Genomic DNA, 60,948 nt, shown 5'->3' with positions numbered 1-60,948 from the left:
CTCTTGCTTTCTTTTACGTGTACACGTTCCACAGCCTGACGCTACTGAGCACACTGAGCATTAAAATAACAGATTTGCTTTCAGAACAGGATAGTAATGGATTGAGCTCACCTTAATCACTGAATATCTTCACTGCCTTCGAACAAATCTGAATCTATTGCCAGGTCTGTCATCTGCTTCTTTGATACTGGTAAAGATTTTATTTGTAAGTGCCTTCAGCTAGGTATGTAGGGGAATCTGAAAACTGTGCTGAGGCACAACTTGCTTCTTCCTGATTATCATGAACATTTTACAGGTACAGATACATTGCATTTTAGCTGGCTACAGTAATATAGGTCGAAAGGTAGGTGCTAAAAATTTCAGTGCTAATTAAACAGAATTTTAACAGCTGGAAAAAGTGATATGCCCTGGTTTTCCAAATCTGGCTTCAGTCCAATCTGTCTTTTTAATTGATCTGCAAGAGATTATTAAATTCTTCAAATAAATAATGGAAGTAAACTTCAACTAAAATCCTGCTGAAGGGGAAACTGCCTCTCATTAAAATGGCATCATATTATTTTGTTCAGCTTTCTGACAAACACACAGCCATCAATATTCTTCCCTCGGTATGACAGAAATTGTTCAGATTAATAGCTAGCTACTATTTCTAGAAATTGTTCAGATTAATAGCTTGGTTCTCGATACAAATATGCATTAAAAATGGTGAAAAAATTGCCATCACATTTTTCAGTTGGCAGAACCATGAACAACTGCATTACCCTACAGCATTATTTAATAATTCAGCAATTTCAAATATAGTGATCTGAGAATTTTAGTAATTAAACTCCCAAGTGAAGCACATGTGTAAGCCAGTTGTTTTCATATGCCCCAGTTCAAGGTAGAAAGAAAATTCAAGTCTTACCTTTGGGCAAACCATGCTTTGGAAGGAGGAATACTAACTAACAGACTGAAGGTTAATCCTTCAATAGCTGAGTTATTTTTAAAACCATCTGAGAAGAATTCATAGCCTTTATTTGTGCTTAGAATATGAGAAAAAGTTGGGAGTAAGGCAAACAGCTCCTAGAATCACATAGAGAATCACTGCTGGGAAAATATCTGTCTCCATGAAAATTGCTCTCAGAAAGTGAAAAAGTTTAAACTATTGGTACTAAAATACAGGAATAAGATACAAACCTGTTAATCATTTGGCAAATCACATCAGTGCATTCACCTGTACAAAAGCACAGCCTTGGAAGCAATTATCGAGTAACAATCTGGAGCGTGGAAAGGGCTAATCTACAGGAGAAAATAGGTCAGGGGATAAATGGAAGACTGGTGGACTTTCAGCTTTGGAAAAGGCATTGGGACTGACACCATTCCTATAGGCTTGACTCTTTCCCTGTTTGGTTATCGCATTCCCCAAATTATTTTTCTTTTTCTCCTTTTACCTCCATATAAAAGTTTGCACCTGCTTACAAGATACTAATTCTTCTGATTTTTTTAGTTGTGAATTTTAAAGCAGACTTTCTGTCCCAGACACAGTACACACAGTTGTTACTTTGTAAAAGAAATTTTATGTTGAAAAAAGTTAAGTCTGTAATTTAATCCATCCACTTGCATAGCTAGATCTTCCTTCCATACGTTGCCAGAGGTGATACATGTAGAATATAACCCTACTTGACAATAAAAGAATAGTTTCCAAAAGCTGGAGAGGAACTAAATGAGCAAGAACAAGATCTATCCAAATCATTAATTGCATGGCACTGCATATGCGTACTCCATGACTTTGCATAAATTTCATAATGGAGCTATGTTTCTTACTGATTATATCCAACCACTAAATCTTACATTAACAAGGTAGTTTTACGAATTATCTTTCAAATGCAGTCCTTACAGCTCAGATAATCCTGTTTCCTACATTTATCCATTATTTGCTCCACCCTGAGCCATGATTCAAAGTCCAAGTTGTTTGGATACTCAATCTGATTTTGAGAACTACATTAATCCAGCAAAGTTCTTAATACTGAGCAGGGAACACTGCTCATTATGAAACCAAATAGCGAACGAAGTAGAAAGACAAATAAACAAATAAAAAAAAACCTAAAAACAAACAAGAAAAGCAAACAAAAAACCAAGCAAACTGAAAATCTAAGTCAGTATGATAACAATTAAAGAAATACCTCAATCTGGCTGTTTCAAAAACAAATCAGATCACACTTACAGTAGAGTAATTCATATTGAAACATTAATCATATCACTGTCCGTTTTTCTTCTATTAAAACCTCTCACACTCCGGTAGACTGCACCACTGTTACATGGAATTCTGTGTTGATGGGTCTTTCCAGCTACTGGAAATTGTAAATATCACCGCATCTTTTCTAAAGAGAAACATCCATGGCAAAGTGTTCTTTGAATAAGTTTGTGCACATCCATCATGCACTACATAGCTTTCAATAAGAGGTTTTCATCTTTATGTGATACATTTCTTTTTCAGATTGTTTCATCTTATTTGATTTGATGCTTAAAAATCACCCATGACTTTGGCAATATCTCCTCATGCTGCTCACTTCTGGAGATTAATCTCCACAGCTTTCAAAGAGGACACAAGAAGTAGACATCTCTGACTATATTTCAGCTCTCTCCACTACAATGAAGGAGTAGACCTCAATTGCTAAAATACAATCAGAAGATTTAGAGATGGAAATAGCTTTCATTAGGTCCTCTCATCTATGGTTTTACCGTTTCAGAATTGCTGTCTTTTCAAGGGCTGTTGTCCTAGTTAGTTGTAAACAACTCGGGCCATACAAAGACTGAGAACAAAAGCAATGAATTTTTAGTTTCAGTTCCCTGATAGTTGGAAAAGCTCTTTCTTCATTCAAGAGCATCTTTAGTAGTCTGCCTTCTACTTTCAAATCTTGTCTTTTCTCACCTTCCCTGCAGATAACCAAATAATCAGGCAAACGGGAAAATCCCAAACTTCACCATTATTCTTCATTTCAATTTGTATCACTGGCTTGGAGTGCAAATTACACTGTTCTTCCTACTCTCTTGATTTGTCTGTATGTGATTCAGATGCAGCCAGCACTGGAAGACTTATCAGACACAAAAACCTGCAAGACAGATTCTGTGAAAGTATGTTTTTTAATTAAAATTCACACCTACTTAGTTGTCAATGGAGTCATAAAGCTTATGGCCAAGAGAGGAGATCATAATATTTTGACCTCCTCAGTACTGTACCTATTATTCTTTTTCATTGGGTTTTAGGGTTGGTTTGTTGGTTTTGTGTTTTGTTTTGTTTTTTTTTGGGGGGGGGAGGGAGTTTGGGGTGTGTGTGGGTTTTTTGGTATTCTAATAGCTTTGTACTGAGTAAAATAACTCAAGATTTTACTACAACACATCCACTGCATTCTGCACTTTCTTAAGGACAGTCATATAGGATATGCCTTATTATAAGGGTTTTTTGCTGAAAACCAAATACTAGAATCAAATTAATGGTGCTTTATACATGTATTTTTATTAGGGGTGAACTAGAGGGGTGCACATGATCTTCTGTGAGGTCTCTTGTGGGTTTACTATGAAACCAATCAAGCAGTAGAAAAAAATAGCAGCACAAACTGTAGCCTACAAGTAACTCACGGGTTGGAATGATGCGTATCAGGAGCATTCCTGAGGCATTCCTTAAATGCATTAATGTAAACATTTAAATAGATACTTTTGTATAAGGAGTACATTTGTAATTATCAAACTGTGCCTGGAAATATCATGTAAAAATGGAAAATGTCTAAATTAATTAGATATACTATTCACTATGGCCACTGCAGTCAACATTGCATGACTGCTACAATAACTTAAGATGGATGGAAGTGGTAATATTCTTTACTTTTTGCTAATTTGTTTCCCCTAACATTAACTTATCTCTACAGTAAAGTGGAGGGATGCTTGTTATTTGATTATACTATAAATAGTAATAAGAAAGATTTTATAAATTCCTGTTGCTTGCATCTGCCAGTAGCTTCACATGTTATTATGCAGTAAGATGAAGTTACATAAGTAACTTAACCAATGGTTATTTACCTTACACAGTATTTATTTTTTTTTTTATGTTCTAAACACAAACAGTGCCTTTCTGGAAGTGACATCAAGTGGCAGCATGTCCTCAGGTATCATTATTAATTGACACTTCTATTGACTTACTATTAAGTAATTTCAATGCTTCTAGAGGTAATTAGATCTCAAGTGATCCAAGTACTCAACTTTACTGCAGTTGAACACAATATCCAGACAAGAACATTAAGGCTTACATACATTCTCTGAAATTAAAATTGCTGTTAAAACAATTGCTGTATCATATGGCCCAGATGGAATTGACCACATCAGTTATAATTAATCACTCGCTTCATATACAAGTGACTGACACCTTTAATGAAGAATTGCAAGTTTATTGACAAAAGGATACAACATATTGCTCCCAAAAGAGCCAGAACATCTTAACAGGCTAATATGAATGATAGTAAAGAATCTGGAAGACAATTAATGGTAATTAATTAGTTGTACTAACAGACCTTGAAAACTCTGGGGTACTAGGCAAATCATTATGCTATGTACATTTTGTATTTCATATGTAATACAGGAAAACATGTCACAAGAGGAAAAATAAGGACTCATCTTCTGAGATGTACTTGCCTGTGGTGGAAGCTGATTGATTGTGCAGATATTCCAAGCTGATAGATAGCAAAGCAAACATTCCAGCAACTTATCTTGGCTTTCACTGGAAAACTGAAACAAAACTGAAATTGTCATTCAGTTTGTCAAAGTCTGCAAATGCTATGACAAGTAAATATTATAGATCATGATATAAAAGACCTTGGAATATAGTTCAAGAATCATTACTGTTTCAGGTGGAAACCTTCCACTAGTTTCAAATTCTCACATATTAATTCCTGAAATAAGAGACGAATGGCCATAAGTGATGTCTGGGTGACATCTTTTTAACATCAGAGTTGATTCTTGTATTCATGAGCCTTTTTTTTTTTTTTTTTTGGGGGGGGAGGAATAAATCCACAAAATTATATATATATATTATTTCTATGTAACAGGTATTCTGAAAAGTGTTTATTTGTGTTTGTGCATTTATACATCAGCATATGTATAAGCTGATGGAGCTGTATGGAATCTATGAAACAGAAAGGCTATGGAATGCCTTTCTGGCAGGGAGCATGTTCCCCTACAGGGGATTCACTGCTGCTGCCACCACTCTGCACCCTTCTTCCACTTGCAGGTTTTCTCACCCCCTCACTTCTTTCCGCCCCAAGCCCCTGTCACCATGGCCCAGCAAGCCTGGCCCTCCTGCAGTAGGGCCAGAACTGCTACTGTGAGGACCCAGCTCTCCTCTATCTGACATCCTTTGCTAAGTGGGACCTGGCCAAAAAGTGGACCTCCTGCCTTTCCTCAAGTCCCCACCTTCCCACACACCGGTCCTCTACCAAAGCTTTTCATATTATGCCTTGGTCTCAAATTAAATCAGACTTATTTTTTGTAATCTTCTAATTATTTAGAATAATAATATAGCCACAAATAAAACTTTTTCAAATGAAAGGATCTATTTTTTAACATTTTATTGTGCTTGTATGTATTTATTTTTTTTCTGAGTATAGAGCTTCTTCTGTATTTAGATGTGGTGCAAATCTGAATGAGCACAATACGGAAATTCCTTTGTGCTATCCTTCAATGTCATCCAGGCTAATTGCTGTGTTTGTAGAAAACACTTTCTGCAAGCCACCAAAAGACTTCAAGCACTGGTCAAGACTGGGATGTTAAACAATCCATCTGGCATTTTGCCCAGTAGTAGTTATTCTTCTTGGCACAATCTGAAAATTGTGTCTAATATCTATCTGCAACCTTGGTTTGGAGAGCTGCATAGAAATGTGAGCTTGTAGTAAAAGCGGTAATTATCAGTGACATAAAGAAAGATTGCATTTCAGCGTAACATTTAGAATTAAGATAAAGATTTTTGCTTAAAGACACACAATGTTTCTGGTGCTGAATTATGTTTAAGGTCTTTCTGTACTGCTGTAATAGCCTGGAAGCTCCAAGTCTGCAGTTGCCATGTCTTGAGGCACCTAATTTCCTCAGAAGTCCCTTAATTGCTTCCTGCTGTGACTGCATAGGAGTGTGCTTGTCTTGAGAGCATGAAGCTGCTTGGTGCCTCAGTCTGTGGCGTCTGTGTCAGGAAAGCATCTTTCTAAGCTAGAACAGGAATTTGAATAGGCTGGTTCTGTGGTTAACATCAGTGTGGCCACACTGATAAGCACTGAAGTGTTAGGATTCTTTTCACATATTGGATGCACAATATTACTGCTGTGCTGCTTTCCTGGATATTTTTAGTGCCTTCATGAAAAACAAAACAAAACAAAACAAAACAAAAGAACAACCCAAAAAACAAAAGCCCAAACCAAAAAACAAACCAGGCAATGATGCTATATTTTTTGTTCATTCTTTCATTGCTTTTGTTTTCACCCCTAAGTTGAAAACACTGGCAACCAATTGTAGGTATAGAGAAGTAAGCCTTCTTCAGGACAATTTATAGACTAAAAGAAGCAGCATGCTTCTCTCTATCAGTCCTGCACTGGGAAGTTTACAAGGGAGCCAAAAGAAGTTTCACACGTTTTTAAGTACATAGTATTGCTTTAAATGTGCTTCCCTAGATTTCATGAATATACATAATTATTATATGCAGTATGTACTCAATTCCCAGTTGCCTGATGTTAAATCTACATCTATCCACCATAACAGCAAAACAGTTTTTTAAAAACTCATGGTGAGTTGTTACAGCACAGGCCAGTGGTAGAAGTGATCTGGTTTCTGATGGTACATAATACCAGGGCTTCCAACACATCCATCAGCACTTTTCAGAGGTAGTCTTCGGGTCAAGCAGATCGCATACCAAGGACTTCCACGATTTCACACTTCTGCATTTCCATTTCAAAGGCTGGTTGAGGAGCTATTTGTTCTTGATGTAGAATTCCTACTTGAAATCAAATGGTATTGAGGGCAGGGAACAAAAGCTGAGTAAGTAACAAAGATCTGTTTACATGCCATGGAAAGAAAAAACATCTTGCAGGTGCGTCAGTATCACTTGACTCTACATGAATGATCTGTGCTTTATGTAGTGGTTTCATGAAGTAATTCAAAGAGATTTTACTTCAGTTTTAGCACACTGCTTGCAGTTTATAGTGTTTGTGCTTCCCTTTCCTATACCTAAGATTAGCCTTCATTTGCTGTCTCATTTGGCTAATCAGTATGATCTTCCCTTACCAGTAAACATTTCTGGCAGTTTCATTTAGAGTTATCAGCATAACTGGCTTCATCCCCGTGACTACTTTCCAGATTTCAGAAAAGGAATTTACCTGAAGGAGTATAAACAGTGACTAAAAAAGTTCATCTGAAATGTCGTAATCACTCACAGTTTCCATAACCTAGTGTGCAGTGGGGTGGTAAAGGGAGTTCTCAGGCTCACGTAGATTTTATCAGCTTGTGCTGTGCACAATCTTTTGACAATCTGAAGTTGCCAGAAGAAATAAATATATTTTCTTCAACGCCACGTTATAAATACTTATCCTGTCTTCAGGCGTATTTTTGAAAAAAGATGTTAAAAGAAGTAAGTTATCAATGCTCTGGACTCTGAAGTTTCCAAAAATGTAAAACCAGCTTTTGCACATAGTGTGTTGTGAAAGTCTCTGGATTTCTACTTTGTATCTTGCAGTTAGTGAATTAAAATACACTATAATGATAATACAAGTTTCCTCAAATTTCATTTTGAAATATTATTAATTAAATATGTTATTAATATTTTTATTTTTCATTGAATGGAGGCAATGAACTTCAGATAGCTCAGTACATGAATAAAGACAGTTCTTGTTTACAAGTCCTTGCTTACTTGGAAAAGTCTTGTTTACAAGTCCTTGCTTGGAAAATGTGCAGGTTCTTCTATATGAACAGATGGATAGGCAGTCAGCTTTTCTCTTTTGTGAGATAGGCAAGAGAGGAAACCTACGGTTTCACACCTCTTTTTTTTTTGTTGTTGTTGGTTTGTTTTATATGTTCCAAATATACAAAATTGAAAAAGAGCAATATTTTCACAAGATTGTAAAGCTACATTGGCAAATTGTTGCTATGTGAATTTTCTATTGACCACAAAATAAATTCCTGACATAGAGCTTCAAAAGATATACATATGATATATATATATATTTAGGTATACATACGAATCAACTTTGCTTCCTGAAACTGTGAGCTTCTGCACTGAATCTGAGACTTAATGAAAAAAATGGAGAAAAAGGACACTCACAGGTTGTAAACCCCTCTTTCTGCCTTAGTGGTTTGAGTGCTTGGCGGGGTGAAAAGAAGTCAGACCTTGTTTCTTCCATGGGGATTGTTTCTGTGTGGCATTAAACTGCTAGTAGCAGTAATACAATACCTCCTCTTAGTCATTAGAGTTATTTTCTTTGGCTTGTCATTCAACTACGCGAAGGAGGTTGCTCAGGTTCCCCAGGGAGAGATGCCATTCCACTCCTGGAGTTTATGGGCATGTTCAAACAGGAATAAAATGGGGAAATTTGCCTACACAGTTAAGGGCTCAAGCACTGGTTCAAACAGAAGCCTGTTAGTATTCAGTAAATATTCTCACTTTTTTTCTTTTTCCTGAATTATTTCTCAGGTTAATGAAATTTTCAATTTTCATTCATAGAAATAGAATCATAGAATAATTTGGGTTGGAAGAGACCATTAAGTTCATTGGATCCAACCATAAACCAAACACTGCCAACCCCACCACTAAACCATGTCCTGAAGTGCCACATTTTTGCAAAATAGCACAGCTTTCTCTACAGGAATAGAAGATGCATCCATTTTCCTTCTGTTGTCCTCTGTCTTGCTAATTAAAGCAGTGGCTTGGGAAACTAAAGATACTGTTTTGAACTTTATATAGTCTCAGCAGGGCTTGCAAGTAAGTTTACCACTTTGCAGGTAAGTGTTCTGATCACTAAATGATTAGCAAAACCTCAGCAGTGGCAGAAGCAGAATCACAAGTGGCTTCAGCTAGGAAGAGGTAAGTGCATGGTGTGGTAGCCCCACGTGGCAGCCCATCCTGGGCTGCTTAGGAAAACACATGGCAAATCAGGGCCTCTGTAGGGAGGGAGGTGGGGTACCTCGGTTTTCTCGGAGCTTCTAGCCAGAGCAAGGATGGGAAGGGGACTCCAGACAGCACAATATAGGGTGGCTATGAGCATGCTGAGCATCGTGAGTGATGCCTGGGTTTTGTAGGAGTTCACACTTTTCCAGAGCTCGATCATCACTGGGGGAAGGCTGCTGGGCCAGAAATAAAGACTTGTGTGCCTCAGTTCCCCATGTCTGGAGTGGAACCTTAGTTCTGTATTCAATGCTTACACTAAATCACCGTTAAAAAGCACTCACATAAGGACACTTCATTTTTTTTCCACTGGCTTTGCCTACCAGTTTTGACTTGTATTTTGAACAGAATAATTTGCAAGAAAATTTTACACAGAATAATTTGCAAGATACAACCTTCACTGACTGTGGAATTAATTTTTATATTCCTATCTTCTGAAAATATTCTGTAAATATGGAGTAGTGTGGGATTATTGATAGCCATTTGGGGTTTTCTTGTGATCAAGTTTACAAGAATTATGCTTATGGATAATATGCCAGTGTTAGTTTTGAGAGCAGGTAATTGAAAATTGTTTCTTTTGAATGCAGCCTCAGAAAGCTGTAAAGCTGCTGGGTTTCATTATTCAAAGTTGACATGTAAAATTTAAACCTTAGTTTAATGCTCAATACATTACAACTAATTTTTCTCACTTTAATGAAGTGATTTTATTCTGTATACTTTTAGCATGCTTTTGATGTCATGCAGTTTGCATTAAAGGTTAATACCTGAAATATGTTGTTATCTTTTATGTGATGTTTTCCCTTATGCACTATTCATGTTTGATGGACAGTGCCAGCACTAGCTAATGGGCAATTCCCAGCGTGAATTGTGGAGTCAGAGATGTTTATGTTCTTTATGCCTCATTTGTACATGACATTAACTTATTGATGCACTGTGTAACTAACTCCACTACTTTTTTTTTCTTTTTCGTTACAGTTAATTTTTAAATTTCTGAGAAATTAAATAGATGACTGCACATACCCTTAAATTCCAAGCAGACTACTGGACTTGATGTTCTTTACTGCCTGGGAAAAGGACTCATGGTTTATACTGGAAGATCCTTTTCTGGGAAATTTTATAACAGAAACTCTTAATTCCAGTAGACTAATTTTCCACTTGTTTTCCCAAAGCTGTTCTTATGGGAACCCCTTAATTACTAGTATATTTTTAATCAATCTGAGTTTTTACCAGAAGCCAACCCTATTTATGTTTCACTTGCTATTCTGTAAAATTTCTTGATGTTCAGTTCTTTGCAGATATTTTCATGTCTACAACATGGCTAATCCTGCAGACTGCCAAGAGAAAGAAGCAATTATGCTCCTCAGATGATTCTGGCCAACGTATATGCAGCTGTACAGCAAATGGCAACAGAATGGTATAGGGAAAATGAGAGGGAAGCTTTGAAATGTTCATGTCCTCAAACACCCCAATGATGCTATCAAAAAACCCACTGAGCATGCCTCTGCCTTTCAGATAGGAAAACCTCATGCACCCTGCCCCTCTCCTAAAGAAATCTTTTGAAATACTGTATTTCAGGCCCGTTCTCCCAGGTGATGTTAAATTTCTCTTGTGTGCAGCCGAAAAAAAAAGCTTAAAGTGAGAGGAAAGCTGATCCTCTTTGTTTCCGTGGCAGCTGTGTGAGAAGAAGACTTTAAAATGACCAACTTTGATTGTCTGCAGGTGAGTGAACACAGTCCCCCAGCTAAATGTGGACCAACCTGCACATCAATCTAAAAATGATTGTATCTACAGGAAAAGGCTGCCCATAGGCATTCCCTAATCTTGTGATGGATTTTTTAAAAATAGATTAAAAATGTGATTAGCAAATCCTATTCAAATGTATGTAACAATAAATGCAAAATCACTGATACTCGTTCTGTTTCTATGTAGAAGATGGTAACAAAAAAGGAACTTATTTCCAATTATTAGACAATTTCTAGACCGACATAAATAAAACATTCATTTTGATCTTCTGGGTAAAAAGTTTGTTTGGCCAGACTTTAATCCTTATTTAAGTATTGAAGTAGCTCAACTTAATTTACTGTAACCAATGATATTGCCTAACTATATGTAGAAATACTGCTCTGTGACTAAAAAACAGTGCCTCCCATTATCAAACTCATTCAAATACTGATTGAAACTCTGGACCGATTTAAATGAGAAGATCAAAAATCAAAATGAAATAAAGGCCTGAGGATATTCTGAGGACAGGATGGAAAAGGTAAGATTTTTTGAGGGGAAATCTCACCCTTTCCCCTCTGCTCTTCTGACATGGCCAAAGTAGCCAAACTTTCTGTCCCTTGTTTTAGCCATGTGGAAAACTCATCAGTCTCTACAAGACTTCAAAGACTACCACAAGGCAGTGGCTGTTTGAAAAGCCGGGATAAAAAGTATTAGAATTACGTCAAAACCACTCTTTCTAAACATCCAAAGCACAATGATTATTGCACAGCTGTTTTTCAGCTTGGAACTGAAGAAAACATTTTTCATCAACAAAGGTGCAAAAGTATCTTCAACTGGGTAGGAATTTTGGGGGAGAGAAGGTATACCTATGCTGGTTTTATTTTATTTGTGCAGTGGAGTTTGGCTGTGTAGCCTCTATTTACATTTCTGGGTAGTTCTTAATGTGTGCAGATTTACTGGATTTAGTGAGATTACCCATCACAGTAAGAGGCAAATGATGTCAGTACATGTTCTGAAATTTTGTTTTATTTCATTGCTAGTGTATTCAGTCATTGCAAGACCCCCTGAAGAAATTTAAAGACTGTTTTGTGACAGACTGTATTACTTTCACATTATGTTACTCTACAGTTTGAAAACCTGAAATGGCCAAATTTTTTTTAAACAAGCCTCCGATTCTTTGGAGCCAAATGACTGGAAAACCTCAACACCAATACAGAGAAATAAAAGCTCAAAAAGTACCATGAGACCACCTCAGTGCAGGATTTTTGAAAGTGAAATGGAAAATAAAAAAAACAAAATAGCTTCAGTGACATTTAAGACTCAATATAATTCATGTTTATTTTCACTGTGTACAGAAGGTGGAGCCAAATTCATAAGGATCTGTAACTCATACTTCATTCTTTGAATGGTTTTCTAGTGTCTTTCTAGAGGGGCAGCTAGTTCAGAGGAGATACTGATTGGAATCAGTTGCAGTGTTGGGATAAACCCTTTCAAGACCAGCTTTTCTGGTGTTTAAGCTGTCTGTAGTGAGGTTGAGAAGTTCCTTGACACAGCTGAAGAGGATCTGAGCCTCCATGTATTACCCTTCTCCTTTTTCTGTCCATGAGTGAGCCAGGAGCAAATCTGTATTTCTAAATGGAGCATGGGAAAGTGAGCAAGCTGAGTATCACCATGAAATAGTTGTGGTGAGATCTTCATAATACTCTTAGTGGTATGAAGTGGCAGGCACCAGTCAGCACAAAGAACAGAAAGGAAACAATCACCCCAAACTTTTAAGACGGTGTTTTCCTTCTCCGCAATCCTCATAAATTTTAAAAAGAAACACCCATTTAGCTGTTTTTACTGCTAGCTGATATTTCAAAAGGAAGCAGAGAATAGGTGAGAGGAATTTGGGGCTTAAGTGATAGAGTCCGGCACTTAAGAAATTTTGCTCCTAATCACGGTTGTGACATGAGCTGTCTATGACTCAGAAGAGCTGCTGATATTCTCCATGACAAACTTCCTATCTCAGTAAAAGAGGTTAATACAACATAACTTGTTCAATGTTATTTTTATAAAACACTCAGATTCTTTACAAATGACTGTGGAACAGTGCTAAGTATTTCCGGACACTAGTGACCATTTGCTAGGCAGGGCTCTAATCTGGTAGCCTCTGCCACTGAGAACTTCTCCACATTTTTATCCAAGTTGCTTCAGTCTTCACATGCTTCCAGCAGGGTCTCTTTCAAAATGGCAGTATTTTTCTTTTGCAGGCTATCTTACACTGACTAAGCCTTCTTTTTCCCTGAGGAATATCTAGCTTTAGTAACTCCATAGCAAACAAATCCAAGAGACCCATTTCAATAAAGAATGTCGTGTGTTCACCATTAGACTGGTTTGTGATTATCCCACTTTTTATTATTACTGTTCTTGTGATTATCCAAAAATATTTTCTTATATATGCCATGCCATGCCGGTGAGGGCAGCTACCACCTTGATGGATGACAATTGCCTTTAATTGCCTTTGCTTTGAGCAAGCGATGACTCTTTGAAACCCAGGGATGGGAGGAATCTGTGTTTTGCAGCACCAGCAGCAGCAGCTTCTAGTGGGCTCCAGCCCAGTCACCCCAGCTGAGAGAACATGCAAGCACTGTGGCCAGCAACTTCAAAGCTCTGTTGTATTTCTACATGATGTAAATTCCTTAAACAGGCAAAACTACTGTCCGCTTTTAACAAAAAAAAAAAAAAAAAATCATTAGTCTGCACATTTATGTGCTTAGGTAATCAAGAAATACTGCATTATTGTTCTTTGGACGTTCTGAGAAGCTTTACCTCAATAGGGCATGAAACACACATTATTCACAAGTCTGTCTTTAAAGCCAAATGTGTGAGAAGGGATATAGGTGAAAACGTGCTGAAGCCTACGTGCCACCTAGGGACGCGGGTGACTGCACAGGTGCCTTGAAAGGCACCTAAGAAAATCTGCATTGCATGTGTATATTCATCTCAGTTTACTGTATATTCAGCTCAGTTTACTCAGTCCATGGATTCCTCTCCCAAATTGCACAGAATGAGGACAGTGCTATACGTGAGAATATTGAGAAGTGAACTTAGCACACAAATGGAAAACAAGCGAAGACATACTATTCCTCTTAAGAGCTTCATAAACCTCAGATGTGCTTAACTGGGAGTAGAATATGAGCACAACTGGTATCAATGGGGAATTCTGTAATGATCTAAGGACTGGAGAGCCTTCCAAGTGAAACATTCACCACGGCTTTCCAAGCAAATCAGGTTACTAAAATATTATTGAGGGAGTATTTGGAGGCAATATGAGGAAAACGTTTCTGTATAGAATGTGTTCAGGTAATAAACAGAAAGGAAACAATGGACTGGGTTAACCATGAATCTGCGTCAAAGGCTGAAAATATTAAATAATACAATTAATGATTCCTTTGGAAAGTCTACCCAGAAAAGGAACTCCAGGCTCTCAACTATTTCACTGATTCAGCTGAGATTCAGCAGAGAGTGGACAGAAATCCTGTGGAAGTCACCCCAAGCCCCAAGGTTCAGTCCCAGAAATGCACTTTGAGCCTGGGCTGCAGCACTGTGTCTGGGTCGCAGTGTGAACGTGCCCTTATGAATGTAAGCCTGCCAAACCAAGACAAACAGGTTCTGGAGTCCTGGCATTGCTATGCTAAAGATTGCTTCACAAGGCAGCGCTGTGTGCTCCAGAAGGCAAAACGTGTCAATGAACGGCAATATAGGTACCAGAGAGCTCTGCTCCGCTCCCCAAAATCTTATTCTCTATCATGTAAAAAGACACTGTGACCCACAACACAAAGCTTCGAATCTGTGATTTTCTTACCCCGTCTCTTAGTCCATGATTAAGAACAGACTTGCAAATATCTCAGGTCGGACACCCCTGTGCTGTCCTGCTGAACACAGCTTCAGCTGAAGAAGAGTTGTGTGTGAAGACAATCGTTCAATCTGAAAAGCTTATTTCCATTACAATGCAAATTGAGTGTGAGACTTTCTGCTAACCTTGTGAAAGGGTAGATCACTGCATCATCTGAAGCTGGGTATGTTCTGGTAATAAGCTGTGAAATGTGATCACAGACAGATTTCCAAATTCTAGAAGACATTTCTAAGGCATTTTTATCAGGACTAGTAATAATTCTTCCTAATTCTACAGAGCATCATAGTGAAGACTTTAAATACTTTCCCGTTTCATGTGGATAAAGCCATAGCAAAGCCAAGTGTTATGCTTATTATTACTGCAAAATTATTCTTCCCTTGTTACTAACACACATATTTTAGTTTTCCAAAGTGGATTTTAGGAGTCCTGGGCTTCTCACAATTACTGTTTTTTTTATTTAAGTGGAGAAATTCTTCTCAGTCCTTCTTTTAAAAACAGAGTGCCTGAAAAATTGCAAAGCCTATGTAGGAAGATACATAGAAAAATGCAAGATCAGGCAAGCAGGACCCTGTGAGCCTGCCGGCTTCGACAGGTAAGAATAGCATTGTATTCTAGCATGTTATAATTCAAGCATTTTTTTTCCTGGCATAATTCTGCTTTCATAAGAGGCAGCTTTTCCAGCACCAACACATACAGCATCCCAAATCTCCTCATTGTCTCAGCACCAGCACACATGTAGCCATGTTGGTGGAGTTTTGCACTTTGCTCTAGAACATCCATGTTTTATGGGGCAGCAGCAGGAGCATTACCTGTATTCTGCTCACTGTCTATACCATAGTCACAAAAGCAGTGAAACGCTACGGTTTATAGATTACAATTTTTTTCATTTTCAAGAAGGGCCCACAGCCTATTAAGCACAAAGCTCAATTTCTCCCTTACTATGAAGATAAAAAGCAACCTTTAAACAAGACTCAGAGAACAGAAGGAAAAGGCTTCTTTCTGCTATATGGCTTGGACAACTGTAAAAACTAAAAAGCTGTCAAAACTAAGTACCAAAGGAAAGGGAGCAGACTAGGGAAACCAACCTCCATCTGTACCTGAAGTCAGAGGAATGGAAGGAGTACAGTTGTAGTGTACTAGCTCTTTCTCTCAAACAGGAGGCAGTGTGGTCTGCTACAAACAACTCCAGAGCAGGAACCAGTGTTCTTGTTTCCCAGCTTCAAAGCCCCCTGCTGAGTATCTTTCTACAAAGATCTTGTCTTAGTTCTCATCTCCGGAGAATTCTGGATGAAAAGCAGTAGGTAAGGGCTGTAAAAAGTAAGAAGTGATATCTAGGTTGTGTTGTGGAGTGTAACATTCATTATTTCAGGAAGAAACTGTAAAGAGGACCTTTATTTGGGAACCTCTTAATGGCCATTACTGGACTTATCCCCTCCTTTGTAGCCTTTAAAGAGCATAAAATGCTCATCCACACTACTGGGCCCAGAAATAGCCTATAACATTAATTGAAACCCAAATGAGTCAGATAGGACCCAAAATGTAAAACTCCATTAAGAACCATCTAAACACAAACCTTCTAGAGAAGCTCTTAAGCAGTTCTACCGGGGAGCTAATACCCCGTAACATGAAAAAGTACAAGAGCAATTCCTAATGCAGTTTGGAATCCATGTGTGAAGAGCTAACACAGGCAGAGAAATACATTAATCTCTGTTCTATAGAGGAGGCATTTTTCAAGGAGTGTTTAACCAGGGACTGGTCAGGAGCAAAGCCAAACTAGTTTCATACTAATTGAATAGACTAGTTTTGGAGCATGCTTTTATTCTGCAAAATGCGCTCAAAACCTATCAGGAGCATTTCTTCTCACTATGGCAGACCGATTTTCTGGACTATGCTTTATTTTCTGAAGTTTCCTGGAAAGAGTTTCCTGGAATGTGAGATCATTTCTTCATTTCTCCCATGGGACGGCCACACGCGCAAACACACACACACACAAATAATAATGAAAAAAAAGTGTGATGCATCTCCTGTAGAAACAAAACGCTGCTCCTGGTGCATATGTTCATGTGTGCACGTAAAAGAAACAGAACTAAGTAAACAAAGCTGTGTTCACAAAAAAAAAGCTTGAGAGGGCTTCCTCTCCTATGTGGTGGCAAAGGAGGGACTGGAGAAAGCAGCTACGCGGTCCAGCCCCAGCATCCAGGAGGCTCACGCTGGTTACCTATTAATCCCTTTCATGCATTTTCCCCTCTCCCTGTAGCGAAACTCCCGGGGCACACCAGAGAGCCAAGTTGTTTCGTCTGTCCCAGGCAAGTCCAGATGTGGATGCAATACCACCCAGGTGCCCTCAGTGGCCGGGGGGGGGATGGGATGGGAGGTGCGGGATGGCCGCTGCCTCCTCATGTTTGTTTTGTTAGATCAGCAAGTGGGCTTCCATGCCCCAGCCCTCCCCGCTTCCCCAGGCGGGTTTTTGCTGTGCCTTCAGTTCTGTCCCTCCTCCCCCTCTTCCTCCTCCTCCTCCTCCCCACTCGCGGAGCGCCCCTCCTCCCGGGCTGCCACCCCTCCTTTTCCCCTCCTCTTGCACAGCCAGAGCCTTAAAAACTTGTTAAAAGCTCTCCTAGTGTTCCACCGTAGAAAAAACTTTTACGAGGTATCAGCGCTTTTCTCTCATTAGTGGGGAAGGATGAAAAATAGAAAGCATCAGTAGACTTTTAAAGTTTAAATAGGTCTGAGTGTCTGAACGTGCTCTTCCATTTTACTTTAACCCTCCAAAGAAGTATTTTGATCCAGTTTCACTGCTGATCAGCAAGGGTAAGTTGAAAAGTTTGCCTTTTTCATCTTCTTGTGTATCACTTTTGTCTGAAAACACTTTATTTTTTATTTTTTTTTTAACCCCAAGCATTTTGTGTTACTGCGCTGGTGGCTGAACTTGTCTTAAAATGCACATCTGTAGAAGCGTGAGTTCTCATAAACTGCTAAGTTCAAACTTGCAGAAGTTCTCTGCTTTCTTTCGTCTTCTTTCTGCACGTTTCTTCAGCTCCTGCGCTTCCACAACTTCTAGCCTCGTTCCACTGAAGGAGGAACCGTGGTGAAGCTGCGGCTGCGGGGCTGAGCTGCAGACTTGTTGCTGGTGTTTGGGTGAAATCCCTCCTTTCTGCCCTTCCTTCTCTCAGGGTAAATGAACTCCTTTAAAGAGCTAAACACTGGAGGGGCACCTCAGCTGCCTCGGTGGTACCGAAGTTGCATCAGAAGTCAGCTACAGGGAGACCTTGTCCTGAGTGCACCCCATTTCTGCCCCGCACATTTTGCTTTCTTGTGGAAATCCTGATTGATGCCTACTAGTTTGCGCGGAACAAGGTTCTTAATTAGGTGCTTTGTTAAATGCTGTAGCTACTGCAGTGGTGACTGGCACGTGGTCTTCCTGATAGGTTTTCCCCTCTTCTTTTAATATAGATGTGATAAAATCCAGACGTGGGTTATGGTTTTTTAACCTGGTTTGTATATAGTTACTCTGTTTTAGCAACCTCGATGAGGGATTTTAGAGAAGGAATGTAAGATACCATGATATGCCTTACCACGCTGGCAAAGTTTGTGAAAGTCTTGGGTAGATGTAAGCGCAAGTTGTCTAGGAGGAACTTGAAAGAATATCCACAGTATGTGTCATAATCCCAATATGACACATTCCCTTTATATTACCTTGAAGGTTTAAATACCAAAATGCAGAGGGAAAAAATGCTTCATGGCATCTGTTGGCGAACTGAGGTTTTTACGTTGCAAGACCTGGAGTGATTTCTTAACAGCAGTTGTTGCTTGCTGCTAGCCAGTAGTTAAAGAGCCACACGAGGAGGCAGGAAAAAGCCTTCATCTGAAAGACAGACTAAGCACAGAGTCTATCTTATCAAGCAACACGTTCTCCTCTTAGGCAAGAATACTGCGCGCTTATGTGTGTCCTCACATTTTGCCTGGAGATAACCAGCAAGCATCATGAAGTGGCGTATTTTGTCTGAGGAGTTGCTTTTGATTTTTGTATGTGAGACTTAAGACAAAAAACCCTGGTAATGGGGACATAAATGGATTATGGACACCTTGTGCCCAACTTCTATCTGTGTGCGTGTGTATGCGCATAGGGAGCCAGTTGGAGGACTCGCGTGAAGCTTTCATCCTGCCGTTTTTAACATCTGGACGGCACACTACACTGCAGAAATTAAGCCTCAAGTCTTTGGGATGTTTACTGAAGTGTTTCCTTCAGAAACTTCAAAGCCAAACACTGGCACTGACCCATGATACCTAACAAGCATACAAATGGGAGAAGGGTGAGCAGCAGGCTGGGTTCAGGGGAGGGAAGAGAAGTATTTGTTTTGCAACATAAATCTGAGCACTTACACACTCAGAAGTGCAAAAAGATTCAACACTGTAACATTATCTCAGGTCTCATATTATGCAAGTCTGAAAGATTATTTCTGTTTGTCTCTGAAATGAATGTCGGTTTAGGCCAAGGATTCCTGTGGGTGTGAGGAAGGTTAGATGACATTGAGCAATCTATCTGTTTCATCAGATATGTTGCTGTCTTTCCCCCAGTCTCTGGTATCTCTTCCCCATGTTACCCACTGAATTTATCCTTAGTGAAGGCACCTGGGCTGTAGTGTATGCAACAAATGTGTTTCAGAAATCCAGGTTTCAAAATCCACTGGCAGGAGCACAAAGAGGGTCTGAGACCCACTCAGGGAATTGTTCCATCTTTGATTCAAAGCAAGCGAGGAGACGGATGAATCTGGGCAGTAACACACAAGGTAGACCTGATCTGTACAACTAGAGAATATCTAAAAAAGTCCTTACAGTTGCTTTTGCAACTGCACCTTAGAATTAAATTAGGTGTAGAGGGTACAAGACCGGAGAGGCAAAGGCTATGGGTAGGTAGATCCACTAGCAGCTGACTACCAGCAATACTAGCAGACAGCGGAAAAAAACACACAGTTGTGACACTTTAAATCCCAGTTACTGCAACCATTTAGCACATAATCTTTGTCCAGGGGATGAAAGGGACTGACGCTCATCCGCAGATCTACACGAGCAACACCTTTCCAGGGGAATGTCTGGAAGACATTCACTGACACTTGTAATGTTTCAGAAAACTAGTCTTCACTGTTCCAACCCATCCAAGCCCCATCAGTTGTACATCTCAGCTGCTTTCTCTGCACTGCTGGTTGCTTTGGGGAAATACACAAGCTGATTGATGTTCAAGGTCCAGAATCTTCTCTTTTGTTGGCTGTTTGTGTGTGTGAGCGTTCATAAAAAGGGAGGAAAAGTTGGAAAACCAAAACTTTGGCCTGTTTCCCAACTGCTTCAGCTGCACAATTCCATTTTAGATCCCACTCTAACCCTTACCTCTCTTCCATCAGCTAACATGTGACCTTCTATCACTGTAGTCAGACCTGGGCATGTTAGCACAGCACTGAGTTTGCATTATTCTTCTTGGAAAATATGAACCAGATGACATGATGAATACTATCCATAAAAAATAGTTCTAGAATTTCTTAATTGTGGCTTACAAATCAAATTTCTTCTGTATGTGGTCATCCAAAACCCATGCAGATGAATGCTGTCATATCTCCTGCTGCTCTATGGCTTTTTCCCGTCTTTACCCACACACAGTAGGACCTGGAAGAAATTCATCTTTCAGAGAGTTTACTAGGCCAGCATTGGTCTGTTTCAGAAAAAGGTTATAATGCTGTAAAATAATAGACAGTAAGAGCTTATGAAATACACATATTCATCATGAGCTGTATCCTTAAATTCCTGAAGTACTGAAATCAATTGATCAGGTCAACCTCTGTCCTTCTGGGGACTCATTTAAGGTGTTTGGAAGTTTTAAAAGAAGTCCAGAATGCTGAAGAACTATTTTTATAGGCTATCTACCATCCATTTCAAACTATTTACAAAGCTAGAATACTTAAATAACTGTTTGATACACAGTAAACCGATACTGTAATCAGTTAATAAAAGTGGTCTTTCAGTGCCCTGAAAGTAAACAAGTTAGAGCCGATGAATGAATTTTCTCTACAACAAAACAGAGTACTGTGTTTCATAAAGCAATAGAATCCACTTAAGCAAAGGAATAATATATTTGTGCCACCACGAGGCTATCTGATTAACAGCACAATGTTTTGAATTGATGAGGGGTTTTTATCACTGGCAAAGGCCAGCATGTAACTGATCTCTTTAAAAAAAGTTGCTTTTCAAAGCTATGTATGAGTAATTCAAGCATGGAATGTTTCCTCCTGGAGTTTATATTGCCAGAGGACATAAATGAAACTTAGCAATTTTGCATGCTGAAGCAAATTAAAAAAATAGGTAGTAAATTCTCAAAATATTGCAGGTGTGGGGTTAAGTAGGTCAAAAGTGAAGTAAATCATGTTGCATTAATGGACCAGAGTGGAGTGTAATTAAAAAACAAACCACACGTAACAGCCTAGAAATAACACGTCCCTCTGTTTTCTTAATCAAACTTACAATCTGAAATAACATTTAGACAGTAAAAAAATATGTGGAGTCTGAGAAAAGTCTGTTAATGCAGTAGTTTCGAATCATCACAGACCTAACTAATTAAATCAAGAAGCTGTTACTTGGAAAAAGGCTCCTTCTGTCCAATTCCACGACATGGAGCAAATAGCTTCCCTTTAAAACACACTTCACATGATGTATAGTTACAGGCTGTTCTCTGTTTTAACAATCCCAGCCTGAGGAGGAACCTGGTCACATTTCACTCCAGCCTTTCCGGAGACCTCCGCGCTCGTGCGCCTGACTCCTTCTCCGCCACCAGATCCCATAAAGACACACCCGCCTTTCCTGGGGAGAATGAAAGCTGGGATGGCCGAAGGGATGTGTCAGACACAAACACGCTGCCTACTTCTCCCAGCAGCAGCAGCAGCGGCTTACAGATTTAAGTCTGGAGGAGGCCTGACCCTTTGATGGGGCTTCATTCATGTGAAGAGCTAGTTGCTTGGGGAAGGGTCTGGAGGCAAGGTCTGTAGGTAAACTGCAGAACAAGGTGACTAATCTGACTGAGGAAATGTCCCTGGGGTATTTTACAGGGGTTAAAGATAATTGTCATCTCTGAGCTGTAAGAGTGAGCACTTTAAACACTTGTCTCCCATTACTCTCCCAGACTCTTTCCGATGGCAGGAACGGTGTGTTTTTATTTGGCATCTATTGTTATGCTTGAGCTTGCCAGACTTACAATCGTGTTTCCAGTGACTCACTGCTTCTTGAAAGCAGATCTCCTTGGTGTTAAAATTTCCTATTTTATGAATTACCCAGAAAGGGCCTTTTTCTATAAATGACCTTCACTAGGAAATATATCCATGATGCGATGGGGAGGAAATCATTTGGACAATATCAGAACTATTAATAGCAGGAAGGGATTACTCAGTATGCACGGAACAAATACCTATACCCAGCAGCGTGTACTTGAAAAGGAAAACTTGTGATTTTTTTTTTAAGTGCCCAATTTCACATATGTGATCATGTGGGGTAAGTTAAAACATACGTTTTTAATGCAGTTAAGATTACCTTTCTCCAGTTGATAAAAATCCTATATTGAATTTTGGTTTTCCTATGAAGCTAGAACATAAAGTAAACAATTCCTTTTCTGTCATCCTGTGTATTGCTAGATATCCCCAAGAAGCTGCCTGTGTCCCAGAAATTCGCACTTTAAAACTCAAGTGGAGAGAGACAATTTAAACTTGCAGTAAGTGGAGAGAGACAATTTAAACTTGCAGTGTTCCACACTTGGAATGCAAACTGCATGCCAGGAGTTGCTTTAAAAACAGAAAGAGCTCATTTACCTTTTTTCTTGCTAAGTCTTTTTTCCTTTCAAAACAAAGTGAAGGAATTTAAATACAAAAAGATGCAAATGCAAAGCTGAAACTGATGAATCAAGCAAGCCACAGATAAACAGGAAACCAGTTCCTCCAATTTAGTAACATGAGCCTAGCTGCACTTCGTGTATTTACTGGTTTTGTTTCATAAAACTGTAGGTAAAGTATGCTAACTGTGATCTCTGTGCTGCAAATACCAATGTATAAACTGTGCGTAGATACCAAGGGATTTTTTCTGAAATTCAGTATACTATAAACTTGGCATCATTAGGAGCTATACTCTTAACTGTATTACACACAAGATATGCAAGAGCTCAGTTTCATGTTGCTGTAGGAAATACAGTACACTTCTTGCAAGGATAAAATTTTAGGTACCCGACCCTGGCATTAACTTGGTATAACCTTTTGTATCTAGGTTATATGATGGTTAGCTTTCTTACTCTTTTTTAAAGAGTGAACATAAAAACTACTGTGAGTGATGCACACCGAAAGAGACAAATCTTTCATGTGTTCTTAGAATTTTCAGGCTGTTCCACTCTGCGCTTACACACCCTGCTTCACCAGTGTGTCACAGCTGTTTTCTACCTGAGGCAGGTATATATCATGGAACTGAGGCTGCCACCAAGGAAGCTGAAGCTTGTCATGGTCTTCTTGGAAACAGGAGTGAAGTTAGAAACTTCTGTTTTTCATTGTGCTCTGAGACATTATGTGTTACTTTCTCTTTTTCAGTTTCCCTGACTTTCCATTCCACTTGCAGACTAACTAAAACTGTTGTTGCTCTTCAGATCACGTAAAACACATGAATTAAAACCAAGCTGACATCACTGCTCTGTTAGCATTGGTCTGTGATTCAGTGTATCAAAGGTATTAAAGCTCTGTCTTAACTATCCCTCTTTTTTTGTGTGTCCTTCTTTAGCCAGCATCCTGTGAAGATGGGTGATTGGAGCGCCTTGGGAAAACTTCTTGATAAGGTTCAAGCCTATTCTACTGCAGGAGGGAAAGTGTGGCTGTCTGTCCTCTTTATTTTCCGAATCTTGCTCTTGGGGACAGCAGTTGAATCTGCTTGGGGAGATGAACAGTCTGCTTTCCGGTGCAACACTCAACAGCCTGGTTGTGAGAATGTCTGCTATGACAAGTCGTTCCCCATCTCCCATGTACGCTTCTGGGTTCTGCAGATCATATTTGTGTCTGTACCTACACTTTTGTACCTGGCACACGTGTTCTATGTAATGAGGAAAGAAGAGAAGCTGAACAAACGAGAAGAAGAGCTCAAGGTGGTCCAAAATGACGGTGTGAATGTGGATATGCACCTCAAGCAAATAGAAATTAAGAAATTCAAGTATGGAATCGAAGAGCATGGCAAAGTGAAGATGCGTGGGGGACTGCTCCGTACTTACATCATCAGCATCTTGTTTAAATCTGTCTTCGAGGTGGCTTTCTTGCTGATTCAATGGTACATTTATGGGTTTAGCCTGAATGCCATCTACACCTGTGAGCGAGATCCATGCCCGCACAGAGTGGACTGTTTCCTGTCCCGTCCAACTGAGAAAACCATCTTCATCCTCTTCATGCTGGTTGTGTCCTTGGTGTCTCTTGCTCTGAACATCATTGAGCTTTTCTACGTGTTCTTCAAGGGTGTAAAGGATCGTGTGAAAGGGAAAAATGACCCCTACTCCCACAGCGGTGCCATAAGCCCCTCCAAGGACTGTGGCTCCCCCAAATATGCGTACTACAATGGCTGCTCCTCCCCGACCGCCCCCTTGTCTCCCATGTCTCCTCCAGGGTACAAGCTCGTGACCGGAGACAGGAATAACTCCTCCTGTCGTAACTACAACAAGCAAGCCAGCGAGCAAAACTGGGCCAACTACAGCGCGGAGCAGAACAGAATGGGGCAGGCTGGCAGCACCATCTCCAACTCACATGCCCAGCCCTTCGACTTCTCTGATGAGCACCAGAACACTAAAAAATTGGCGTCGGGGCACGAGCTGCAACCCCTCACCATTGTGGACCAGAGGCCTCCCAGCAGAGCCAGCAGCCGAGCCAGCAGCAGGCCTCGACCTGATGACCTGGAGATCTAGGCTTCTAGCTGCAGTACTTGCTCAACTATGAAACGACATGCATTGGAAGATGCAGTCAGTGCTGATCTTGTTCCAGTGGAGGTGGTACTTAACAGTCTCAAGCAGAGGATTTTAACAACCATAAAAGCAAACAAACAAGCGAACAAACTTTTAAAATACTTGCTGTTTTTTGGGGGGAATGTAGGGTTGGTGTGGGGTGGTACAGTACACATTGGTATTTAATGTAGCTGGTTTAAAGAATTTAAATACTAAAAAGAAGAAAAAAAATAAGAAAAAGGTAGTCAGTACTAAGGTAGGGGGGTGTTTTTTCTAGAAAGGCTGTAAATATCTGAGTGTATGTGTATGTGTGTACTATCATGTTTGTTTCTAAAGAATCTTCTGTAATACTAAAACCCAATAATAACTGAACTCACGTTTGTCAGGGTGAAGTGCTGCCTGAAGATGAAAACATTTTTCTTATTCAACAAGCAAAAAAATCCAGGATTGCCTCTGATCATTTCCCTGTCAAGAACATTCCATTCTTGGAAAGTTGCACTTTGAAGGTAAACTTCCCAACATGGTCCTCCAGGTTGTCAAAAGGCTCCTGTTTGGACAATCTACAGCCTCTAAATCATTCAACTCAAATTTTAGATATGGCCCACCAAGAAACGCTTTGGTCACCTGCTTTTCCAGCTCTTCATGCAGGTAGATTTTGTGATGTGCATAACCGGGATGGCTCCACATTAGTAGAACTAGCAGCCACACTCTTTTGCCCACAGCGATACTTGTGTCCTGCTGCTCACATAAAGTCTAATTAGTATCATGTAAAGCCCAGTTTGCTGCCACTTGCAGATTTAAGCATTAAGACAGGCAAGCAACTGGCTTTCATGAATTTTGTCACACCCTCATGTATGTTAAGGGTGTACATATGTGTGTGGATGTGGAGGTAAAGATATACATGAAACACCCTCGGAAGCATTCATTGGGAAATAAACGCACAGAGATTATTTGCAGTTGACACTTTCTCATGGGTATTGTGAAGATGTGGGCCACTATGGTGTTTACATGCTCTTGATTCCTTCAATGCAAGTCAAGCACATGTCATATTTTTTTTAATTTTATAGAATATTTTCCACATATCCTAAATGGATGGTTTTGTAAAAAATAAAAAAAATCAAAAGGGCCTAATCCTGGATGTCTTGCTCTGGAAAATATTTTGAATCAGTGGGAGTTTTGCTGAACAAATGCTACAGGATCAAGCCCAGGATGTAGCGAACAATGTTCTTACTGGCGTGAATGATTTTCTTTTGTAGAACTTAGGGGTGGAAAAGACCCATTAGGTCATCTAGCCAATCTCCCTGATAGGTAATAATGATGCTTGAATGATAGAAGATGTAGTACTGTAAGCAAGCTTTAGTCTTTTATGTGAGAAACTTAGAAGAAATGCTTTGTGCTGGATTAATAATAAAATACGCCTACATGACTTTTGCAGCAACTGGTATTTTTCTTGTTCTGAATATTCACGTTCACTGAACTGTAATGTCCACTCTGAGTTTGACAGGTCTTTCTAGATGGCTCTAGCAACTTTAGTGTTTACACTTAGATTTTGTTTGAAATGCAAGTGAAGTTGAAAGGATTTTTAAAGAGTACAATTCTAGCTAATTTATTTGAAATACATGCTAAGGAAATCTACCAGTTTCTTCAAATGCATAGCCTCTTAGCTGAACACAGGTTGACCAAGGAAATACACAGCTTGGTTTCATTTTGCAGCAACACAGATAAATTGTTTCATTTAATGGATTGTATTAATTTGTTTGACATTCCATGTTAAACTACTGTTGTGTTCAACTTCATTGCATGTATGCAGCCATACTCCATTGGATCATGTTGTCTGGAGAACATTAGTCAATAAAGTTTTAATTTAGTATAAATATATTTTCTAATTGTCTTTTACTGTTTTATACGGACATATATCTTTTGTTTCAGTCTTACAGTTCCAAACTCGTTCCTCCCCTCTTTGTTTTTCCCCAGTTGCACTGCATTTCAGCAGTATTCTTTATTTAATCCATCTGGATTTACTTTGAACTGAAATTTTGCAGGACCAGATTCAGATACTCTCACAACACTGGAAGACCAAGCACTGTTTGTGCTATGCCACTTCTGAACGAAGTCATACTCAGCATGAACTATTGCAATTAAAATCTTGCCATGAGCCTCAGAAAATATATATTTGCAAACTATTATTAAAAAGGTAGCAGTAAGATACTATCGCATATTTTTTTTAAGCAATTTTTATATATGACCTATATTCAACCTTATGAAATCATTGCCTCTAGTTTACATTTCCCCATGTAATCAGATTTTTTGACTGACAGTTTCAATTTCTGGAATGAAATCCTCATTCCTTCAGAGTCAATGGGAGAAAGGTACTGATTTTAATAAGGCTGGGATTTCACATGGTGTTTACTGCTTCACCATTTAGGTCCCTTTCCCTAATGAAGACATACAGTACTTGGTTTTCCAGCATTTAACTGTAAAGGGAAGATAGCTCAAACTCTTTATTTGAAAAATGAAAATACAATGGTCATGCAGTTATCATACAGCTTTCTGTTTTCAAATTTGCTTGCCATTCTAGGTCCTAATTCTTCCTCCCTCCTACTAGTAAACAAGGGGGAAAATAAGCAGGACAGTGGTAGTGGACTTGCAGCTCTAAAAGATATTACACAAGAACCAGCACAAGGAATGACTCCTCCAAGTAGTCCTTAAATAATAACAATGAGTCATACTTCAGCTGGCTTGTCCTAGTTCATCTGTATAAAGGGAAGGGCATTCCAAGCATTTTGTGAGGATCATGCCCTTGGAAAGGTGGATACAGAAACATCCAGGGAAGGTCTCACCCTGAGACAAAATCTGGTGTCTCCTAGACAGGCTGATTGTCAGGTATGTTCCACGTTAAGGACTCAGTTCCTTGAGGCATCTTGAACAACTGATACAAATTAGTGCTTCAGTGCCAAGGCGCTCTGAGTGATCTTTTGTGGGTAATGCATGTTTGTGTGTGTGTAGGGTAAAGACATTCCACAGGCCGTTTCTCCCACCCAGATTTATATGGAGTGCATTCATTACACACTCCAGAATCATCAGAGTGACACGTTTTGTGTGCCATTTATCCAATGCTTTATATGCTTTCTCCCAGTGCATATCTGCAGCAGCAGTTGCATTGTCTGCAGCTGACAAAAAATACCATATGGTATAATGCTAGTGCATGCTTCCCAACGTCTGTAGAATATGTTAGATACGGAATTCAAACTGGAAAAGTTGTTTTAAAAATACACATCTCTGAAGGTAGTTAGAACAAAAGCAGGATTACAAACAAAGCAGCAAGAAAAAACGAATTCAAAACCTGTCAAGTATTTAAACTTCATGTTGGTGTTTCTTGTATTTTAAGAAAGGGAAATTCATCCTAAGACCCCCACCCTGCCCCAGTAATTTGAAATGTTTGTAAAGATTAAAGGCGGACAAATTACAGACAGCCTAAAATCCATATGCAGGTCATGCAATTTCAAGATGTTTTAAATACAGTAAGGTTATTTCCTAAGTTAGAAATGAAATTTTCATATTTAAAGTGGAAACTGCAGTAATAGCTTGAGAACTGGAACTTTGTGACAGTGAACCTGTCACACACCCTGAAATGGGTCAGTTTTAAATTATGTACTCATCTTACTGTTCCAGAACCATGGCTGGCTGTGGTGCTGCTGTGCTACATAGAATCACCAACTCGACTGCCCATTGCCACCGTGCTGGTGTTTCCCTTGGAATTTCTCTGCAGCATGGTATTGATTCAAGAAAAAAAATAGTAGTGATGTAAGGGGTAGAGTTTTGCAACTCAAATCTGGGAATCGATCCAGATCTGAAGGTACCTTGACCTTGGTAATGTGGACTTCTGGATATGTCAGATCAAAACCTCCTTCAGATTTGATGGAGGCTGTTTCTACCCCACTGGGTCAAGGCTACGTTTAATTTCTTGTAATTCCTCTATGATTACCACTGCTCCCTTTTCCAGAATTTAAACAAAATAGGGCAGAAAATAGGTTTTACCTTACTCCTGTAAAACGTTTTCTCTCTATTTACTGCTAATCCAAACCTGGCAGGACTGAGCCTTCTCATGAGCTCACGCAGTGCCCCGATATACAATAGTTTTTTAATGCAGTGCATTATATAAATAGTCAGATTGACCATCATCTCCTTAAAGACGTCTTCCTTTCCTTCTGCTATTCACTCCATCATTTGCATTTGCATTACATCTGCCAGAGGACTCTGACAACTGAGGTGGGGCACATGGCCCTTGAGGATTTCTCTGGCAAAAAAAAAAGCAGTCCTCTGATGGGATGGAGCTGTTGAAGCTACTCCTACACTACTTTCATTTCTACTGCCAACATAGACAATAAGGTCAGAGGCATAAGTCATGCCTGAGAAATTCCTACCTAGACGTATTCTCTGGCTCGGTCCCTTGAAACTCTTTGATGGCCCTCCATTTTACTCTGATTTATTCTAACATAATAGCTCCAGAAACACAGGGCTGCAAGATCAGCTCTACAAAGGGATGACTGCCTTTCCCTGACTTAAACCATGTGCTTTTGACTGTGCCTAAGGACATATTCACACCCAGACTCTGTGAGTCCTGGAAAGTGTGTCAGATGTAAATTACATGATGCTAGCACATTGCTAGAGCGAAACAGGAAGAGTTTATTGGTTCCTGTATTATTTTAAAGGTATTTTGATCAACACACACAAAAAAAAGGAATGTACTAAACTTGTCTTAAATACTTCATAACATACAGCACTACCAGGAGACAGTGCATGCATTCATGGAAGCATTATCTATGGATGCTATGTGCAGAAGCAGTTTAAATAGATACAGCTGCTCTGTAAGCCCAACTGGCTCCCCTCACTCTTTTCTCATGGTAGCTGAAGTGCTGCATCCAGTTTACTGGCTTGCTGGAATTTGCAATGCAAAGGCACTTTGGGCAAAGACAGACATGTTTTTACAGTGATTGTTTTACATTAACTCCTTTTAAGTGCTGAAGAAGCACAGTGCTAGAAGCTAAAGGCAGAGTCTGGGATAGGCTGTACTGGGTTAGTAATACACAGTTGAGGGTGTCAGCTGGTCAAAAGTAATGACTTTCTGGTGACTGTGGACTCTCTTGTCACTTAAAAAGACTGGGTCTCTGCTACTATGTTGAGGAAATGTGCCTAAGAAATGAGACATCTGATCTTAGACCAGTATAAAAGGGAAAATGTTCAGACATTTAAATTGCTCTTTGAAACAAACCTAGACCTCAATTGCGTACTTCCCATTAGAATTGACAGAAAATGCTCACATGAGTTCCAGGGTTTCAATCATTTAAATCAATGTAAAAGTTCCTCTCAATTTCAGACATAAACAGATTGGATCCAGAAAGATATATCATGACATCGAATTTTCATTGATGTAACTGCAAATGGAAAGCTTCTGGGTATCAGCTACTCTTGAATGGTGATCATTTGAATATGTGAATCATACTATTCGCTCACAACTTTCTTTTTACCTGTTTAACTCAGTGCAGAGGCAAGTTTATAGGAAGTAATCTAAAAGATTTTTACAAACAGATGTGAACTCTTTAATGTAATGCATTTATGTGATGTCCATATCAAATTTACACAGGACTGGATAAGGGAGTGTAGGGTACACTATAACATGCATCTAACTGCTGGATTGGGCAGCTAAGGAGTGAAATCTTCACTTTTCTCCTCCTTATCTTTATTAGAAAGGTTTTTATGTCCCAAACACCTGAGGTTTTCTGTTGTTTGGTTTTTTTTTTCCTAATGCTGCTGAATGTGCCTCTGTTTTCAGTAGTTTTTCTGTGAGCCTTGCTTGGGTAGTAGTCTTTGCACCCTCTTCTTACCTCTTCCTTTTCCCGTCTATAATATATGCTCTGTAGTTGAAACCATAAGCAGCCCAAATATGTAAAGAAATACAATGACAATCGATAGCAAAACGGTGCAATCATGGAATATGCATTAGTTCTCTTCTGCACGTCTACAACTGAGTAAGAAAAAAAAAGCATGGAAAATAGCTTAAGGGATTAGAAAAGCCTCTGGGTACTTTAGCATCTTAAAACCACCGGTCCTTGCTGAAACAGGCTTTTTCCGCCCCAGCTTCTGCTGAGTCATAGAGTTTGCTGCTTTTGAAGGTTGAAGTAGCTTGGCTCAAAATTGAAGTTGTTCTGGAAAAGTTCAAGCCTTCACTAATGACCGTATTTGCATGCTATGCTCAGTGGTATTTACATATAATAGGACACTCTCCACAGGGAGGCCTCTTCAAAACACAGGCTCTGCTTACACTTTGAATTTCCTTATTCAAAGGGGAATATTCAGAATTATCTATGCATCATTACTTCAAAGTGTTTCACTGAGAGTACTCTGCCATATATTTGGGAGACTCATCATAGTTGTTTGAAAGCTGCATATATAGCCAACTGTAAGATTGTCACCTCGGTTGTGTGTGTGGAGGGAAAGAAATATTACTCAGGCAAGAATGCTACCTGGTGTGACCTGGTGTGCTTCTGTTGAAGACAAGGAGTTTCTGTTGAGTGACTTGAGATGAAAACCCTGCTCTGAGCTTAGTACCTTCTTTCATTCAAGGTCCTATAGTTTTATTTCAGGAGCGTGCAGAGGATCCAACCATGAATCCATGGTCCTTGTGTAACTTGCTGAGGTCTAAGGCAATCTCTGACAAATTTGTTCTGCCTCATTTTGGTTGTTGATACCCCCCAGCTCTGTGGACTTTGGGTTGACTGTAGCATTCAGTCATTCAGCGGTAGAGTGGATGTTCAGTTAGTGCTATCAAAGTATGTAAGTAGAGAAAGTGTATTGTTTTCTGTAAGATTTCCTGTAGAACCAAGGCAGAATAGTCAATTGCCATTCCTTGTCCTAAAAAGTAAGGGTGTGAAAGGATTTCTGCATGGATGACCGTGAAAACTGTAGAAATTAATCCCTCTTGCATTCTAGCTGTGGCTTCTGTTGGGAGCCGTAACATCCTGTTAATCTTCTCCACTTCTCCCATGCAGCCATCTTCTCCCACTGCCCACTTCTTTTCTGCATATCACTTATGAAATAGGTGTTTAATGTTTTGTACTGAAAAAGCTTTCTGTAGTGATTATTTTTCCCTTGTGTCATGTTGTAAGAAGCACTCAAATATCTTGGAATATGCTGCTCCATTAAATATTTATAAATTAGTAAGATGGTGTTTCTCCTACTTCATTCATTCAGAATGAGTGAATTAATTCTATTTCCTTGAGAATGAATCTTAGAGGCGTTAAGTACTATAAGTTTTGGCTGAGAGCTTAGAAAGTAATTTTCTATCTCACCTCATGAGAGTCCACATTTACTTCAATCACTTTCTTTTTCTTAGTATTTTATAATTAAGGAGACAGCAAAGGAACTCAGAATGCTATCTATCTACCTTAACCAGATGCAGTGAAAGTTCGAGGAGGTGGAATTTGTCCAAATCTTCCTCCCACCTGAGTCCCAAAGGGACTTAAAGCTAGGCTTCCACTAATGATTATGTATGCTATATAAACAATAATACCTGGAGTTCCACTGATACGGCACTTTTCATCTTCAAAGTACTTTGAAAACCCTATGTAATTAGTGTGCTGTGAAGTCATCTCTTATGATACTGCATGAACTCCAGCACTGTGGGAGCCAAAAAGAGAATCTGAACTGCCACACCGATTATACATATAACTTGCATTATCACTACCAAATGAAATTGAAAATGCTGAACAAGGTTGTTTTAGAACTTCATGCAGGAGGAGGATCCACAACTATCAGGAAGCCAGTCTCCCTAAGATAAGGAAACAGGAATGTTTTCTTTGCTGGTAATCTACTACTTCAGATCTCTAAACACATTTTACCTTGAACTATGTCTCACTCAAGCTGGCAACAGATCACAGGTAGATTATCTCATTACATAGAGTCTTCATTTGCATGAGACTAGAATTCATCCAGCTTTTTCCTTTTTTTTTTATTAAAAATCTGCAATTTGATGAAATCAAAAGGGGTTTAGACATGATAAATATAACATTAAATAGGTTTCTACAGGTTTTAGTGAGACTCTAGGGGAGCAACTTATCTGGAGTGCAACATCGGCAATTGACAATCCAACCAATCACAATTTAAAGGCTATAGTACTGTCCATGTATTTCCAACATGCTTACAACAGGTCCTTGTGAATGTTCAGGAGCTTGGTCTTTAAACCAGCTTGTCATTTGCTGGAGATTGTCATCCCAGCGTAAGTTTGCAAACAGCCTTTTCAAAACTACAACATTGAGAAAACTGAAAAGAGCAGTAGGCAGTAGTGGCCCATTCAACCTGGTGAATATAACAATGAAGAGGACCAGAACATCTTGGATAAAGAAAACTTGGAGTTTCTTGGAGTGAACTTTAATAATGTCTGTCTTCACCAGAATTGTACTCTGACTCACATGTTATTTTCTCAGCAGAAAGGCTAATGTGCTTCATTTGATTTTATCAAATACATTCCCCTTATAGAGATTTAATAGGACAAATGGATACCCTTCTAAACTATAGTATATATTAATGGTCATTTAAAGAATAATCTTGAGACTAGATTTAAAAGACTGTGATCAGACAGAAGCAGCTTCTTATGTAGTTAATAGACACATTCATCCACATGCCTTGATTTTTGTTCCATTTTAAGATCAGTGGGTTTTTTTAACAAATGTTGTTCTTCCCTGTTATATTTAAATATCATACAAAACCATAAACATAACCATATGTCAGAATGAGGTTTTTACCAGTGAGTGGTGGTTTGGACTTAGTCTCTTTGCTTTTATTGCTGTTGCTTATTCCATTTGCTTTAGGTAAAATATATTCTCTCTACTTATTATATTGAGCATATTTTTAGCTACTCCTGGACTACTTAAGAAGAAATCAGCACATGCCCTCAAGTCTATGAGAGGTACCTCCCAAATCTTCCTTTTTTCTTTCCCATGGTACATTAGGAGAGCTTCATCAGAATGGTCACAACGATCAGGTATCTGCCAATAAGAAACTGTTTTGGAAAAGCATCAAAACAAGAAAAGGGCTGGGGAAGAGCAGCAAGATGAATCATTTGGGCAGTCCTTCCATATTTCAAGCAACCACAGCTGTTTCAGTCCTCTAGCAAGAGAAGTTAGCCTTCCACGCCAGCTATTTCTACAGTGGTGGAGCTGCAGGTCTCAGAGCAGGAGGAAGGAAAGGGAGTGACTAGGAACAGCCACATGAGAGGTGGTGTAGGAAAAAAGTTAGCAACCAGGAAACGGATGTTTGAAAAGAAATAGTTGTGCCACAGTAGCTGTTCTGTGATCTTCCCATATGCAACAATAAAGGAACTTTGAATTTGAGATTACAGTGTGAAAGGTGTTGGAGGTGGGAAAGTTGGAGATTAAGAGTCTCCAGGAGCTCCTGGAGTTCCTTTGGGCTTTACAGGGCACTCTTTTGAAACATGCGATGAACAAGTATTTCAGCAGATAAATGTGGTTTGCTTCACAGTTCTACCTAGCAGTGTACAGGTGTATTGAGGCGTGCTGTCCAATTCAAGGGTAGGAAGCGGAAACTTATTAAGGATATGAAGAGCAAACTTACACTCCCTTTTTTTTTTGTTTAACACATTCAGACTGCTCATTTTCAAAACCATTTTACAGCTATGTTTTCCTACTGTCACTCCTGTTGGCCCCCTGTTTGGCCCTACTCTGTTATTTATCTGTTGTTGCTTCCTTTTTTCCCCTCCGCTCAGTGGTAAGGTATACCCTGTGTGTCTGAGCATGGTACAGCTATCCAGCGGAAAAGCCAGCCCTAGGACTGGGGGCAATATTTCCACATCCTAGTGACGCTGTGGCTGACTCAGTGTGTCCCAAGAGAAGGTGATGTTACTGGCTGGGGCTGGGTGCCGCAGCAGTGTGGCTGTCACACCCTGCCTGCCGCGCTGAGTCACCCGAGGCACAGGCTGAGGATGTTGCAGCTCAGAGATGGGCAATCACACGGAACAGTACAGCAGACCTGCCAGGCATCCTCTTCCATGCTGCTCATTCTCTTAGTCTTTACTTAGTCTCTGGGATCCCATCTGTGCTCTGTGACGTCTCACCTTGTTTTCCATTGCTCTGGGCAAGCTTTTCAAACTGTGAGCTTTTCAGGCATTCCTTGTCAAGTGTAAATAGGCCATTTGCAGCAGAATGCAAATTGGGTAATTGATCTATTAATGGTTAGATGTATAGGGCAAAGGAGGAAGATGCATTTTGCAGGCTTTTAGAACCAAAGTGTCAGAGAACTGATTCTTTTGGCACCTGCATATTCTTGGGACCTTTGATAAATTTACAGTTGAATGAGGGAAAGCCTTGGGTACATTTCTCTAGGCAACATTCATCAGGAATGTACATAGTTCTCATAGATTTTTTTATTTCCTTTATTCAGTCCTGAAAAACTTAAAACCAACATACATTTTCTGAAGTCCTTAGTGAAATTTCTCAGGGTGACCTGATGTCACCCACAACCCTTAAAATCTGAACTGGGCCGTGTCTGAGCCAACAGCAGTGTCCACAGGTCACTGGGAGAAGACTTGGGAAATTTCCAGTTTGTGACTAAATGATCTTGAGTGCTAGATTTCCTTCCTGAAAAATGCTGATTGTACTCCCTTTCCTTGACTGCCTTACATATGGGAGTTGTAAGGCTTGGGGACAAGGAGATGACTAGTGTTATGCAGAACTAGGCTTAACTGAGGCATAAGGAGAGCTTAACTTTGGAGAAGGGATAAAGTTGCTGCTCTGGACTGGTCCTCACACAGGAAGATCTGGCCTGATGATCAGTCAGTTGCTGCAGAGATTTCATGTGTAAATCGGTATTCTAAAGCAAGTTCTAACCAGTAATAATTTAAACCAAATCTCACTGTAACCTAGTAGCTCAGAAGCAGATACATGAATTGGTTTGTTCTCTGTGCAGTGCAGGTGGAATAGGCAGCTGAGCACCTTGTTGGCCGTCCCTACAGACAGCACCATCGTTTGTCTGTCAGAAATGTGTAGACAAATTCAACTACCAAATACCCCTGGTACACTTGAGTATAATTGGTCAGAAAATTTTCTGTTTTCCATAGGCATCTAATTTTGCAGGAGCAAAATGGAAAGTGGAATTCCGTGGAATTCCAACTGAAAATGGTAGTGAAAAGGGAGTGTGCTCTTTTGGAAAAGCTACCCCAGGTCTTTGTGGCATCTGCTGTCCGGAATAAGCACTCATGGCTGAATTCCAGGGTACTTTAAAGCTCCCATAATACACCATGGCCAGCACTCTTGTCTGTTCCTATGGTGTATCCTGGAAAATCCAAAATATGTTGCACCAGAGGGAATATTCTTTTCCATTCATGAATATTCACAAGTACTCAAAACCCAACCTGACCTTGGAACTGGATATGTAAAATGTCTTGCAAGTTTTTTTCATTAAATGCCCTGATTAATTTATGTGTTCTAATCAAGAATGATAACAGTGTCATGTTTAAGGCTGGTGACTGAAGATAAGCAGAAAGGGGTACAAGGTGAAGCAATCTGAGACAGCAGCTCTGCCGTCTGCATTTATGCCATCTTTCGCTTACTGAGGTTTTACTGCGTCAAAGACAAACAAAACTCAGTATCAAAAGCTACAAACAAACAAGCAAACAAAAGTGATATCCTGTCTAATATTGCTACATTTTTGAACAGCTGCTTCACAGGTGGCAAGATAATTGCACATGGTGGTTTTCATGCTGGGTGCCAGGCTCGCCACAGGTAGCTCGATGAGGATCTTGTGTCCCCATGGAGAATCTGATTGAAGGGAAAACAGGTGGCTGAATTGCAAGAAAAAAGGAAACTGGTCTAACTTCTGCTGAGAACTCCTGTGGCAGGGTGGGGAGATGCAGTGGTGATGCTTACGTGCCTGAAACCTCGCCAGCATTGGCCGTCTGGTTGCTCCTGCACTTGATGAATCGGCTCTCAGAATACCTCCTGTACATACCTTTTCTTGATGCTTTGGGTGAATGCTACCTCAGTCTATTTTTAACAGCTACACTTTCCATGATTAGATTTTAATGCTATTTATTTATTTAAACTGAACCAAACAATTCCACATAAGCTGAACATTCCAGTGGGCATCATGCTTGGCCACTCAGAGGAGTCTAAATCTAGTTCAAATTACATTCCTTGAATGGTAGAAAAAGCTGGGTCATGTGCCGAAGCTTGGTGAGGAATAACAGAGTCATTCTTTCATAGACTGCAAAAACTTTATTATGGAAAGACAAACAGGTTAAAGGTCTCTCAATGACTGCACTGTCTATACATAGCAATTACCCCTCGCTTACCCCCCCTCCTGCTCCTAGTTGAAGGTGTAGTGCTTTACAGTCTTATCGTCTGCCAAAATGGAGCCAGGTACCCTGTATGTTAGCTGAAGTTAAAGAGAATGAAAAGCCTGGGATAATTAGACTCAGTGTCTCAGTTATGTCCTTGCAGACATCAGGGAGTGCAAGGTTTTTAGCTCCCTCCCTCCTGCATAGGTAGCAAAGGCAGGTGTGAAAATTAGGGGTCTTTCAAAAATATCTTTTCCCAGACAAAAAGAGCATCTCCCCACATCTGTGGCATCTCTGTTTCCAAGGCTTTGTGCTAGAATGACAAGGCTTCCTGGTAGGAAGAGTGAATACACTTACTATTTGCATCCATGTTAATAAAATAAATCAGTTATATTAAAATTAGCAGTGGGCAAACTGTTTTAGTTAAAACAAGAATTGTCCTGGATTGGTGCCAATCCTCAAACTAAATTCAAGCCAATTTTATTTTTAAGTTTTAAAAGTAATAAAAAGTAATAAGCATGCAATATGTATATAGACATACACACAGGGAGTAGCTCAGGGATTAGAAAAAGATGTATTTCGCATCTGGAGCCCTGGTTTTGCACATGCATATGCATGCAAGTAACTTTACTCACGTGAACTATCCCCTGGTGCCATGCATATTTCCTGTCTAATCAGGCAGCAATATATACAAAAGGCTTTAATGCATAAGGGTGCTCTAACCTGCAGAACATCACTGCTTGATGCATCAAGTGAAGAAAGCCGACACTTGTTAATAGGACAAAGCTGGCACCAATTAAACCACGTCCAGCTTATTGACTTCACTTGCTGGAAGCAGAGTCATCCCCAAGCGTTGTGTTAGGGAGTACAGCCAGCCCTGCCTACAGCAGGATGTGGCTTCCAAATACCATGTGTTGCATATAATCTATTGCGTAAACTGATGGGGGGGGGATGATGGGTGGAAGGGATGAGGCTGTGATGCTGTGATGCTGTGGCCTCAGAGAGGAAGATCGATTGGGTGTATGTGGGGAGCACGGGGTTTATTTTGAGGAAGGGGGGGTTGTCCATGTACATTATTTCACACATCATAAACTTCATTTCTCAGGGATTTTATTTTACCAGCCCAGAAACAGATCACTCCCATGTGAGGTTTCACAGCACCAAACTGTGAACATAAGGGTTGGTGTTTTTGTTTGGAATTTTTGTTTTCATCTTCAGCTGCTTCAGGGTGGGTGCGTGTCTGTGCTTCTGCAATTGTATGCATGTGCAACAGTCGTGTGAGGGTGTGAGAATGCCTAAGTTTAGCCTGTCTGCCTAAACTTTAATGAAAATAGTTTCACTGCTTCTGCAGCTGTGATCTGGCCTATAGAGAGTGACGTACGGTGCCAACCAGCACTTCTGCATGATTTCTCTTCCTAGAAACAGGTCAGCAAGGGCATTGCCCAGTTCATACCGTGGCCTCTCAGGAAAATATACTTAATTTCCTCTTTACAGGTCCAGGAACCCTTTGCTACAATTGCTGTATTCTATTTCCACCAAACTATTGGCTTTCCACAGCTCTTGCTTAGGTGTATCTTCTAGAGTGGAAATGTGGCTTTATAACCACTGTCTTTCAAATTAATCATGAACATCCTTCACATGTTCCTTTTCTTATAGGTAACACTTTGGCTCTGTATCTAAGAGTGGATGAACAATGGAGCCTGCTAGAAATAGCACCTAAATATACAGTTCTAACTGTTGGATTTGTATAATAAATATCTTGAATGTACCGACACACACAAAAACTTTTTCTGACTGCAAGGGAACGCTGAGTGAACTGCTTGAGGCTCCTGCGAGTACTAGCAAATCAGCATGGTTCCAACTATACAGGAGTGAGGACATTCAGTGATGAGCTCCCAGTGGTAAAAGAACAGGAACCTCTAGTTCTGCTCTGAATCTGGTTGATGTCTTGATATCTTGTGAATTAAATCCTAGTGTATCAAGTTGCCAGATTACTCTAAACATGAATATTATCTCCATCTGTACACTTAAACCAGTCAACACTATGAAGCAGCTTCTTGAGCAGCTCTCACTCTGCCTTATTATGTACCATCTATGTTGAGCATAAGACATTTTTTGTGCAAAAAGTAATGAAACACAGTAAAACTGCAAGAGACCAAGTTGTAAAATGAAATTAAAATACTGCCTGAGGACCTCCCTGGAACAAGCTGAGTTGCAAACACTTCAAATTCATATTAATTGGGCCATATGGTCCACTGTTTAAGCAAAGGCATGTATTTTGTTTGGCCAGAGTATTCAGGAGAGACTTTAGGAAAGCCTTCATGGCCCTGATGAAATCTGTGATCAGCTGATGGAAATGTTTACCTCACAATAAACATGAAAGTCTGCCCTGCACAGAAATGACACACAGGAGTTCATCACTGTGCAGCTTTGTAAAATCAGCTGCAATTCCTGTATGTGTTTTGTTGCTCCCAAGTATCTTGGAAAAGACTAAGACAGACTTCTGAGACATTGCCCAGAAGAAAGGATGGTACAGGATTTATCACTCCTGAGGCAAGCATGCAGAGGAAAAAGGCTTCCAGAAGCCTTCTGGCCACTGACTCTCATGCCAGTGATGGCCTCTGCACAAGGCAAACTGTCGTATTGCAGCCCCTGCACAAGTTCGCTGCATCATCCCCCATCTCCCTGTTTCGTGGACCATGGGACCCTCGGTGACAGTGGCAGTGGAACAGTGTGAGCTGCGCTTCTCTTTGGTCTTGTGCAACAAAGATCAGAAAAGATCAGTGAGAAAGACCACCTGCACCAGCCCAGGCAGCAAACAGAATCATAGAATCGTAGGATCAACTATGTTTGGAAAAGACCTTTAAGATCAAGTCCAACCAATATTCCAGCACTGACAAGACCCCCGCTAAATCATGTCACTAAGGACTTCATCTACACAGTTCTTGAACAGTTCCAAGGACAGTGATTCCACCACTTCCTTGGGTAGCCTGTTCTAATACCTGAATATCCAGCCTAAACCTCCCCTGCCGCGGCTTGAGGCAGTTACCTCTTGCCTCACTTGTTACTTGGGAAAAGAGATCAGCCACCTTCTTGCTCGATCCTCCTTTAAGGTAGTTGTAGAGAGTCATAAGTTCTCCCCAAGTCTTATGTCCAAACTGAGCAATGCAGCAGTGTTGTAGGTCCAAACTGAGCAATGCAGCATGGAAGCTAGGATCTGCCTGTGAATGAAGGCAGATCAGGGAGTAGCAAGGGGAAGGCTGTTACATATTAAGCCCATGAGCTGCATTCATGCACCAATCATACGGTTAACCTGAGGGAGATAGTATTCATGTACACTTATGACGGATACATTTCCTATTGCATTTGATGTCATGTACACATGGGAGATGATAGTTTCTATTTTCATGGGAATATTGATCCAAGAGAATCACAGCCTATCAGCACCTTTTTCTTTCATCTCTGCAAAACCAAGAATTATAGCTATTTAACTTAGGTTCACTAAGTGACTCATTGTGTTATGCAGTCAATATATTTCACATGGACAATGCTACATCTCTTTTCAATCATTAATTTGAAAGAGCTGTTTGTGACATGCAAGATACAAGCAGTCTTTCTGTGAGCCACTGTCTTATGTCCTGATCAACTCTGCCATATTTTTTTGTTTTTAAATGCCTCATCTTAAAAATATGAGTCAACATAAATAACTTTGAATCTGTGTTACCTTATTAACCAATGACGGGTGACTCTACCCATAAAATGTTTACACAGACAGCAGTCTTCTGCTAGTAATGTATTTTCACATTACTTAGTAATTTAAATCATGTCAACTCCTTCCAAATAGTAGAAGCAATCCAAACATGGAACTGATGTTGACCTTAAAAGGCTGCTCCTCTTTAAAGTCAAGCAACAATCATTACCACGGATTATCACTGGGCATTCTTCATACAACTCCTTATCAGCAATGCCCCCAAATATAACTCTAAGGAAAATAGAAGATGGAAGAGGCTGATGCTACATAAACAGCATGTCCTTTAAGGGAGCTTATGGAAGACTATATGGAAAATATATAATTTTAATATTAATGGAGTAAATCAATGACATATTTGGCTTTTTTATAAAGTTAATGAATTGTGTGTTTGGCAATCTGAACCTTCATCTAATCTTCCTTTGAATCATAAGAGTATGCATGAGTATGCAACTGCATTTATTTGTATTGACTATATGTATACACATGCATGAATGTTTTTATATAATGTATGTGTGTATTGGATAGAGTTTTTGTTTGTTCTTTCTGTCTTCAAAGTTCAGTTTCTTATTCTGTTATTCGGGGACCAGGTGATGGAGTAGGAAGAAATGCATAGAATGTGTGCTTTGGAGGGCAACGCATACTATGACCTTCTGGAAATCTAGACTGGGGAAAAATACTGTCCTCCTTTTTCCCACGGCAATCAATAGAACTGAATTTGGCTTCCCAAGCTATAGCGCATTGACATGGTATGAGCTGGAGCTGGTAAAAGAATAAATAAGTTAAATGCATTTATTTAGCTTGTGGATATTTATATTATGCATGATATCTTTAGTGTGTTTAGCAGCAAAGGATGCACATCCCCATGTTGCATAATAGATGACACCTCTCCTTTGGCAGACACTTAGCCCATTCAGCCAGCTAACTAATTACAATGCTTTATTAAAAGAAAAAGAACAATAGCAATAGCAAAATTCACCACAGTCTACCCCTTGACTGCTTCTCCCTGTATCTCAAAGCAATTTTTCAGGGTGTGCAGTATAACTTGGAAAGTGGTCTGTCCCTTAAAGGTAGTATCTTAATCACACTGTTCCCTGCAGACTGGAGGAGATTAGAGAAACAATAAAACCTCTGTCATGTACAGGATAGAAAACTTGATAGCGCCGTGCTCCTCAGGGGACAGGCAGGTATTGAAGGTTTTTGGGGCAGTTTTTGTTATCTTACTGTCTAATTGTTCTGTTACTGTATCTCAAGTTTGTTACGTATTTTAATGATGTGGAAAAAAAAAAAAAGCTCTTAAAATATTTTATTTTGTCACCTTTATCTCTGTATTTCATCTATAGCAGTGTGGGAATAAAATATTGTCTTTTCTAGAGGACATGAAATATTCAAGAGAATGAATGCCATGAGTACAATCTGAAGCCGTAGGGGCTGTGAAAATTGCAGTTTGAATTTTGCCTTTTTTTTCTGTTTTCAATATTGTAGCATTTTAGTCAGACTTTGACTAGTTTTCATTTTGATCAAAAAATCCATTGAAGAACTGAAGTGTACTAAAAAGATTTATATTGAATTAAAAGTTTTTTTAATAAGTGTAGACATTCTTATTAGCCGTAATAGGTAACGGTCACACAGTCTGTACTGTAGCAAGGCAAGTCCACTTGCACTGAACCTGAATGGAAGGGCGTGATTCTTGATGACAATAGTGAAAGGGAAGAAGAGGATAGTAAGGCATTTGAAGTGATTATTAAAAATAGCACTGGTTGACCCAAGGGCAGAGAACAGCACAGTGCTCTCAAGTGGAAACCAGAGACACCCACCTCTAGGCCTTCCCAGGGCTAGAGGGATGGAGATGACTAACATGGAGTCTGTGACATGAAAGGGGAAAAAGACAGAAAAGGAGAACTTAACCTACTGATTTCATTGAACTGGCCCTAAACTTGCAGCTGAAATGGCAAGAGTGCTGAGCAGCCCTGGCCAGAGCAATAGAGATTTCCAATGTCCAGATGGTGGTAGCAGGAAAGCTGCTAAGAGACTCTGGGACAATTTATATCTAGCTGATGTTGAGTGATTTGCAGCTGGAGCTTAGAAGCCCTGGGATGGCAGATAACGCTGAAGCAGGGACACCTGTGGTAGCATGAAGTGAGTGCTAAGGATGACATTAGTAGAGAGGGAGCTCTGCACAGTAATGACCTCTCCTACAGAAACTTTATCTGAAATGGTCATGGTTGACGTAGGAAGAAGGCAGAATAATTGCCTCAGCTGTTTTAGCTTTTATTCTTTCTTGTCAACCATCCTACTCCTCATGCAGACAAAATTCCTATTTTTAGTGATGTGCTGAGATAAAAGAAATGGTTCTCCTTCTTTTGTAGACCCTTCATTTTCAAAGACAAAATGTGGAAGCAGTCTAATTCTTCAGTAAGAAAGTAATCCTAATATTTTAAAGAAATCTAATCTTTCCTTTTAGTCAACAGTGGACACACTTGAAAACAGGCAAGAATATAGTTAAAAAATTTGTAAAAAAACCCCAAACAAAACAGATGGGGCTAATCCTGCAAATGAAATCAACTTTTAATCATACAAGTACATCAATGCTATATTTCTATTTTTCATTTTATTTTCTCTTTTATTTTTTATTTTATTTTCTTCTAAGGCCCAGCTAGAATTAAACTTAGCTAGAGGCAGTAAAGATAACAGGAAGGGATTCTACAGGTACATAGCAAATAAAAAACAGACTAGGGAGAATGTAGGCCCCCTCAGGAAGCTCTCAGGAGAGCTGGCTACACAGGATTTGGAGAAGGCTGAGGTTCTGAATGACTTCTTTGCCTCAGTCTTCACTGGCAAAGGCTCTGACCAAACCACCCAAGTCTTGGAAGGCAGACGCAGGGACTGTGAGAATGAAGACCTTGAGCCCACTGTAGGAGAGGATCTGGTTCGAGACCATCTTAAAAATCTGAACGTGCACAAGTCCATGGGTCCTGATGAGATCCATCTGCTGGTCCTGAAGGAGCTGGCAAATGAAGTTGCGAAGCTGCTGGCCATCATATTTGAAAAATCATGGCAGTCAGGTGAAGTTCCCAAAGACTGGAAAAAGGGAAATACAACCCCCATTTTCAAGAAGGGGAAAATGGATGACCCGGGGGATTACAGACCAGTCAGTCTCACCTCTGTGCCTGGCAAAATCTCGGAGCAGATTCTCCTGGAAGGCATGCTAAGGCACATGAAAAACAACAAGGTGCTTGGTGACAGCCAGCATGGCTTCACTAAGGGGAAATCCTGCCTGAACAATTCGGTGGCCTTCTATGATGGGGCTACGGAGATGATGGACAGGGGTAGAGCAGTTGATGTCATCTACCTGGACTTGTGTAAAGCGTTCGACACTGTCCCACACGACATCCCTGTCTCTAAATTGGAGAGACATCAATTTGATGGATGGATCACTCGGTGGATAAAGAACTGGCTGGATGGCCACACACAAAGAGTTGTGGTCAATGGCTCAATGTCCAGCTGGAGACAAGTGGTGTCCCTCAGGGATCAGTGTTGGGACAGGTCTTGTTCAGCATCTTTGTTGGTGACATGGACAGTGGGATTGAGTGCGCCCTCAGCAAGTTTGCCGATGACACCAAGCTGTGTGGTTCGGTTGATACGCTGGAGGGAAGGAATGCCATCCAGAGGGAGCTTGACACACTTGTGAGGTGGGCTGATGCCAACCTCATGAAGTTTAACCATGCCAAGTGCAAGGTCCTACACCTAGGTCGGAGCAATCCCAGGTACAGCTACAGGTTGGGCAGAGGAGAGATTCAGAGCAGCCCTGTGGAGAAGGACTTGGGGGTGTTGGTTGATGAGAAAATGAACATGAGCCAGCTTCAGTGAGCTCTTGCAGCCCAGAAAGCTAACTGTATCCTGGGCTGCATCAAAAGGAGCATGACCAGCAGGTCGAAGGAGGTGATCCTGCCCCTCTACTCTGCTCTTGTGAGACCTCACCTAGAGTATTGTGTACAGTTCTGGTGTCCTCAACATAAAAAGGACATGGAACTGTTGGAACAAGTCTAGAGAAGGGCCACAAGGATGATCAGGGGAATGGAGCACCTCCCGTATGAAGACAGGCTGAGAAAGTTGGGGCTGTTCAGCCTGGAGAAGAGAAGGCTGTGCAGAGACCTCATAGCAGCCTTCCAGTGTCTGAAGGGGGCCTATAGGGATGCTGGAGAGGGACTCTTCATTAGGGACTGTAGTGATAGGACAAGGGGTAACGGGTTAAAACTTAAACATGGGAAGTTTAGATTGGATATAAGGAGGAAATTCTTTCCTGTTAGCATGGTGAGGCGCTGGAATAGGCTGCCCAGGGAGGTTGTGAATGCTCCATCCCTGGCAGTGTTCAAGGCCAGGTTGGACAAGGCCTTGGGTGATATGATTTAGCATAAGGTCTCCCTGCCCACGGCAGGGGGGTTGGAACTTGATGATCTTAAGGTCTTTTCCAACCCTAACTATTCTATGATTCTATGATTCTTGTCTATCAGAGGTAGCATTTTTCACAGTGCTAGTTACTCATCTTAGGTGGGAGTTTGGATGATGAGACGAGTAAAGTGTTTACAGATCTTCACTGAATCAGGCCACATATGTGGCCATTCTGTTTTTTTTCAACATAATATGTTTAATTATAATATTTATTATCTAGAAAATCTGACACTGAAATAAAATACCCTGTGGAGACAAGTATTGCAAACATAGTCTTCAGCAGGGGCAGCAGTTAGAGAACAGAATAGTTTTAGATGCAGAATAAAGTAGAAATGTGTGGTTAGCTGGAATTTTTTGAAGTCAAACATTTTTCAAATACCTATCAGCCTGACAGTCCTGTTCTTCTAAAGCAAAGTCCAGTTTTTCCGACTCTGCTTATCATTCCAACCCTTGGATTTTCAGGATATGAGGCAATTTTCAACTGGATGCGGACATGGTAGCACGGATTTGTTGGTACAATATCTTATTTCAACATAGAAAATCATCACACAGGAAGAAGCCTGGTGAGTCCCCTTTACAGTTTCTATCAAGGTTCTCTATGATATAAGAAGGCCAAAGGCTACATTTGAATGTGGCAAGAGTAAGTCATGCGGTGGATCTGGGAGATTCCCATCTGTGGAAAATCAGAGTGGTGTAAGGAGGGGAAGCTGGGACACAAGGCAAGGGGTTTGGAGCCTTCTGCAACTTCTGTCAGTCATGTGTGATAAATGACTGTAAATTATTATCCCCTGCCTTTTCCTCTTGTTACAGGTAGGAATTAAAGCCTCACAATATATACTGAGTGAAACCTGACCTGATAAAGCAGATGCCATTCTCTCCCAGAACATGTTGGGAGGAGTATCAGGAGGTTTTCATTACTGACTGAGTGGTAGATGGAAGGATGCTCTCTATGCAAGTATCAACCTTCTCCTGTTTCACCTGCCTGATTCATTCAGTTGAAGATCCAAATCTTCACATACAATCTCCCAGATTTGTTCCAAGTTGCATAAGTGGGATAAAACAAAAGGCTAAACAACTTGTCCTAGTCCTTTCTACTACTCCTAAAACCATCTATGATATCTTTGTTAAACATTTTAGAGCTCTGGCTGTGTATAAGGTAAGGCTCAACCAGTCATTCTACATTTTGTTGTCAGTTCTGTGGTGGAATTGCTTGGAGGAAGAGCTTTCTGGTGGAGCACAGTAGTAACATCAGTGATTAAAACAAAACCAGTGTTAAAAGAGAAAGATGAGTAAGGCTGCCAAGTGAAATACTACTGCAGGAAATAAGACTGAATTAATTATCTTACATGTACATTATAATTTGATTTTTGATTATGCAATCACATATCTTTTTAAGAGGATCCTCACCTGATTCGGTGCATCTAATGGGCTGCACTCACGTAACATGCTAAACAATAGTCAGCCACATTCTCCTTGTTCAGTGTGTAGCCGGATGCCTTATTTACTGCAATCCTTTCTAAAATTGGAATTATGAATTTCCTCACTGGCTTTGCTGTGTTTTATGTTGTGCTTGTGTGAGGAGAGTGCTAAACTAAGAAAGGCGTGGGAAGGGGAGAATTACAGGGACCCACATGTAAAACAAGGCTCAGGTGGGGATACCTCCAGCAACTGCTTGCAGCCAAGGAAATGCATACAGGTCATGACTATGGGACATCCTCTTGCACCATTGCTGTGAAAATCACACACTCGTATACTTCTCTGAAGTGCTTATATACCAATGCATGTAGTACGGGAAATCAGTAGGAAGAATTAGAGATCTATGTGCAGTTGCTGGGCTTTGGTCTCATTGCAATTACAGACATGGTGGGATAGCTCACATGGCTGGAATGTCATGAATGGCTACATACTTTTTAGGAAAGACGGGCCAGGAAGGCAAGGTGGTGGAGTTGCCTTTTATGTGAGAGAGCACCTAGAATGTATGGAGCTCTGTCTCAGGGTGGATGATGAGCAAGTCAAGAGCTTAGGGGTCAGGATTAAAGAGCAGACCAGAAAGGGTGACACCGTTGTGGATGGTTGCTACAGACCATGGGATGAGGAGGATGAAGTCAGTGAGGCCTTTTGCAGGCAGCTGTCCATCTTGAAGAAGAAACTACTTCTGCAATCCCTTGTGTCATTTACTACCCATTTTCAACCTCTGTAGTGACTGATATTGGTAGGTATCCTGCAACTGAGGTTTTCTTTACTGCACAGTATTGATGCAGCTCAAATCTCCCCTCTTTTAGTTTAAAACCATTACCCCTTGCCCTGTCACAGCAGGCCTTGCTCACAGGGGAAGATTTTTTAGCAGGTCCTGTTGCAATAGAATGAGAGGTAATGTTTTTAAACTAAAAGAGGGGAGATTCAGGCTGGATGTGAGGAAAAAGGTTTTTACAACGAGGGTGGTAAAATACTGGCACAGGTCACCCAGAGAAGTGGTGAATGTGCCACTCCTGGAGACATTCAAGGTCAGGCTGGATGTGGTTCTGGGAAACCTGATCTAGTTGAAGATGTCCCTGCTCATCGCAGGGGTGTTGGACTAGATGAGCTTTGAAGGTTCCTTCCAACCCAAACTGTTCTATGATTCTATAGATTCTAAGAGGCCACTGTTACCATCTTGCAGGGGGAAAATAGATAATGTATAATTAAAGTCTGTAGCATAATGCATATGCAACAAGTTCTAAGTACCTGAGGACTGAGTTTTATGGTGAGTATTGCTAGATAATGGTGTACCAGATCTAGATGTTATATCAGGAGTTTCAGGTACCACCTTCACAAAGATAACTGATTTCCTGGGGTGGTTCCAAAAGCCACCTAAAATATACAGAAGCAGTCTTGAATTCATCTTTCTTATCTTTGTACTTCAGTGCAAAATTTCTTCTGCAACAGTATTTGAGGTCCTCACATCAGAACTGGACACTGCTGATATTCTGTCTTCTATATATGGGGCTAGTCTGTGTATAGTTTTATTCATTAATTTAATGGCATATTGCATTTAACAGCACCCAGATTTCAATGTTGTTGTTGAAAAGAATTTTGTTTTGCTTCTTCAGGATTTCCAGAAAAAACACAACACTACTGTTTATGTGCCAAATATTTACTTAGTGGAAAACAAGTAACACAGGACCTTTGATCAGTAGCTTCCACATTTTTCTGGAATCAAATTTGTTTATCTAAAATAATTTTATGCAAAATATCTTATTTGCTTACAAAGCTGAATTCCACGGGTATAAGGTACTATGTATTTGCAACCATCGTCCATAGTGAAAGGCAAAGTGTTTTCTTCTTGCAGACAGGCAGTTTGCGCTTTTACATGTGAAGGCAGTGCCTTCACTTTACATGAAAAGGAGAACAATCACATTTAAGCAGCCATGATGTGATGTAGGGACATCTGGGGGTAATGACCTTTGGACATAAAGGTCTTAAAGTGATTAAGGCAGGGAAAGACACCTGTGGAGTACCACAGGAAGGTAGCCTACCGTAGCTGAACCAGCACCATGCCTGCCAGCATGAAGTTGATTGGTCATTATTTTTTAACTTGGTTGATCTGTTACTGTGAATTGATATCAGATCAGTGATTTGGACCACATGGTGAGTATCAGGAACCCTAAAACTGGATTTGCAATTTCATGGAGACATGGCCTAGAATTTTACCTCATGATTGTTGCCACGCATGAACTAACATATATTACTGGTTTAGATCTTAGAATCATAGAATCATAGAATAGTTAGGGTTGGAAAGGACCTTAAGATCATCTAGTTCCAACCCCCCTGCCATGGGCAGGGACACCTCGCACTAAACCATATCACCCAAGGCCTCATCCAACCTGGTCTTGAACACCGCCAGGGATGGAGCATTCACAACCTCCCTGGGCAACCTATTCCAGTGCCTCACCACCCTAACAGGAAAGAATTTCCTCTTCATATCCAATCTAAACTTCCCCTGTTTAAGTTTTAACCTGTTACCCCTTGTCCTATCACTACAGACTCTAATGAAGAGTCCCTCCCCAGCATCCCTATAGGCCCCCTTCAGAGAATCTGCTCCAAGATTTTGCCAGGCACAGAGGTGAGACTGACTGGTCTGTAATTCCCCGGGTCATCCATTTTCCCCTTCTTGAAAATGGGGGTTATATTTCCCTTTTTCCAGTCATCGGGAACTTCACCTGACTGCCATGATTTCTCAAATATGATGGCCAGCGGCTTTGCAACTTCATTTGCCAGCTCCTTCAGGACCCGTGGATGGATCTCATCAGGACCCATGGACTTGTGCACGTTCAGATTTTTAAGATGATCTCGAACCAGTTCCTCTCCTACAGTGGGCGCAAGGTCTTCATTCTCACAGTCCCTGCATCTGCCTTCCAAGACTTGGGTGGTGTGGTCAGGGCCTTTGCCAGTGAAGACCGAGGCAAAGAAGTCATTCAGAACCTCAGCCTTCTCCAAATCCTGTGTAGCCAGTTCTCCCGAGACCTTCTGGAGGGGGCCCACATTGTCCCTACTCTTTTTTTTATTTGCTATGTACCTGTAGAATCCCTTCCTATTATCCTTAATACCCCTAGCCAAGTTTAATTCTAGCTGGGCCTTAGCTTTCCTAACCTGGTCCCTAGCTTCCCAGACAACATCCCTGTACACTTCCCAGGCCGCCTGTCCTTGCTTCTACATTTTATAAGCCTCTTTTTTTCATTTGAATTTTCCTCAGCAGCTCCTTATCCATCCAAGGAGGTCTCCTGGCCCTCCTGCTGCACTTCCTTCTGGTTGGGATGCAACACTCCTGAGCTTGTAGCAGGTGATCCTTGAATATCAACCAAGAGTCTTGGGCTCCCCTGCCCTCTAGGGCTGTATCCCATGGAACCTTACTAAGCAGGTTCCTGAAGAGGCCGAAGTCTGCTCTTTTGAAGTCCAGGGCAGTGAGCTTGCTGCATGCTCTTCTTAAGAGCAGCTAGGATACTTGCAGTGAAGATGCCCTAGCAAGCTACTGACCCTATAGCGGTCATGTTATGACGCCCTCAACAGAAACCCTGCTACCATGTCTAAAACCTTTTTCCAGTTCTTCATCATTTAAGTAAAAAATAAAAAAAAAAGCTTTAAAAAAGCTCACATAGAAGCCTTAGAGCACATTACAGTGATTGTTATGTTTGGACTGGTTTGCACATGTTTCACAAATTCCTGAGCCTGAACTGAACCTGGCCTCTCAGCTGCTTCTCTGCAGGAGCAAGGTGGAGTACTGCTATGGCCTGCAGGCATCACACGGAATGAAAGTTATCCCCTTAGGCTAGCCTGTCTCAGTCCATGTAAGATCTTTTTAACAATCACCAGGGCTTGACAATCTGCTTGAAAGCAAAAAGTTGCAGAGCTCTGGTTCAGGAACATGGATGCTCTCAGCTGGATCCAGTCTCAGTTCAAAACCTGCTGCATTTTCACAGAATCACTGAATGGTCAAGGAGACCTATGGAGGTCATCTGGTCCAGCCCACCTGCTCAAACGGGGACACCTAGCGCCAGTGGCCCAAGACCATGTCCAGATGGCTTTTGAATATCTCCAAGGGTGTAGCTTCTTAACTTATCTTGGGCAACCTGTGCCAGTGTTGTGACAAAGTGTTTTCTGATGTTTGGAAGAAACCTGATATGTTTCAGTTTGTACACATTTCCTCTGCTCATTTTCACTGGGCACCACTGAAAAGAGTCTGGCTCCATCCTCTTTGCAGCCTCCCTTCAGGTATTTGTATACATTGATAAGATGCCCTCCTTAGCCTTCTCTTCTCCAGTCTGACAAGTCCCAGCTTCCTCAGCCTTTCCGCATGAGGCCCTTCACTGTGCTCTCTCCAATATGTCCATGTGTATCTTGTACTGGGGAGCCCAGGTCTGGATGCAGCACTCTGGGTGTGGCCTCATCAGAATTGAGTAGAAGGAAAAGATCACCTGCCTCGACCTGCTCACAGCATTCCTCTTAATGCAGTCCAGGATATTATCAGTCTTATTTGCAAGGACACATTGCTGGCTCATGTTGAACCTGTTGTCTATCAGGACCCCCAGGTCCTTTTCTGCAAAGATGTTTTCCAGCCAGCCAGCCCCCAGCATGTAGTGGTGCATGGGCTTGTTCCATGCCCGCTGCAGGACTCTGTGCTTCTGCTTACTGAACTTCAGAAGGTCCCTGTCAGCCTATTTTCCAGCCTGTTAGTATCCTTCTCAATGGGAGTGCTACCCTCTCATTTATCAGCCATTTCTCCTAGTTTTGCATCATCTGCCAACTTGCTGACAGTACATTCTGATGCATCATCCAGATCATTCATGAAGATGTCAAATAGGATCAGAGCCAATATTGATCCCCTAGGATACCCTGCTAGTTACTGACCCCCAACTGGACTTCATGCTGCTGATCACTACCCTCTGGGCCTGGCAGTTTAGGTATCTTTCAGTCCACCTCACTGCTCATCTAGCCCATGCTTCATCATCTTGTCTATGAGGATCCCATGGGAGACAATGCCAAAAGCCTTACTGATATCAAGGTAAACAATATCCACTGCTCTCCCCTTGTCTACCAAACCAGTCATTTCATCATGGAAGGTTACTAGGTTTGTCAAGCATGACTGTCCAGTTGTGAATCCTTGCTGACTATTCCTGATCAGCTTCTTGTCTTTCATGCATCTGACAGTGGTTTCCAGGACTAGTTGTTCCATCATGTTCCCAGGGATTGAGCTGAGACTGACAGGCCTGTAGTTCCCTGGGTTCTCCTTCTTGAAGATATGAGCAACATTTGCTTTCCTTCAGTCTTCAGACACTTCTCCCAGTCACCATCAATCAAAGATTATCCAGAGTGGGTCAAAGATTATTGAGCATTTTGAACAGGATTTAGCAGATTGTAGATTGTAAATGAGCATAATTTATTGGACTAATTTAGTTTCAGCAGCACTTTATCCTAGTGAAGACAAAGCTGAGGGTTTCTATTAACTATTACAGTTCGAAAAAATGAAAGCAGATGAAGACTTTTTTTTTTAATCAAGAATCTTAATGCAGCTGCAGAATTGAAGTGACTTTGTATTATAAATTACATTGATTTTGATGTATTTGACATGCTGTCTTGTGCAATTCTGATGACTACAGTACTGGTAATAAGAATAAAACCTGGCATTTGTTGTTTAAGATTGTTTAATACAAATTTTGTATTTGCTTTCAAGTTTGAACAACTCTTTGTGTTTTTATTAAAATAAATTGATGGTGAAAGGAGTGTTGGAACACATTATTTTCCAGGCCCTAACACTCTGTATTTATTGTCAGTATTTGCTGAATGTAACATAATTCCTGATGAGCCATAAACAGAAAGTTACTTAGCTGACCATATATTGACAGCTGTTAGGGGAAAAGTTTCTATTTTATTCTAGTCTCTTCAGTTCACCATTTTATTATAGATCTACATTTGTAATGATAAGATTCTCATACATCTTTTGTTAATAAAAGTGATAGATGATACTTGAAAGTTTGAGTTGAGTTTTGTCTCATGATTCTTTGGATTATCTGATTTTTTATTTTTTTTCATTTTAAATCTGTGCTATCTTATGAGATTTCTGTCATTTCTGGTGTTTATTATCAAAACAAGCTTTTTACTCAGAATTTTTGAACATTAGTGTTCTGGCTTCATGCTGGAAAACAAACAAACAAACAAAAAACCCAAGCAAAAAATTTTAGCTATTTTGTTGAAAGTGTTCATGAAGGTCCAGTTTAGGCATGTATGGCTGTACAAAGGAGCTGTGGAGTGAGCATGCATCTTCTAGTAACATCACACCTTGCTGAATGACTGCATCCAGTCTCAGTCACCACTTTCATTCCCTCCTGTTACAATGTCCTAATGAAGGATTTTTTACTTTTATAGAAACTTTCAGTAATACTCTTTGATATTCAGGGTGGTGCCAGAAAGGGATGTGTCCTTTATGGGAGAAAGATCAGAGGTCAAAACATACAGTTAAGAGGCAGGAGAGCATTATTCTACTTACAACAAACTACCCCCTCCTTAAAAAAATTATTTAACGCTCTGTGCAACATCTACAATATAAGTAAATATATAAATTAATATATGGAGAGACAATCCTAGATTCACAAACAGGCAATCGTAGATTCACAAAATAGAATAGAATCATTGAATTGTATAGGTTAAAAAGGATCTTTAAAGTCATCGAGTCCAACTGTAAACATGACACTGCCAAGGCCACCACTGAACCATGTCCCTGTAAGCCACATCCACATGTCTTTTAAATACCTCCAGGGATGGTGACTCAATCACTTCCCTGGGCAGCCTGTTCCAACACTTGACAATGCTTTCAGTGAAATGTTTTCTTAATACCCATTCTAAACTCCAGTGTCAGGACTTGGGGCTGTTTCCTCTCATCCTATCACTTGTTACTTGGGAAAAGAGACCAACCCCCACCTCACTACAACCTTCTTTCAGGCAGTTGTAGAGAATGATAAAGTTCCCCCTGGGCCTCCTTTTCTCCAAACAAGTGAGTTCTGTGCTCAGTTCTTAGTGATCTTCACTGATAGTCAAGTGTGAATTTGCCCTTCTACTTTCAAAATACTCTTCCGCATCACTTAAGGGAGTAAATGCTATCCAGTTATTTCGGTGGAAAAAAAAACCCAACAAAACAACAACAAAAAAATCCAACCAACTAACTAAAAGCCCCTAAAACAAAAACAACAAAAAAAAATACCCTTGAATTCTGTTTTCAGGTTCCTATTTGGCCAATTCTCAGGTATTTACAAAGGTGGGGGCACACATTTTAGGCACTGTTACAAAGAGTCAGACCAAAAACTTGTTCTTTACAGTTACTTGGGACCTGTGTTTAAAATGTTAGCATCTAGTCAGAGAAGATAAACTATGCATGTGATCTAGTTGACTAATCTCACAAAAGAATGAAGAGTCATAAGAAGGCCATAGAGCCATCAGGTCATAAAAAAAATCAAAATGATATTATCAGAAATGTTTCATGAGGACCTAAGGAGTAGCTTGCTGGTATGCACTCCTAATACATTGTTTTTGCTATTACTGCATCCATCGGTTTTCACTGATAAACCTCATAAGTGTTCTGTACTTCATGACAGACACTGAAAATGAGTAGTACTTTACTTCAAAAATAAGCAGCTAAATGGAACTGTACAGACTGAACAGTTTGTTCAGTGAGAGTCAAAGTACCAAAATCTGGCCATTCATGAATTAGGGTCAGATCAAGCCTCCCATTGACCTCAGTGGGAGTTTTGCATTTACTTCAATGGAAGTAGGATCAGGCTATCAATGCTTTAAAGTGGTTCAATAGAAAGTGTTATTGAAATGCAAATGTACGTGTTCTCTTAATCTGAACTTCCCATCTCCCCATTCTGGGCTGTTTGTAGAGTGTTATCATGGGCTGTTACTCTGGGACCTGTGTTAAACAAAGAATTTTGTATGCTCATCAGAGTAACACTGTGTAGTACAGGGGAATACAACTGTAAATTTTGAAATAACAATTCTAAGGAGATCTAGTGAGCAAACAAGCCTTGCTCTGTCACCAAGTTTGAACAAAGATAAAGTTGTCTATGCTTTTGAGTACAACACATTTACTTAACACCAAATGTGAGCTGACCTGGTTGATATCTCACACACACAAAAATCTCTCAGGTATTAAATTACCTGGAGACACTACTTGCAATGGTTTTAAGTAACACTTAAAATTACTACAACTGAAAAAACATATAGGGAAAACAGAAGTTGAGTTCATGTACTTGATATAATTTACTGCTTGCTCATTTTTATTCTTTGTGGATCAAATATAAACACAAATGAGTGGATAAAGCAGTAAAGACTCCATTTTATTAAGTTTAAACTATGTATCTCTTTTCATTCTGTCTACCATAAGTCCCCATCCTATTGCAAATAGGCTTTCTCTTCTTCCTCCCCAGCAATACTAATTACTAATACCAAGCAAGTTGCACTAGGGAGTAGACACATCCTGTTTAGCTTGCTTGAGATCTTGAAAAGCAGTCTAGAGCTCCCAGCTGCAGCCAGCATGCCAGCATGCATATTTCTCCTAGGCTCAGTCAGAAGTGTACACATACAAACAGTTGGGCGCCTGCCCAGCCAGGAAATACATACCTTCTGACTGGTGGCTTCGAGGCAGTATATTGACTAAGCCTTCAAGGGGGACAGGTGTCAGCATCACTCTCACTGGGAAAAGACCAAAGGAATTATTTTGTGAGATATGTTATACAGGCCCAAGTCAGCTATTTCCCACTGCTCTTTGAATACAGCAGCCAAGTCAAAAGAAGAAGGAAGCATTAAAACAATAAAATAAAAATTTAAGATGTAGTTGCAATCACTTCATGGTGTAGTGATGGTAAACAAGAGATAAATGTATTAGCTTAAACTCTGTTTCTTCACCCTGCTAGGTATCAAGTCAATGGCATCGCTTGAACATGAGAATAAGGGACACTGCTTACAGTCTGTTAATATTATGTATGGCAGTTGTTACAAATTTGGTGTTAGTGACTGGTGTGTACTAAGCTAATTAAAAAGACAATTGGCTTGTTCTCTATAAGCGATTAAGCCACTAATAATAAGATCTTTTATTTCCCTATCAGTAATATTCTACTTGCCAAGGACACGTGTGCCAGGGCACATTGCCACCTGGTCATTTTGCAGGGACCATAAGTTTCATCCTTACTGTAGTAAACACAGGCTTGATTATTCTCTCATAACTGTCAGCATTATTGAGTTTTTAACCTACTTTCTGGCATGGTTTTGGCCCTTGTCCCTCAGATGTGTCCTAGACACAACTTGGGAAGATCCATGGCCAATCATCTGCTATTGACTGCTGTGAGTAAGCTCTAAGGCTGAGGCTACCATGTCCTAGGATGGCAGGTAGCCAAAGGAAGACAAACAGAAATCATGCAGATCATGAGCTCACGTTTATTCCTGAGGAAAGAGAATGATCTCTAAATAGTGTCATTTACTAAACTAGAGTTAGAGTATGAATTCCTACTGTCATGAGACATGTAATTGCCATTAGAACGACTTTTGGTCTTGCAACACCAATAGCACTCTGCCAAGAAGGAGACATAGAGCTGTGAAGAGCTCCCCCGGGGCTATTTAAAATAACATGTTCATGCTACTTATGCTCTCTTTTTGTTCTTTTGGCCACAAGTAATTTTTTTGCCATGATTTTGTGCAGCTGAAGAGGATTGTAAGTGCATGAAAATGGTGGAATTAGTCTAGAGGATGCAAAAGATCCTGAATGGCCCTGGGTCACAGTGAGGTTTAAAAGAGAGATGATGTTTCATGCACTTCTCAGTACATACTATATTATTATACTGGAAGAATTGTTGGGGGACATTTGAATGTCATTGAGCTATGAGGGAGAGGTTAGAGTTAGGTCTGCTTTGCAAAATAGCAAGATGAGCATACTGGGAGGATAAGTATGATTTCTCCCAAGTTATTACTTTTCCAGGTGATCCACTCATAACTAAGCTTGCACCTATGAGTTATAGAGTAATGTCTTTCACCACCACTTGTTCTAGATACTAGTTGCAGTAATTTTCCTAGTAGCACAACTCTTCCTAAGAGCCAGCATAGGTCCATGAGTCTGAGAGGAGTGCTACTTCCATGCTTATTAAAACACTGCTTGCAAGCCTTGCAAGCACTTGTGCTCATCTTGGAGGACTCCGCATTGAGCAACTTTGCTGAGCAGGCTTAGCCTTCCTAAGCTTGTGACATCTGGCATGATCATAGTTGAGGTGCTGTACCACCTAGCCATGAGAACAAAGCAGCTGCATCTTGCATATATAAAGGTGTTCCTTTTGTTGAAAAAAACAAACAAAGTAAAAACTAACTGAGAAGAATTAGGAACAGTTTTTTGTCATTTCCCCCTTACGCCCTTTATAATTAAGTACACTTTGTCACTTTGTTCAGCCATTTGAGGGGATTTATTTTTAACTTTGATTGAAACTGTTGCACAGAAGTCTGTGTCGTATGAATTCCAGACTTTGTCAGGGATGGATTAAGTTGTGGAGACTCTGACCTTGTGATGCTACCATGTTTCTGCTAAACAAAGTCCAGTGTGCCAAACAAAGATGTAGCAAGTAGTTACGAAATGGCATGGCTATTACACATGATTTTGATTCTCATTGTCTGGTGTTTATTTTGGGATAATTCTGTTTTGAGAGTAGAAAAACCAGACTGTAAATAAAAAGGAGGCCTACGATAAATGCATTATGCTACACAGTTGTCAAAAGGCCAAAGGAGGGGTCCTCAGTGAGAGCCTAGAAGATAGGAAAATTATTCTCAACAATGAAAGAAGAGGGTAAGAATATTCTGGGATGCCATGTCAAGTCAGAGAAAGAGTAAGATTCACCTACTTGCGCAAAGCCTGAGTAATTTACTATTGCAGCATCTGCGTTTCTAGGTCACTGCCTCTAGTGTCATTCTAAACAACACAGATCCACTCCCAGCTCAGTCCCTTCTCCAGGACACCGGGAGAATCTCTATTGCAACTTCCAGGAGATATTGAGTAGCCACTACTGTGTTTCTGCTCCTGACTTCTCACCTATATTGCCCCTCCTGTGTAACTAGATGACAGGAAAGGGAAGACGGAGGAAGGGAACAGATCAAACTGAAGGTCACATGAATCCAAATATCTAAAAGAGCATAACAATAATCTAAAATCATATTCCAAGGGATACTAGTGACATTTTAAGATGAAACTTTTGTTAGGGATGTGGAATCAGCCCAAAGTTCCAAAAAAACATCATCCAAGCTATCTACTTGTATTTTTATAGCTCTATAAATCTTTAAGGCTAAAGTCTGCCCTTCTACACGTGTAGAACTCCATTTATTCCACAGGGAGTTGCATTCACATATCAGAGGGTAAAATCTGGTCATATTTTCTAGATAGCAACAGGAAAAAGGGGAGGTCTTTCATTTTTAAAAACATTTACTGTATCCTAGCAATGTGCACTGATGCTATGCAAGCCTGACAGCAGACAAATGGCTTTGAAAGATATTAAACCTTACAGAAATACCGTTGAAAGACAGTGTCTTTGGACTTGGGAATCTGTAGGTAGTGCAGGCTCAAAACATTGTGTTGCTTCTAGGCACAAAATAACTAAGGTAATGGTAATACAGAAGGAAATTTTAAACACTTGTGTTGAGGTTGATGCAGGACAGAAGAAACTCTGACTGTCCAGAAATGAAAGCAAGCAGGGGAGTTAGAAGAAGTAAGCATTTTATTCTCAAGGTTTTATAACAAAAAAAAAAAAAATTACCGTTTTTTTTTTTTTTTATGGTCTGCCTTTCAAAAATCTTAACTTGGGATGGTTCTTTTACAGTTTAGAGATTAAGTGATTTCAAAGTTTTTAAAAACAACAACAGCAAAACTTTGCATAAGCAAATAAAATATGAAACAGCTGTTCTAATTCTCCAGGATAAAAAAATAAAACAGAAGAAAGAAATGTACTGAATGACCAGCTTTATGATCTTGTTAGCTACAAAGTATAGCTAATTAGAAAAAGCATTCTGAGTTTGAACTTTGCTGGAATGAAACATCGTTGTTATTCATAATGGCACAGTATGGCTGCACATGCAGCCTACCACTATCTATGATACCAAGTTGACTCGTGAATAAGTAGTGTTTTAAGAGGAGGACAGATAGACAGGAGTCTGAAGATGACAAACAATTTAGAAACGGACAGAAGGCTGCTGGTTTCCATAAGTTCAACTTCTTTCAGCCATCTGTATATATGAATAGAGTAAAAGGAAAATGGCACTGCTGGAAGCTTTTCTATGGAAACTTTAAAACAATTTTCTTTCCATCTTCTAAAATACCATACGGTGTGTTCCTAGTCTTCATGATGAGGTTCTGCCTCTCTATCAATTTACCTTCTTCCAGTTTTAAGTAGTACCATTTGGTCAGTATTTATCATTGTGCATTAGAGCTCTGCCAAATTCTTTAATTCTCCCACAAGAATGTGTGAAGAGGTATGAAAAAAAATTTGGGAAATATTAGCCAGGGGTAAACCATTTTTATAGTCAGACCACAGTTCCTATAAATGCAGCATTTTGGTATGGCTTCATATTTTATTGACTTGCATACTTGTGACTTGACAGCATCACACTCTGGAACTCAGCTATAGAGAGGAAGGGAAGGAACAGAATTTCCGGGGGGAATTGCAGCATCTCTGACCATGGTGGCAGGAAACTCTGCTCCATCTTTCAAGCAGAGTTTTATGAATTTTGAAACATTTAATCTCATGTTGTTACTGAACAGTACAGCAATTGTAAATGCAATTTGGTGGAAACTGAGGTTGAGAGAGGAACTTAAGTGATTTGGGGTATATTTATAGATCAGCAATGGATTCAGCACAACTTTTTGTCAAGGATCAGATGACAATATTTGAAAGGGTAGTTATATTTACAAAAAAATTAACTCTAATATCCAACTGTCTTAATATAATGATCAAATAATTTCAAATGCACACTTAGAAAACAGATACAGTATTCAAGACTTGTTTCTAAAAATACTTAAGAGAGAAAAAATAAGGTATTTTATAAAACCTAAAAGCCTAAGTGCAGTACATTTGGATTCATGAAGAGTAGATAAAGGCATGGCTCTTGATTCACAGATATTTTTACATCTACTGAATGACAGTTTTGGAGCCATTACAATGGAGGCCCTATCTCATGACAAATGCTGCTGCCTTCTGCCGCAAACAAGAGACATCTGAGACCTTTTTCTACTCAGGCTGCTTCCCTTCTTATGAGTTTACCAATGAATTGCCCAGTGATTTTGTGGTAACTCCTGCTTTAGAGTCCTCCAGAATTTTATCTTTAATGTACTTAAGAAACTTCTTCACTGGTAAAATATGTGTGCTAAGCCCAAAACCAACACTGGCACAGCTGGGGTGTCTATATTTTCTGGCATCAATTTCTAGTACAACCACATTATAATTAAATATCTAGCTGATATCACACCCAGTCTGGATAGCTGCTTTATCAGATATTACATAGCAGAGAAACATACAAAAATAGCAATGGCAAGCTCTGCTTTATATGATAACCACAGAATGCATCATACAAAATAAGAGATTATTCGCTCTTAGTGCTGGTTAAAGTAACATGCACATTTCTGTGGTAGTGAAGTCAGTGAACTGATAGTAATGGAGTCCCAGTAACTGGATTCTGTGAGTTCTCCTGGAAGCTCTGGTGTTGAAGATAGCTATTCCTGGAGGTAGCCATGATGGAGATGGATAGGCTGCCAGTGGGGTGATGCTTTCTTCATCCAGAAACTAAGAGATTGTTCTATGTCTGGCAATTCCGAGCCAGGGGCTGCAATTTCTTTTGCCCTCATACATCTCATTTAAGTCCATTTCTGAGTTGCTACTCCTCATAGGCAATCTAATTATCTTCCTCCGTATCATTGACACTGGTAAGGCTGAACAAGATCATTTGCAGATCATTTAATCAAGCCAGACCCTCTAATTTCTGCTGTACCTCCATCTGCCACCCATGGAAAGGGGTTAATGAAATCTGCCTCATACACTGGGCTGCTGGATAGGGCTTAATTCCCTGGGTGTGTCTC

The 60,948-nt window shown here is 40.2% G+C and overlaps 1 protein-coding gene across 1 annotated transcript; it reads left to right on the top strand.

Annotated features, from left to right (window-relative positions):
* Positions 1-17,336: 17,336 nt before the first annotated feature.
* On the top strand, positions 17,337-26,652 carry GJA1 (gap junction protein alpha 1). Its single transcript, XM_062632409.1, has 2 exons — positions 17,337-17,594; positions 23,577-26,652. The coding sequence occupies exon 2, from the start codon at positions 23,593-23,595 to the stop codon at positions 24,736-24,738; it is 1,146 nt and encodes a 381-aa protein (XP_062488393.1). The 5' UTR covers positions 17,337-17,594; positions 23,577-23,592; the 3' UTR covers positions 24,739-26,652.
* The last annotated feature ends 34,296 nt before the right edge of the window (positions 26,653-60,948 follow it).

Source organism: Pezoporus occidentalis, unplaced genomic scaffold (assembly GCF_034315485.1).
Source record: "Pezoporus occidentalis ecotype Australia unplaced genomic scaffold, CSIRO_AGI_Poc_V1 ctg39, whole genome shotgun sequence".
NCBI classification, from domain to species: Eukaryota; Metazoa; Chordata; class Aves; order Psittaciformes; family Psittacidae; genus Pezoporus; species Pezoporus occidentalis.
Note: the sequence above shows the minus strand (reverse complement) of the source record. Positions and strands in the feature narration are given on the sequence as shown.

What these genes read in the sequence shown, in the direction of transcription:
- GJA1 (XM_062632409.1), top strand. Translation starts at nt 23,593, where the DNA reads ATGGGTGATTGGAGCGCCTTGGGAAAACTTCTTGATAAGGTTCAAGCC.